Below are 72,089 nucleotides of genomic sequence, written 5' to 3'. Positions count from 1 at the left end.
TCATATCTCCTAGTTGAATTTTTCTGTGATTGTGAGTCCTGTCCCTTTTTCCTCAGCAGTATGTCTATTTTATGAACTCTAGTTGAATGATTTGGGCTGATTTGGGGAGGGGGATGATGAATCATTTTTTAAGTTCTCATAATAGGTATTAAAGACAGAGGCTATGTGTTCACTGCAACTAAGTTATTAATTTAACTTGACCAGAAAGTGAAAACAATAAAATTAATTTAATCCCTTTCCCATTTATAGTTAAGATAATTTTAGTCCTCTTATACTCGTTTCTGACCCATTCTCCTGCCTGACTCAATTAAGAAGTCCTCTTTGGTGACATCTACTTAATGTTATTTTAACTGCTTTGAAATGTAGTCTGGGAACTACATGACTCCAGTATATGAGCTAGTGTCTAATATCTGGCTCTAACATTTGCCCAACTACAAACGATGTGGCAAGTTTATCCAAATATATACAGCAAATATTTTCTCTAGATACTGAAAATACAACAATAAACAGAAAATACTCTGCCCTTCAAATAGTTAACATTCTAGTTGAAGATGAAAACCTTAATGTCAAAGGATTTTCTCCTCCAAACTAAAATCTTTTTCCCTGGACTTGGAGTATATATTGCCTTTAAAAATGAGATGATAATTTCTCCAAAGCATAGATATCAAAGGCTTTTGAATGAAAACAAAAAACCCTTCCTCCTGATGTCTTCCTAAGTAAGGACTTAGGTAAGGTAAGATTTCTACTCCAGTGTAGAAAATATAACCGTGAGTTGTCTGTGATAAAAATCTTCAGTTGGCGGTCATTGCCAAAGTGATAGGACACTTAGGATTGCTCTTGGTACTCTGACCAACCAGCTTGGCTTTCCTGCTTGACTTAAATCTTCAGTTCATGATGAAGATATTGATGATTTTCTGGTCTGAGATATAGAGTAAGCCTTCTTGACTTACTCTTTCCTCTAGGGGCACAACATCTTTTGTCATTAATAATCCAAAGTTGCCTAATACTGAATGTGGTCATTTTAGCTAGTTAAGAGGATAGAAAGATGTTTGAGGAAATAATATCAGCCCCTGCAGCTCAATTCCAGAAAAATAAAACACCCAATAAAAAAATGGGCCAAAGAACTAAACAGACATTTCTCCAAAGAAGACATACAGATGGCTAACAAACACATGAAAAGATGCTCAACATCACTCATTAATGCAAGTCAAAACCACAATGAGGTACCATCTCATGCCAGTCAGAATGGCTGTGATCCAAAAGTCTACAAACAATAAATGCTGGAGAAGGTGTGGAGAAAAGGGAACCCTCTTACACTGTTGGTGGGAATGCAAACTAGTACAGCTACTATGGAGAACAGTGTGGAGATTCCTTAAAAAACTGAAACTAGAACTGCCTTATGATCCAGCAATCCCACTTCTGGGCACACACACTGAAACCAGAATTGAAAGAGACACGTGTACCCCGGTGTTCATCACAGCACTGTTTACAATAGCCAGGACATGGAAGAAACCTAGATGCCCAATGGCAGACGAATGGATAATAAAGCTGTGGTACATATATACAATGGAATATTACTCAGCCATTAAAAAGAACACATTTGAATCAGTTCTAATGAGGTGGATGAAACTGGAGCCTATTATACAGAGTGAAGCAAGCCAGAAAGAAAAACACCCATACAGTATACCAACGCATATATAAAGGAATTTAGAAAGATGGTAATGAGGACCCTATATGCGAGACAGCAAAAGAGACACAGATGTAAAGAATAGTCTTTTGGACTCTGGGAGAAGGTGAGAATGGGATGATTTGAGACGGTAGCGATGAAACGTCTATATTATCATATGTGAAGGGGATTGCCAGTCCAGGTTCGATGCATGAGACAGGGTGCTCAGGGCTGGTGCACTGGGATGACCCTGGGGGATGGGATGGGGAGGGAGGTAGGAGGGAGGTTCTAGATGGGGAACACATGTACGCCTGTGGCTGATTCATGTCAATGTATGGCAGAAAACACTACAATATTGTAAAGTAATTAGCTTCCAATTAAAATAAATTAATTAATTAAAAAAAATAAAAATTAGGAAATGGAAAAAAATAATATCAGCCCTAATGCTTTTTTGTACCACAGGCCTCTGCACAACAGATGTTTACAGATTATCAGTCTCACAATAGATGTTTACAGATTATCAGTCTATGTTTAAAAATATGTGTTAATAAATGTTCCTCCTAATCTAGGACTTCCTTTATTATAGATCTAAGGAAAGTAAAGAAATAGTGTCATGTCTCAGATAATCATTCAAATGGAATGGAAATAATACCAAAACATCAGCCTCCTTCGGGATCAAGAATTACTACTGGCCATTTAAACACACAAACACACACTTGCTCACCCCTGTGTCATAATCCTTTTTTCCCAAGGTTGCTAAATTAAAAGTAAAAAGGAAAATCTCACATTGACTTATTTTTTCTAAGATTCATGTGGAATCTTATGAACATCTTGAATTTTATTGACTAAAACTATGCTGTCTTAGTCAAGAAAACACTGTAAAAAGGTCTGAATGTTCCTTTGGCAAAATCATATAAGCCAATACAGCATTATTTTTTATATGCAGTAAGTTAACACTTTCTCTTTTTTTTTTCCAGTTGAGCTATTTTTATTTATTTATTTATTTTAGTTTTTTATTTTTTAAATTTTAAAATCTTTAATTCTTACATGCATTCCCAAACATGAACCCCCCTCCCACCTCCCTCCCCACAACATCTCTCTGGGTCATCCCCATGCACCAGCCCCAAGCATGCTGCACCCTGCTTCAGACATAGACTGGCGATTCAATTCTTACATGATAGTATACATGTTAGAATTCCCATTCTCCCAAATCATCCCACCCTCTCCCTCTCCCTCTGAGTCCAAAAGTCCATTATACACATCTGTGTCTTTTTTCCTGTCTTGCATACAGGGTCGTCATTGCCATCTTCCTAAATTCCATACATATGTGTTAGTACACTGTATTGGTGTTTTTCTTTCTGGCTTACTTCACTCTGTATAATCGGCTCCAGTTTCATCCACCTCCTCAGAACTGATTCAAATGAATTCTTTTTAACGGCTGAGTAATACTCCATTGTGTATATGTACCACAGCTTTCTTATCCATTCATCTGCTGATGGACATCTAGGTTGTTTCCATGTCCTGGCTATTATAAACAGTGCTGCGATGAACATTGGGGTACATGTGTCTCTTTCAATTCTGGTTTCCTCGGTGTGTAACACTTTCTTACCATATGAACACTATCAATAATCTTCTAGTTTCTATTTTTTTCCAAAATAAAAATCTCCCTAAATTTAGCATATTGAAAAACAGAGACATTACTTTGCCAACAAAGGTCCATCTAGTCAAGGCTATGGCTTTTCCAGTGGTCATGTATGGATGTGAGAGTTGGACTGTGAAGAAAGCTGAGTGCTGAAGAATTGATGCTTTTGAACTGTGGTGTTGGAGAAGACTCTTGAGAGTCCCTTGGACTGCAAGGAGATCCAACCAGTCCATTCTGAAGGAGATCAGCCCTGGCATTTCTTTGGAGGGAATGATGCTGAAGCTGAAACTCCAGTACTTTGGCCACCTCATGCGAAGAGTTGACTCATTGGAAAAGACTCTGATGCTGGGAGGGATTGGGGGCAGGAGGAGAAGGGGACGACAGAGGATGAGATGGCTGGATGACATCACTGACTCGATGGACGTGAGTCTGCGTGAACTCTGGGAGTTGGTGATGGACTGTGATTCATGGGGTCGCAAAGAGTCGGGCACGACTGAGCGACTCTACTGAACTGACCTGAACTGAAATTTAGAGTTAAGTTATTTGGGATTACTAAGAGAATTTAGAAAGTCAGTTAGATTCAAAATCAGTATTCCAAACCAATGCAAGTTCAATTACCAATAGAGAAGAGATTTCCTAACAAACTGATCCTCCTGCAAATAATAGCTACAAATAAAAGGGAAAAAATAAAAAACCAATCTGAAACCTCTAAAGACTGAAAAAAGGGTCAGGCATTTTTGGAGGAGCAAAAAGCAGAGCAAGTGATTAGCATGGAGTGAGTTCTCATTTTCTGGTTTTTCCTTTAGAGTAGCTAAAACTCTAATGGAAAGCTTGCAATCTTTCTAACCAAAGGAACTGGGAAGAGAAGACTAGAAAACCCAGGGCCACTAGAAGAGAGAGGGAGGACACAGAAGAGAGAAATCCATAGAAAAGTAACCTCCAATTTTGTGTTTAAACTCTGCCCAAAACTCTGACTGACCCCTGAACCACTCACTCATGGAGAAAACAGAAAGAATCTTACAGCTAAAGGCTTAAAGAACTGAATTAGATCTGAACTACGACCAACCGTAGACATGACAATTTTTAGTTTCAATCTAGCTAAGTTAATTGCTTGTTGTATTAGTTTGCTAGGCTGCCATAACAAAGTGCTATAGGCTGGGTGCCTTAAATAACAGAAATTTATTTTCTCACAATTCTGGAGGCTAGAAGTCTAAGACTAAGGAAGTGGAATGGTTGGCTTCTCCTGAGGCTGGTCTCCCTGGCTCATAGACAATCATCTTCTCCCTGTGTCTTCACGTGGTCTTCCCTGCTATATGCGTGCATCCAGATTTCCTATTCTTATAGGGATACATAATGAATTAGAGCTCACACTGAAGACCTTATTTTAACTTAATTAAAACTTCGTTGGTTCTCTGTATCCACAGGTTTCACACAGATCCAGCCAACTATGGATCAAAAATATTTGGGAAAGAAATTTCAGCAAGTTCCAAAGAGCAAAGCTTGAATTTGCCATGCACTGGCAACTATTTACATTGTATTTACAACTGTTATATAGCATTTTCATTGTATTAGCTAGTATAAGTAATCTAGAGATGATTGAAACTATACAGGAGGATGTAAGTTATATGTAAATACAATATCACTGTATACAACAGACATGAGCATCCACGAATTTTGGTATCCATAGGGCCTGGAACCAATCCCCCACAGACACCAAGGGACAACTCTACTTTTTAAAAGACTGTATCACCAACGTATACATCACATTCTCAGTTAATGAGAATTATGACTGCAACATATGAATTTGGGGAGAACATAACTCAGACCACTTGCTAAAACACTGGTAGTCTTAGAACAATGTAACAAAGTCCACAATCTCCACAAAATAAAATTCAAATGTCCACTTCACATACCAAAATTATTTGACATATGAAGATCCAGGAAAATAAAACCCAACCTCAGGAGAAAAGTCAGATGCTAGTCCCAAGGTCAACCAGATGCTGAAGTTATCAGGTAGAGACTTTAAAGCAGAACTTATAACTGGGCACAGAGAGACAAAGAAAAATATACCTATAATGAATTGGATATAAGATATCAACTGCATTTATACCTATAGCAAATTGAAAATGAAAAGTATAAAGAGTATATTAGTATAAAATATAACAGACCTAGGAGTAGGCCAACAAGATATGTATAAGAACTTAAAAAGTATCATGAAACTTTTTGAGAAAGATTTTTAAAAGGCCAGTAAATAAAATACCATGTTCCTGAATTAGAAGTTTCAATATTATAAGGTGGTCAAATATTTCAAATTTGTTTATAGATTCACTACACTAGCAATCAGAATCTCAGCAGGTTAGATTGTAGAACTTGATAAGCAGATTCTAAAATTTAGATGGAAGTGAAATAAAAATAACTAAGATACATCTAAAAAGGAATAAAAGAGGTTAATTTCCCATAAGTACTAGATATGATATATATTATAGCATTTTAATAAAGATAATGATATAGAGAAACAATAAATATGTCAGATATTTTTCTTCATTAGTACTAGGTTGATAACAGTTATCATTACAGTAAACTGGGATATGATTTTTTTGTTAAAAACTTGTAGATCTTTTTCTAACACTACCCAACAAAAAAATCAATTTCATGCTCATTAACCACATAAATGAAAAAGTAGCAATTATAATTCTTTTAAGAAATATTATATAAGAGTATTTTATGGCCCCAGCTTAAGAAAGCTTTTCTAGGCAAAACACACACACACATACATACACACCCCCACACACACACAAGTCCACTGTTCTTAAAGAAACAAGCAAACTGGAGCATGACATCAGCAAGATGGAGAAATAGGTGGTTCACAACTTCAGTCTTCCTCATAAAGAGCAGTTAATATCCATAGAAAGACACCTTTGTCAAAACCTCAGAAATCAAGGTTGAGGTTGAAGTACACCTTAGATCATACAAAAAAAGAAAAGACGTACTTTAAGGTGTGATTTCCTTTTGACCTTGTGGCCCCTCTCCAAGGCCACACAGTCCCATCCCAGGGCCTACAGTCCTGCAGTGGGAACGAGGACACAGGTGGACACCTAGCTTCCTAGCATTCTGGGTTGCTTTCTGGGAGGTCCTTTTAGTGCGCCGCAGGGATGGCTGTAGAGAGTGGCTGGAGACAGAGAAGTGTTGAGGCTCATAGCAATTAGCATGCCGATCTTGGCAGACTGTTCCTACTGATCTCAGCATTCATGCAGAGATCCCACACAGTGGCCCCATTCATTCAGAGAGCTGAGGAAGTGGCCCTGTGTGGCACAGCTACACAGTCAGAATTCCTACTGAGTTTGGGTCACAGGTTAGCAGGCCATCCTCGCTGTGGAGCACACTCTAGATCAACACCTAGTCACTAGTCATGCCCAATGGCTGAGCACACCCTTCACCTCCTCTTGACCAGGACGTCTGGCAGCTGTATAACAAATCCTATGACCTAGCCAAGAAAGGCAGTAAGGCAGTAACACTGCACAGCTGCTGAGCAGGAAGCCTGTCCCAAGACACTGGACAGCCACATAGCATATCCTAAGTTCTGCTGGGAAAGGACAATCAGCATCCTGATCCAACAGCTAAAAATGATAAGAAAAGGAAAGGAAACTATTTCTTCCAGTGTTAAGATAAGAATGTGAAAATACAGGATAACAAAAAATCAGATAAATATGACACCAAAATGTCCAGCATTATCCTGATACTAGAGAATAAATTCACTACAAGGAAAGAAAAATACAGACTAATATCCATAATGAATATAGATGTGAAAATTCTCAACAAAATAATAGTAAACCAAATTCCATAGCACATTAAAAGTATTATATGCCATGATTGAATAGGATTTACCCCTAGAATGCAGTGATGCATCAAATAGGCAAATCAACAAATGCTATACACCATATTAACAGGATGAAAAATTTAAATCATATGATCAAAACTCATAGGAAAAAACATAGGCAGTATGCTTTTTGACATCAGTCTTAGAAATATTGTGGAGGGATATCTTTCCTCGGGTAAGAGAAACAAAAGCAAAAATAAACAAGAGGGACTACATTAAATGGAAAAGTTTTTCATAGCAAAGGAAACTATGAGGAAATCAAAAAGACCACCTACTGAATGGGAGAAAATATTTGCAAATGATATTTTTGATAAGGGGTTAATATCCAAACTACACAAAGAACTCCTATAACTCAACACCAAAAAATAAACACTCTAATTAAAAAATGCACAGAAGACCTGAGTAAACATTTTTCCAAAGAAGACATACAGATACCAAGCAGGCACATGAATATACGCTTAATATCACTAAGCATCAGGAAATGCAAACCAAAGCCATAATGAGATCTCGCCTCACACCTGTTAAAATGGCTCTCATCAAAAAGACAACAAATAACAAGTATTGGCAAGAATGTGGAGAAAAGGGAACCATCATGCACATTGGTGAGAATATAAATTGCTACATACACTATAGAAAATAGCAATTCCTCAAAAATTAAACACAGAACTCCTATATAATCCAGCAATTCTATTTCTAGGTGTTTTTCTGAAGAAAACAAAACCACTCATTCTAAAAGATAATATACCCTTATGCTCATCGTGGCATCTTTCTTAATAGTCAAGATATGTAAAAAACATAGTTTCCATCAGTAGGTGAATGAATAAAGAAGATAGAGTGTGTGTGTGTACACACACACATGATGGAATACTGCTGAGTCATAAAAAAGAATAAAAGCTTGCCATTTGTGACAACATGGATGGACTAAGGGGATATTATGCTAAATGAAATAAATCAGAGGAAGACAAATACCATATGATTTCATTTATACATGAATTTAAAACAAACAAAAGGAAACAAACATAACAAAACAGAAACAGTACAAACAGGTGGTTGCTGAGGAAGAGGGGTGGTGGGATGAGGGAAAAGGTGCAGAAAATTAAGAGGTACAAACTTTCCAGTACAAAATAAATAGAGGGATAAAATGTATAGCATAAGGAATATAGTCAATAATAATGTAATATCTTTGAACGGTTATAGATGGTAACTAGATTTATCATGGTGTCCCTCTGTAATGTAAGAAATATTGAACACTATATTGTGCACCAGAAACTAACATAATGTTGTAGGTCAATTATACTTCAAGAAAAAATCAAACTCCTAGAAAAAGAGATGAGATTTATGGTTACCAGAGGCAAAGGTAGGGGAATGGAAAATAAGATGAAGGTGTTTAAAAGGTATAAATTTCCAGTTACAAGATAGACAAGCACTAGAGATGTAATGTACAACATAATATAATTAACACTACTATGTGTTATGTATGAAAGTTTTTAAGAGTAAACCCTAGAGTTTTCATCACAAAATATTTTCTTCTGTTTTGAATTAGAGATGGTCATTAAACTTTAGTGGTATCATTTTATGAGCTATATAAGTCAAGTCATTATGTTCTGTACCTTAAACTTGTACAGTGCTAAATATCAATTATATCTCAATAAAACTGGAAGAAAACAAATAAAAAAATTTTTAATCATATGGTCATCTTAATAGATACAGAAAGAACATCTGACAAAATTCAACATCTTTCAAGAGGAAAACTCTCAACAAATTGGATATAGGAGGAAAATAACTGAACATAATAAAGCCCATGTATGATGACTACATAGCTAACATCATAGTCAACAGTGAAAGGTTGGTAGCTTTTCCTCTAATATCAAAAACCAGACAAGAGTGCCTACTCTCACCAGTCCTATTCAACATAGCACATACAGAATTCTTAGCCATAGCAAGTAGGCCAGAAATAAAAGCCATCCAAATCAGAAAGGAAGAAGCAAACTGTCTCTTTACAGACAACTGCAGATGAAAGGGACAATTTGCATATGACAGGACCTTATAGATAGAAAATCCTGAAGACTACATCAAAAAACTGTTGGGACTAATGAGTAAATTATGTAATGTTTCACTCTTCAGTTCAGTTCAGTCGCTCAGTCGTGTCTGACTCTTTGTGACCCCATGAATCGCAGCACGCCAGGATTCCCTGTCCATCACCAACTCCCGCAGTTCACTCAGACACGTCCATTGAGTCAATGATGCCATCCAGCCATCTCATCCTCTGTCATCCCCTTCTCCTCCTGCCCCCAATCCCTCCCAGCATCAGAGTCTTTTCCAATGAGTCGACTCTTCACATGAGGTGGCCAAAGTATTGGAGTTTCAGCTTTAGCATCATTCCTTCCAAAGAATACCCAGGGCTGATCTCCTTTAGAATGGACTGATAGGATCTCCTTGCAGTCCAAGGTACTCTCAAGAGTCTTCTCCAGCACCACAGTTCAAAAGCATCAATTCTGCGCTCAGCTTTCTTCACAGTCCAACTCTCACATCAATACATGACCACAGGAAAAACCATAGCCTTGACTAGACGGACCTTTGTTGGCAAAGTAATGTCTCTGCTTTTCAATATGCTATATAGATTGGTCACAACTTTTCTTCCAAGGAGTAAGTGTCTTTTAATTTCATGGCTGTGGTCACCATCTGCAGTGATTTTGGAGCCCCCAAAAATAAAGTCTGACACTTTCCACTGTTTCCCCATCTATTTCCCATGAAGTGATGGGACCAGATGCCACTTCATGCCACTTCTGATGCCATGAACTTCGTTTTCTGAATGTTTAGCTTTAAGCCAACTTTTTCACTCTCCTCTTTCACCTTCATCAAGAGGCTTTTTAGTTCCTCTTCACTTTCTGCCATAAGGGTGGTGTCATCTGCATATCTGAGGTCATTGATATTTCTCCTGGCAATCTTGATTCCAGCTTGTGCTTCTTCCAGCCCAGCATTTCTCATGATGTACTCTGCATAGAAGTTAAATAAGCAGGGTGATAATATACAGCCTTGACGTACTCCTTTTCCTATTTGGAACCAGTCTGTTGTTCCATGTCCAGTTCTAACTGTTGCTTCCTGACCTGCATATAGGTTTCTCAAGAGGCAGGTCAGTTGGTCTGGTATTCCCATCTCTTTCAGAATTTTCCACAGTTTCACCCTTAGCAGTCATTAAATTAACAACTACTTCACTAACAACATATTCAGCATTAGGCCCTAAATTCTGAGTGACAGAACATTATAACAAACATACCATGCTGTTGCTACATCTCTATTATTTTGCACATACTCTTTCTTCTACCTCAAAGGCCCTTTCTCCCTCTAGACTACCCAGTAAATACCTATTCGTGTATTACTAATAAGTCCCAGTTTAGATATTCCCTTTTCTGGTAAACATTCTAAGACTCAGTGTAGAATTAATTTGCTCATGTTTCCTTTATACTTTGCACATATGTTTCCTATTATATTTAACCACTCTATTTTAGTCATTTACTTATTGTAAGTCACCTCTCTCTTACGAGTTCCCTGAAATCAGATAACTGTCTTTTGTGCATTATCAACTGTCTCATAATTGTAAAACCCTTAGCACAGAAGTGATGCCTAACAAATATATTAGGTGAAGTGATCTACCTGGTTTTGAACTCACCCTTCCTTGATGAGCAGAGACAAGTATAATAAGTAATGATGGTCACATAGGAACATGGGAAGATTACAAGTTGTGGGTTACTCACTACTGCAGTTGCAGACCAAGGAAAGCATTTGAAGTTTAATATTGGAGGCAGTGTTATGACCAAAGCCAGGAATAGGATCCCCATAGGGTCCACAGTCAAACTGACCTTGATAATCATGGGAACACAACAGAATAATAAAGAGTATAATTCCAGAGAATTAATTCTAGATGAGGTACTGGGTTAAACCTGGCTCTGACCCTTGCAGGTTGCATAACAGTGGGTAAGCTTCTTCATTTCTCTACACCTCAGTCTCCTCACCTATAAAAGTGGGGTTAATAAATAGTAATACGATAGTTTTAAATATTATCTGCAAATTATTTGGCATTATTTCCATTAAAAGTTAAATCTCATCCCCCTCCCTTTGTTTCTATTGAGCAGAATTGTGGTAAAAATTACCCAATATGACTTCAATATGTTTATTGAAGCTAGGTTATAAGTGATGGCACAGTGATACAATTTCTCCTTGACTCTGTCTCTCTTGAGAATTGTGCCTATGAAGTCCTAAGCTGCTATGTAAAAAGTATATAAACATTAAAGCTGCCATAGTGAAGAAAACAGATAAAGAGTCCACATGAGGAGAGAGAGATGTCTGGAGACTCCCAGCTGCTCCAGCCCCTGATGGCTGAATCCTGTCAAATCTAGTGCCATACATGTGAGTGAGTGAGCTTTCAGCTGACTTCAGCCCCAGCTTTCCAGCCACCCAAGCTGACACTGAGTATAGAGAAGTGTGTTACTCTATTAGGTTTTGCCCAAAGTGCAGATATGTGGGCAAATATAAATTTTTTATTTTTATTTTAAATGACTGAGTTTTGGTTTCAAAAATGGAGTGCTGCTAAAATAAAATCTAAAATGAGAGGCTTTGGAACTAGAGGAAGAATCTGGAATAACATAGACTGTTAGCCAAAGCATGGTGAACCAAGAGGCTGTTTATGAAAGTTTAAAAGAAGTTTTAAAAAATGTTATGAAAGTTGGAGAAAAGGTACAGTTGTTTTGTAGTCATAGGAAATTTAGCAACATTGTTGCCTACAGTAAATTGGAAAATAAAAAATGTGTATCTAAGGAAGTAGATGATCAGCTAAGGGATTTGCAGGCACTACCTGACTCTCTCTCTCTGTATGGTTTGTGTGTGTGTGTGTGTGTGTGTGTGTGTGTGTGTGTGTGTGTGTGTGTGTGTATTTGTAGCCTTTAGTAAAGCATGGGAGGATACAGGTAAAGCAGTGAAGTAACTATTAAATATATGTAGGGGAGTTAGGACTTTCTGTATTTGAAAATAAAATTGTTTTTTAGTCTCTCAGATGGCAAATGACACTAAAATTAAGAAATGACTTTCCAGAAATGATCAATTCCTGATGTTATAAAAAGTGATCTAAAGATGCAGCCAAGTATGACTCTAGAATCTTGGGAAATTTAAGATGGGTGCCTCACATACAGAAACATAGAGCACCCCCAGTTATCTTAAGAACATGCTTTGTGCATCCTCTTCATAAAAAATAGGGTTTCTTCATAAAAAATAGGGTTTCTAATAGTCTTAAGCATATTTTCCTATAGCTGCCTTATGGGAAGACCAAGGTGGATAAGGCTTATGTCCATAAGATTTGTGAATGTAACTTTTGTCCAATGGAGTGGCTCCAATAAGATTCCCATAAGTTCTTAGAATAATGGCATAAATAGGCTAAGTGAACTGTTCAGCTGCAAACACCAGCCATTTCCTATGGAGAAGGAAAACTGTGTCTGAGTACAGAACCAAACTGTCAAGAGTCACTCCTAGGAACAAGGACTGAGTCCTGATCAAGGAACTGACAACATGACATGAGCAGGATATTAGGCCAGGAATTCTTGTGTGCTTCCCATTCTCCTTTTTTTGAACAGAAGGGTCTACAGAAGTTCTACCATGACTGTTTCACCAAAATACACTGAGCGCATAGAGAAAAGATAACTTGTCTCAAGGGCTCAGCTTTTCAGATGGAGAGGAACTCAACCCAAAAAGCTGATTTCAAGGACATACAGAATTTAGTCTCATCTGTGCCTGGATCTGATTTGGATGACCTTAATTTTGAGCCTGAAACCACATTAAGTAAGATTTCTCAGAGGTCTTGAGTGGAGATGAGTATACTTTGGTGTCAGAAGAATACAAATAATTTGTGACCAACGAGCAGACTGTGGTGGTTTTAACAGCTATCTGTAAATTCTCTGACATTCCCTTCATAAAATGATGGTTCCTAATCTCCTTTCTCTTGAATATAGACTGTTTTTAGTGACTTGCTTCTGAAAAACATTTAATGAAGCTAAAGTGACATTTTGTGATTTCCAAGGCCAAGTTAGACAAGTTAAAACAGCTTTCATCTGGCTTGCTGTCTCTCTTACTTCTGGCTGTGATATTGTCCACGAACACTTTTTTTTTTTTTTTAAGTACTTGGGAGTTGATGAATCTCATGTGAAAATTGATGGAATCAGGAGAAAAACACTATGTTGATTTTTAAGAGAGTAAAATACAAGACTAAAATCTCAATAAAGTCAATAGATAAATACTACTTTTCTCTGACAGTCATCTAGTAAGAAAGGAAGTGAGAAAGGGGGGAAAAATCTATTACCAATCTAGGAAGTCAAAAAATAGCAAAATCACGTTCACACAAAATGCTCAAAGGAGACAACTAACCTTTGTTCTAAATAAAACACAGGATCCTCACAGGCAGGCACATTAGAAAAGACCACTGATCAATTAAGTAGGACAAAACACTGGAGCAAGTACACGAGTTCCCTAGGTGTATCTGAATTTCAAAAAAATAAAAAGATGTTCTCAAGTTGAACTCTCATTCAAAGTTAGTTTTGAAGTGTTCATACTTTAGATAATAGCCCACTATGATTGGTAAGATGAAACAATGCTTTGAAACACATACCCTTCTCTTCTCTGAAACATACTTTGATAGTACATTGCTAGAAAAGATGCAATTGAAAATCAGGGTGAAGGGATGAGTCACCATTTGATGTCATTTTGTTAGCCTGTGAGGCAGGTCACATTAAGCTCTATAAGAATCAACTTTTTTCCTCCCATATCTGCCTTGCCCTTGAGCCTAATCTTCTAAAGTACAGTAGGTAGTGCATTTTATTTTTATTCACATCATTCATAGTAATGGTTACATTCTACCTTGAGACCCAGAGTGTACACACATTCACATATACATAAAACTGAAATTAAAGTTTTATACTGGTTATGACTCAGTAAATGGATTTTGTAAACTACTCTCAACAGAGAATTGATCAACACCTTAGATACCACTGAACTAAGGAAATTGCCTAGTCCTTCTAAAGTTAACTTTGTTGATTCCCCTATGAATTGCTCAAATTTTCAGTCAATAAATCCATCTGATTTGAGATGTTATCTGTCTGGAGATTTGGATTTCTATTCATCTGTGCAATGGTCGTATTTGCGTCAAATATAACTTTCATATGTCATATATTCTAGGCATATAGGAATGAAGGATATAGTGGAAAACAAACAGTACTACTTTCAAGGAGCTTAAGGTTTAAACAATATGAATTTTTAAATAGCATCATGAATGTAAGGTAAAATATTATAGTTTCTATAAAGAAAGTCTATAAGAGTCACTGATAAAGAAAACTAACAACATAAGAGACTTTCTTAGATACAGTGATGCAAGAAGGATTTGCTCTACAAGATGGTATCTCAACCAGATCCTATGCTAGACTATTATTTGCTCCTTAATAATTGGTCTTCTTCTTTTCCATGTGAACGTTGTCTTAATTAGGGCCATTTTCCCCCAATTAAATATTCTATTTCTCAGCTTCCTTGGCAGCTAAGTATAACCAAGTTACTAAATTGTAGCCACTGTGATGTGAGCTGAAGCAATCTGTGCTATTTCTGAGTATTGTTCTCTTTAAGAACCCAACAAAATTTTAGGTGCACAATACAGTTGAACATATATTCCCTTCATCTTTTTTCCTGTCAGCTGGTTGAAAGATGGTACACTCTGGGACTTAGAAACATAAGTCGTGTGAAAATTGCTGAGTCACTTACCAAACCTGCATCACCAATATGTCTCTGGACTCTCACATGAAAAATAAGTAAACTTTCATATTATTGTGTGTTAGTCACTCAGTTGTATCCAACTCTGCAACCCCATGAACTGTAGCCCTCCATCCACGGGATTTTCCAGGCAAGAATACTGGAGTGGGTTGCCATTTCCTTCTCCAAGGGATTTTCCTGACCAAGGGATTGAATCTGGGTGTCCCACATTTCAGGCAGACTCTTTACTGAGTGAGCCACCAGGGAAGCCCCTAGAAGAAAAAGTGAAATTCGCTCAGTCCTGTCTGGCTCCTTGCAACCCCATGGACTATACAGCCCCTGGAATTCTCCAGGCCAGAATACTGGAGTGGATAGCCTTTCCCTTCCTGGGGGATCTTCCCAACCCAGGGATCAAACCCAGGTCTCCTGCATTGCAAGTGGATTCTTTACCAGCTGAGCCAGAAGGGAAGTCCTGAGCCACAGTATTATAGACACCCTTTGTTCTGTTTCCCAACTAAAAACAGTACAAGAACTTAATGATGACAGGGACTAGCCATTTGAAAAATTAGGTTTATAGGTAATGGCTGAAGGGACAAGGGTACTAAAGGCAGAGGAAACAGTATATACAAAACCACCAGGAAGGGAAGATTTTCTGGTTTCCAGGGAAGAGAGGAAGCTGATATGCTTGGAGTATAGTAGATGAATAGAGAATGGAACAAGGTAATATTGAATGAGATGAATGAAAACAAAGCTGACCACCGCAATGTTTTGAATAGGTATGAGAACAATTCTGTCAAGGTGAGTAGAGAGAACTCCATGATGCCATGGATTAAACATCTTGAACAGTGCTTGGTATATATTCGGTGCTTGATTCCTTTTCTTTCTCTCCCCTTTCTTTGATTTACTCTGAGGCTCCAGACAATCTGCTGTTTCCTCCCTGTTTAACAACCTAGCAGGGAATTTCCACAGCAGTTCAAACTTTGTCTAAGGACCTGTTTATCTCTCAAATTGATTAAATTATTGACTTGCAAAACCACATGGGACAGTACATGTCTTTGTCTTAGATGAAGATTAGTATTTTGGCTGATTCTATGTAAAAGATAGATCCATAGAGATGTTGTGAATTTTATTTGAACTAATTTTTTTAAGAAGTCATATCATTGCTTCATTGACTATTTAGGACAATTAATGTCAATGTTCATTTTTGTCTTATCATTATGAAGTAAAATTAGTTCTATCCCAGTCAGCTCAAACCACAAACAATATAATCCAATTTTCTTTCACTTTCATAGCTTATTTTAGCTGTCTTTCATTCTAAACTTGTCAGTAAATCAACTTTAATACTTCATTTTAATATCTGCAAGCAAATTGTTCTGCTTTTATCTTAATGTCAGTATGTCCAGCTTGAGTTCAGTTCAGTGCAGTCACTCAGTCGTGTCCAACTGTTTGTGACCCCGTGAATTGCAGCATGCCAGGCCTCCCTGTCCATCACCAACTCCCAGAGATCACTCAAACTCACGTCCATCAAGTCGGTGATGCCATCCAGCCATCTCATCCTCTGTCATCCCCTTTTCCTCCTGCCCCCAATCCCTCCCAGCATCAGAGTCTTTTCCAATGAGTCAACTCTTCGCATGAGGTGGCCAAAGTACTGGAGTTTCAGCTTTAGCATCATTCCTTCCAAAGAACACCCAGGACTGATCTCCTTTAGAATGGACTGGTTGGATCTCCTTGCAGTCCAAGGGACTCTCAAGAGTCTTCTCCAACACCACAGTTCAAAAGCATCAATTCTTCTGCGCTCAGCTTTCTTCACAGCCCAACTCTCACATCCATACATGACTACTAGAGCTTACCTAGGTCTTTAAAATTATTTGCATTTGAATCAGTTCTAATGAGGTGGATGAAACTGAGAGTGCCAGCAAGAAAAACACCAATACAATATGCTGCTGCTGCTGCTGCTGCTGCTACGTCCGTCGCTTCAGTTGTGTCCGACTCTGTGCGACCCCATAGACAGAAACCAGCCAGGCTCCCCTGTCCTTGGGATTCTCCAAGCAAAAGGAATTTAGAAAGATGGTAACGATAACCCTGTATGCGAGACAGCAATAGACACAGATGTATAGAACAGTCTTTTGGACTCTGTGGGAGAGGGAGAGGGTGGGATGATTTGGGAGAATGGCATTGAAACATGTATAATATCATGTAAGAAATGAATCACCAGTCTAGGTTTGATGCAGGCTACAGGATGCTTGGGGCTGGTGCACTGGGGTGACCCAGAGAGATAGTATGGGGAGGGAGGTGGGAGGGGGGTTCAGGACTGGGAACACATGTACACCCATGGTGGATTCATAGTGATGTATGGCAAAACCAATACAGCATTGTAAAGTAAAATAAAATTAAAATTAAACAATATTATTTGTAGCACATCCTACTGACATGCAGATTTAAAAATTTAATAATAATAAAATGAAATCTGTTTTCATTGATAGAAATTTCCAGCTGTTTCCTCAAAAAACTATCAAATGTAATGAAAGGGGTATGAAGGAATTAAACACAAAGATTGCCTAATTGGCTAGAAATATTTGAAATTATACCACCAGCTTTGTAGACATGAGAAAAAACAGGCTGCTATTTTCAACTAGGATGAAATTCTAGGAGCATTGTAATTTACCTTACAATTCATTTTAACCAGAGTTATATGAGAACTAACTGCAGGGTTCTAATTTATCAGCATTATAAAAAGAGGTTTTCACATTTTCTTTTAATACACTAATGAAAATATAGAGCAAATCTATTTGGCTACACTAATATAAATTCCTGACACAAAAATTATTTAGGCAATTTGGATGGAACTTGATCCTTAAGTTTAGATAATGAGTGTTATTCCGTTAAAGAAAAAAACAACACAACACTATTTCTCTCTGACAAACCACTCAACTAAGCCATCCACTCTAAAGGTCTAACACAGCTCATAAACTTTATGAATAGGTACAGTAGGAAAAAGCAGGGTATAGCATTTTGGATGACTGGACCATTGGTTAAGCCTCAAATTTAACCTTGTCACCTGAAAACAAAACAGTCCACAAAATTCCTCTCTAATATAGCATCAGAGATATTTTTTATGGAAATAACTTCCAGTAGAAGGATTCTACCACCTGTAATTTTCCAGAAATGAATCATCCTAAATAATTGTGCTTTCCTAATGAGCTTATATATAACACATTTGATTTCAAATTTTATGATCCCTCTTGAATAGAACATATAGACCAGAATTTACTCTTCACTGATGATTCAAGGCCATCGTTTTAAAAAACAATAATCTTGCCCTGTTATGATACAGAGATATTCTCAAAGGCTATTCACCTTGACCCCACTGTAAATAATACTGGTTGACCCTGAGAATTTTTATTTTTGAGTCCTTGAATACTGTGATTTCTTTATATGTCTTTACTTGCCTGTTTTACTTGGTCCTGTTTTGTTTCTCTCAAAAGGAATGTTGCATGTGGTTTTAGAGTCCTATAAAACACATTCTGAATGTATTTCCTGTATCTTTAGTAGCAGTGGGACTTCAAACAACTTCCCCACTTTCCTGTGCTCGTTTTCTTGTATTGAAAATAGCATATAATACCCTTCATATGAAAAAATGAGATGAATACTGAGTATATTTCTTGCTCTATAACTTATTTTCACATTTTTATACATAGCTTCCATTCAGAACCTTTTAGTAACTTGAGATAACCCATGTTATCTCCCTGAATATTGTTATAACTGCAGCCAAAGGCAAAGAAATATGTTTTAACTGGTCAAATTAGTGTAACTGCATATAAAATTAAATTTTAATTTAATCTGTGAAATACAAGACTATGAGGGCCAGAGAAATTTAAAACTTCCTGAAAGTCATACTGCTAATGGCAGAATCTACAGGTACTATGTCCTTCAAACTAAAGCACATTCTTTAAAACTGAGTTGACAGATCTGAGTTCTAGTCCTGGTTCTGCTGTTTACTCTCTGGGTGATCTAGGGCTGAGTGATGAAATTTTCTAGACTTTAATTTGCTCATCAGTCATAAATGGCAGCTGAATTAGATAAAAGGGTCCTTTTCATATTATTAAGCAATTAAAGAAATGAAGTGCTGACACATGTGAAAATCTTATGTGAAATTAAAGAGATCAGTCACATCAAAGGACATACAGTGTATGATTCCATTTATACTGAAACATCTAGAAAAGGCAAATCTACTGAGATAGGAAGATTAGTGTTGGGCAGGGGCTGCAGGGAGGGAGGCAATGGGGAGTGACTGCTAAGAGTCTGGGATCTCTTTGAGGGAGAACAGAATGTTCTAAAATTAGATTGTGGTGATGGTGGTACACTGTCTATGCAAACATACTAAATATCACTAAATTGTACACTTAAATGAGTGAATTGTATAGTATGTGAATTTTATATCAATAAAGTTATTTTTTAAAAAGGAAAAAAGTATAGGGTGGTGCTTTCCAGTTCTGGTATCCTTTAATTTTCCTGTCAGGATGCACATGCTAGGGTTCCTAAATTCCATCCCAATTTCCTTAATGCCCAGCTCTAACAATGTCACTTGGTGAATTCCAATAATTAAATATGAATATTGCATGGAACCCTTCTTTGTTTATTGCTTTCAGATGACATTTGGAAAGAGAATACAGAGGAGAGCATATTATTGACCTAGATATTTATGCTAAGAAAGTTATGGGTAGGATCATATTGTCTACTTTTGGACCTATCAAGAAGCTTAGTATCTAAAACAAGCAAGATCTAATACAACTGCATTGTAAAGCAATAATTAAATCCTCATTTATCTATTGATATAACTGGAATATTCATACAACGTAATTAATGAGAAAAGTGAATAGTATGCTTCATTTGATGATCACCAAGTACGTTTGCCAGTATCAGTGTTCATGCATTTCATTTTTTTAAATAGGAGTATTTGAGCAGAAATATGTATTATGTATTTGAAAATGAAGACACATACACATAGCTATAACTTACTGGATCTGTGTATATCAGGAACATTATCAACAACTGTTTTATATAAGTTTTCCTCAAAAGATATGTAAGTCACAAAATAAATGACAATATAGTTAGTTTTACTCAACTAGGAAAGTAACAAAGACTATATAGAAACAGTCAATGTGGTTTTGTTTTTTTTTTTAACAAAAGAAATTGTTTTAGGGAATATGGACAAGATGGAAGACTAGGAAGACCACGAGCTTTCCTCCTCCCATTTGCATACCAAAGTTACAGCTATTTACAAAACAATTCCCTATGAGAATGACCTGGAAATCAGAAGAAAAGATATTATACAACTGAAGACATAAAGGAGCCACAATGAGGTGAGTAGGAAGAGTGGACATGTGTATAGTCAAGACACATACTCCCAGGTAGGAGACCCACAAACAGGGGTGAATCACAACTGCAGAGGTTCTTTCCAAAAAGGGAGGGACCCAAGCTCTACATCAAGCTTCCTAGCCTATGGGTACTGCACTGGGAAGATAAGCCCTCCATAATATCTGGTTTGGAAGGTCAGCTGGGCTTGTGTACAAGGGAGCTCTTAAAAGGCACTCACAAAACCTCACTTGCTTGGAGTTCGAAACAGAGGCACAGTGGCCAGATCTGCCTGCTGATCTTGGAGAGCCTCACAGACAGGCAGGAGACAACTGGAACTCCACCTTGGGATGCAGATTCTGTCAAGAACCATTTTAGAGTCCTCCCTCTAGCCTGTAGTCCCAGGGGCTTATCTGCCCACCAGATCCAAGAACTCTGCCCAATACAGGACCTAGCCTCCCCCACCAGCAGGTTGGAATCAGCCCCAACCCCTGAAGACTCCACAGCAAGCCATGCCAGAATGCAGCCCTGCCTATAAACAGACTGGAGCCACTGCATAAGGCAGGATCTGGAAGTCAACCAGGCCATGGGCGAGCCTGCCTAGGAATGTATCCTTGGTGGCCCACCCACCACAACAGAAAGGCCCTCGCAGCCTACACAGAGGGTAACCCTAGAGCATATAGTGCTGTTCACCAGAGGGGGCTGTACTACTGGGCCTCACAGGACGCCTCCAACAAAAGGCCACTTCTCCAAGATCAAGAAACATAACAAACTCACCTAATACATGGAAATAAAAATTAGGCAAACTGAGGAGATAGAGGAATATGTTCCAAATGAAACAGTAAGACAAAACCCCAAAGAAGAACTGAGTGTAGTAGAGACAATCTACCCAGTAGAGTTCAATGTAATGATTATGAAGATGCTCAACAAACTTTGGAAAAGAATAGATGAACACAGGGAGAATTTCAATAGAGTTAGTAAATATTAAAAAGAACCAAACAGAGCTGAAAAATATAACTGAAATAAAAAGTACACTATAATGAGTCAAGCGTAGATAGATGATACAGAGGAATAGATCAGTGGACTGAAAGATAGAATGCTGGAAATTACCCAAGCTAAACAGAAAAAAAGAAATTGTAAAAAATGAGAGCAGTGTAAGAGATCTCTGGGACAACATCAGGCATACTAACATTCACATTATAGAGGTCTCAGAAGGAGAAGAGAGAGAAAAAGAGGCAGAGACCTTTTTTTGAAAAAATGATAGCTGAAAAATGCTCCAACCTGGGAAAGGAAACAGACATACAGATCCAGAAAGCAAAGAAAATCCCAAACAAGATGAATCCAAACAAGTCTACACCAAGACATTAAATGGCAAAAATTAAAGATAAAGAAAAATCTTAAAACCAGCAAGGGAAAAAGCAAACTAGTTATGTACAAGGGAACTCCTGTAAGTCTATAAGTTGACTCCTTAGCAGAAACTTTGCAGGCCAGAAGGGAGTAGCATAATATATTCAGAATGATAATAGGAAAAAACCTATAACCAAAATACTCTACCAAACAAAACTATCATTCAGATTTGAAGGAGAAAAAAGAGTTTTGTGAATTAGCAAAACCTAAAAGAGTTCAATACTCCTAAAGCAAGTTTATAAGAAATGTTAAAAGCACTTCTCTAAGCGGAAAAGAAAACATAACTGATTACCAGTCAGGAAGTTGAATCAATAATTTTCTTTAAAAAACTCAACAAACAAAAGTCCAGGACCAAATGACTTAACAGTTGAGTTTTACAAAACACTTAAAGAATACTTCCCTGAGATGCAAAAATGGTTCAACATATGTAAATTAATAAATGTTAAACCCTACATTAATAGAATGAAAGATAAAAATCATGATCAAAAATCATAGAAGACGACATAGGCAGTATGAACTTTGGTATCAGTCTTAACAATAATGTTTTGGATATGTCGCCGCCGCCGCCGCTGTGTCACTTCAGTCGTGTCCAACTCTGTGCGACCCCATAGACCAGGCTCCCCCGTCCCTGGGATTCAGGTAAGGTAAACAAGAGCAAAAACAAACCAAAGCAACTACATCAAACTTAAAAAATTTGCAGAGCAAAAGAAACTATGAATAAATGAAAAGACAACCTACTGAATGGAAGAAGGCAGTTGCAAATGATATACCCAATAAGGAGTTAATATCTAAAATACACAAAGAATCCATACAACTCAACATCAAAAATAAAACTAACGACTTAAAACTGGGCACAGGCCCAGAATAGACATTTTCCCCAAAGAAGACATTACAGATGCCCAAAAGACACATGAAAAGATGCTCAACATCACTAATCATCTGGGAAATGCAAACCAAAACTACAACAAGATTCACTTCACACCTGTCAGAATAGCCATCATCAAATAGTCAACAAATAATAAGTGTTGGTGAGGATGTGGAGAAAAGGGAACCCTATTAAACTGTCGGTGAATGTACATTGGTATAGCCACTATGAAATAGTAAAGATGTTCCTTAAAAAATTAAAAACTGAATTACCATACAATCCAGTAATTCTACTTCTGTATATGTAACCAAAAATGAAAACACTAATTCAAAAAGACATATGGATCCCAGTGTTCACTATTTATTATAGCCAAGATAGGGAAGCAACCTAGGTATCCATCAACAGATCAATGGATAAGAAAGTATGCTATATATTGATATATACAATGGAATATTAATAATACATAGAAAAGAATAAAAGTTGCCATTTATAACAACATGGATGAACTTTGAGGATATTCTGCTTACTGAAGTAAGTCAAAGATAAACAGTGTATGTTTTCCTTTATATATGTAATCTAAAAAATAAACAAACATGATGAAAGAGAAATAGACTCACAGATAACAGAAAACAAATGGAATGTAAACTGGGAGATGAGTGAAATAGATTAGGGAGATTAAGAGATTAAAACTTCTAGTTATAAAATAAATAAGCCATGGGGATGTAATGTACAGCATAAGAAATATGGTCAATAATATTTTAATTTTTTTATGGTAACAGGTGGTAACTAGGCTTATTGTGATGATTGTTTTACAATATATAAAAATATCAAGTCACTATGTCCTAAATCTGAAATTAACAATATTTTAAATCAATAAAAATTTAAAAATAAAGAAATTCTATTAAGCATAACATTATAAGTTTAACTACATTGTCACCTGTTTAAAAACATTCCCATAGGTTGTAGAACATCAGTCGCTATATTTCTTCCCTCTTTTTGAAGTTATGCTTTTACAACTTTGCCAGGGAAAGACAAGAAAGACAGTGGTCCACTTGCCTTTCTTAGACATTAATTTGATTCTACTTATGTAGTTTTGTGTTTAGCCATTTAGATGATGTTAGAAGATACCTGATTTATAGAAGAAAGTTTTTGGAGTTGTTTTGGATTATAAGTGATGAATGCAAGGAAAATTCTGTTTTATTGAATTAAAGAATCTAATAATTGGGGTCCATTTTTCAAAATATTACTTCAACATCAGAAACATAAGAGAGGTGAGTCAGAATGCCTTTAACTGCGTTTTCATCCCAGTCATACCACTTATGTACTAATCGGCATGAGTAAGGTTACTTATAGTTCATGTGCCCTGTTTTTCCATCTATAAAATGAGGAGAATAATGCCTACCTGATAGAACTATTGAGGGATTAAATTAAAAACTGTGCATAGCAAGATTTTAAAAGTGCCTTGCATGGTATAGTTAGTATATAAGTGTAAATTGTAGTTATTGTTATTGAGGTCTTTTGTTTGCATAACCTGGCTCTCTAGTTAATACAAGCAATACAGCATAATGGTCAAGAGTATATTCCCTCTGTCTGTTTCTTAGGTTCAAATCTTTACGTGGCCACCTACTCACTGTGGAGAGTTGGTAAAATTCTTACCCACTCTCTACTTCAATTCCCTCATCATCCAAATGTGGATAATAATAATAGCCTTTAGTGTCTAGTGCTATTGTAAGGATCAAGTGGGTTTGCATTTCACATACAGTAAACTTTCAGTAGGATTAGCTATTATAATTAATAATATTCTTTGCGATAGTATAAGCAAAGTATATAAACATCTTTCTGAAATTTGTGGATTTTACTAGCATCTTGATATTAAAAAAATTATGTCCCATTACCCTCTTAAATGGCATGCCAGCTGCCACGATTTCCTGCTCAAAACATATGGGTACTGCATTTCTAGTTATAGTCCCCAGGGAAATAGAGACTATTTTACTACAGTCACAATGTAATTGCCTAGACAATTACACTGGAACTCTCCAAGGAGGGGCGGGGCGGGGAGGGGCGGGGGTGTGGGGAACCGTTGACAAGCCTGCTGGTCGGACCTTCCTTGCCAGAGGAAAAGCAAGTTTGTCACTGAAATGCCAAGAGAATGTAATTTTTTCACCATAGGTTTGTAATGTCCCCAACTTCACTTCTCAAGGCTATGGAACACCAACTTTTTAAAATACACTTTGAACAGAAAACTTACCAGAGCTCTGGTGAAAAACTGATTGAAAGGTTAGCTCTGTATCTCTGAGCTGTGCTTAGTCGCTCATAGTGTCTGACTCTTTGCGACCCGGTGGACTCTAGCCCTCCAGGGGAGGAAGCCATCTTTTCATTAGGCTAATGAGAAACTGTAACACAACTTCAGCAATTAATCCTCTGACACAGGGAACGTTTGACCCCTTAGAGGCCACAGAGTAACAAGACCCCAGATCCAGAGAGAGAGAAATTAACAAACAGAATTTGAGGCTCTTATTTCTTGGCAAACTCATTTCTTGAGAGTTGCTGATGAATCTCAAGGTCTCATGTAGGTTTGGGGAGTGAATTTGTTGTGAAGATAAAAATGTATCTGCTGCTGCCTCTGAAGAAGATGGCAATAAATAATTAATTTTTTTTAACCTCTAATTCTGATTGAAGGCAAATTTAGCTATAGCATAATTAGATTTGGGGGATTCCAGGAATTTTCTCAGAGGATTGTTTGAGATCTCTTCCAGCTAAGAACAAATGTTGACTGTGTCCTCTTGATCTCACCTGCTGCTGTGGCAGGTTAGTTGAGGTTAGTTGTAACTGAAGGCATTTGACATTTCTCTTAACCACACAGAGCTCTTAACCTGCTCTGCTAATCCACATTGAGAGAGCAGGGCCTGATATGCTCACTTTTTTTTTTTTTACTTATATTTTAATTGGTAGAAAATTGTTTTTACAATTTTGTGTAGGTTTCTGCCATACAACAATGCAAATTAGTCATAATTTTACATATATCCCTTCCCTTCTGAGCCTCCTCCCCTCCCTGCACCCTACCATCTAGGCCATCACAGAGCGCTAGGCTGGGCTCCCTGTGTTATTCAGCAACTTCCCACTATCTACCTATCTTACTCATGCTGCTGCTGCTGCTAAGTCGCTTCAGTAGTGTCCGACTCTGTACGACCCCATAGACGGAAGCCCACCAGGCTCCCCCGTCCCTGGGATTCTCCAGGCAAGAACACTGGAGTGGGTTGCCATTTCCTTCTCCAATGTGTGAAAGTGAAAAGTTAAAGGGACGTCGCTCAGTCTTGTCCGACTCTTCGCGACCCCATGGACTGCAGCCTACCAGGCTCCTCCATCCATGGGATTTTCCAGGCAAGAGTACTGGAGTGGGGTGCCATCACCTTCTTAATGGTGTATATATGTCAATTTCCTGAGACCAATACTTGGCAGCAGGTTTCCGACACCATCATCCCAGGGTCCAGAGCAAAATTAGTGAGCCTGACTTTATCTAATCCACTCATACCTTTTGCATCTGTCTGCATCTTTCTGAGCACATAATCAGAATGTAGTCTTAAAACAAAATTTAAAAATTAAATTAATTCTGCTAACATTTATTGAGCTCCTTCTGTGGACAAAGCACTTGTTATAATAGAAACCAAAGTATAGTGCTTGCCATAGAGTAGATCAAGAGTAAGAGGAAATGTTTTAGAGAGAAGTTTTGCAGTCCTCACATTGGTTGTTAAGAAACGATCTCTTGATGACTTCCCTGGCAGTTTAGTGGTTAAAACTTGTGCTTCCACTGCAGGGAGCACAGGTTCAGTCCCTGGTCTGGAAACTAAGATTCCACATGTCAAGCTGCAACAGCCAGAAAGAGAAAATAAATATTTGTCTAAGGACCAGAGAGGCTCAGAGAACATGTTCAAGCTGCTTTAACATCAAATCCTTGTTCCACCAATTATTACACATCATGTGACCATGAAGAAGTTACTTAACCTTTCTGATCCCCAACTTCATTGCCTTAAGTATGAGGAAAACATTATATTCTAACTCACAGGGTTACTATGAGAATTTATTGCATTAATTTAAAAAAAGCACTGAGCACACATTATTATTATTATTATTATTATTATTATCATCAGTGTTAGCATTACCTGGCCCAAAGCAAGGCAGACATGATTGCTCTAACTTAGTGATCAGCATGGATCAATCACAGACTTCTCCTATGCTTTAGTTTTCTCATCTGTCTGATGGGCTAAGGTTATTTACCAATTCTTTATCTCTCAAGTCCTGTTTCTCACACTTGTAATAACATTGGGGTTTTGAAAAACCTGACCCGTATTTAATATGAGAAGTGCTCTTTGCATAGTTTCCTCAAGATGGAAACTGAGCAAATTAACTAAATCCATATCACTGAGTACCCTCAGCCACCTGCTTGTCAAACCATCCATGGTGACTTGAGAGAGAGAGAGATCATTACTTCGGGGAACTTGGAATGTGCTTTTCATTAACCGGCTCATTACATTTGATTAGCAAATAGGCATTGCATTTCCCCCTTATTAATGGTTGGCTAAGGAAATGTGGTTCCCCTGAAAGCTGCCTTTTACTATATACTCTTAACATCACTCAGAGTGTGATGAGAGGAGAGCAAGCAATAGCAGGCAGTAACAGTCTACCCACGCTGTGAACCTAAACACACATGAGGAGTCATTTAGCTCCCATCAAATTTGAATGAAATTGAGCCCCTTCTATGTACAGAAACCACACATCCTGGACTGTCCCCAACATTCTTGATTTCAACTATTCTGTCCCATTTTTCCCATGAAGTCATTCGTATTTGTCAGAGAACAGAATTGATTTTCAATTCAGAAAATATGGGAACTCTATTTCTAGACAACCTAATACACACAGAGCAACAGTCAGTCCTATTTCATCTGCAGCCTTGAATGCCAGTAATTTTCATTCACTGCTGTACAGTTGATGTAAAAAAAAAAAATCCACAAAGATTGAAATTTTAAAACCTAGCCAAGCATGGACATAGCTATGGAGCAGAAACCTTTGTTGCCATGACCTTTGGAATAGATTAAATGCATTTTCCAAAAGCTTTCTAAAGCATCTAGTGAGAGAGAAAATCAAAAAGATGCAAGCACTATGCAAGGGCTTCTGTGAACTGGCCATTTGGGCTTCTTTTCTTGTGAACTGACTGGAGGAGAGAAAGTGACCCTTTGACTTCCTGTCAGTAGTCAGAATTTCAAGCCCATGTCTTCTCGTGGATAGTGATGACACCAAGAACGTGATCAAATGTAGCACTCTGAGTTGTTAACCTCTGGATAACTCATCAGAGAGCTGTTTCTTGAAGCTACCTAGAGGGATAGCTGGTCACTTTCTGAGGCAGTGGGGAATCCTGCCAAAACCTTAGCCATGACTGCACTCTTTGCATACTGACTCCAAAGACCTTGGTTCATCAAACATGAAATCAATGACAACCATGATTTAGAGCTGAGAAAATATATTTGTTCTTAAAGACAGAGAGCTGCCTGCCATTTAAACAGATGTGGTATGCCAAGTTACTATTTGGATTTGGAAGAAATGTCACCATATCCTAAAGTAAGTGATTTTTGCAACTTTTTGCAGAAGCCTGCAAGTCAGGCTTCTCTGACCCACAAGTTCTTGATTTCAGATGATCACTAATGCTCATATTTATCCCAAACAGCACTACTTATTCATTTACAGAAAAATGAAGCTGTTCAATTTCATCAACTTCTTTTTTCCATTTTTGGGAGACAGTAGAAAAAAATACCCAGTTTAGAATGACAAGACATATGTTTCTGACTGCCTTAGAGTATATTTTAATATCTTTAAAATTGGGACATCACTGCTTAAGAAATCTCCTAAAAATGGAATGAGAAGTTTAGTGTTCAGGCAACTTCGGGCTGCTGAGAAAATGAGGACTTGATGGTATTTGTGCTATACATTCTTTAAATTATGTACTAAAAAGTTTGATTTTAAGTGACTTAAATGCTAAGGAACATTGAAAGGAAATGAGAGAAGATTTTTAAACTTTAATCAAGCTATTTCTAGCTTTGTTTTCTATAAACCATGATGGGACTAATTGAAGAGCTCTCTATCTGTTTTCCTGTTTGGGTTGAAAGAAAGAGGAAACTTAACTCGGAGGAAATTATTTGTGGACTACATAAAGAATGTCAATGATTTACAATTATAGTTTTTGTGCAGACAACTAGCTGTACTATAACCAAGGTAAGTTATTCTGTCCTTTAAAAATTCTAAGTCTGCTTTATTTTGCTGAATCTATAGCTTCCAGATCATTCTGTTTAGGGATTAATAATATTTCTCATCTATAGCAACGGAGGGATTTTCGATAGACAAGTAACTAAGCTTCCATTCCATTTACTACTGGTCCAATTTTGACCTTGAAGTTGAGTTGCTGCATTTGGACTCCTGTTTCCTTTCTTCTGTGCCTAAGTAGAAGGGTCAGTGGTAGCGTGCTGCAGGGTTGGGGACAAAGACTGTAGAAGTGTATGCATGGGACCATTTGAAGGAGCTCACCATTATCTTCATTCAGTTCAGTTCAGTTCAGTCACTCAGTGGTGTGCAAGCATATGCAACCCATGGACTGCAGCACGCTAGATCTCCATGTCCATCACCAACTCCCAGAGTTTACTCAAACGCATGTTCATTGAGTCAGTGATGCCATACAGCCATCTCATCATCTGCCGTCCCCTTCTCCTCCCGCCTTCAATCTTTCCCAGCATCAGGGTCTTCTCCAATGAGCCAGTTCTTCACATCAGGTGGCCAGACTATTGGACCTTTAGCTTCAGCATCAGTACTTCCAATGAATATTCAGGACTGATTTCCTTTAGAATTGACAGGTTGTATCTCCTTGCAGTCCACTGTGAAGAGTCTTCTCCAACACGGCAATTCAAAAGCATCAATTCTTTGGCATTCAGCTTTCTTTATAGTCCAACTCTCACATCCATACGTGACTATTCAAAAACCACCGCCTTGATTAGATAGACCTTTATTGGCAAAGTAATGTCTCTGCTTTTTAATATGCTGTCTAGGATGGTCATAACTTTTCTTCCAAGGAGCAAGAGTCTTTTAATTTCATGGCTGCAGTCACCATCTGCAGTGATTTTGGAGAAATAAAGTCTGTCACTGTTTCCACTGTTTCCCATCTATTTCCCATGAAGTGATGGGACCAGATGCTATGGTCTTAGTTTTCTGAATGTTGAGCTTTAAGCCACCTTTTCACTCTCCTCTTTCACTTTCATCAAGATGCTCATTAGTTTTTCTTCACTTTCTGCCATAAGAGTGGTGTCATTAAAATATCTGAGGTTATTGATTTTTCTCCTGGCAATCATGATTCTAGCCTGTGCTTGATCCAGCCCAGCATTTCTCATGATGTTCTCTGTATATAAGTTAAATAAGTAGGGTAACAATATACAGCCTTGACATATTTCTTTCCCTATTTAGAACCAGTCTGTTGTTCCATGTCCAGTTCTAACTGTTACTTCCTGATCTGCACACAGATTTCACAAGAGGCAAGTAAGAGGCAGGTAAGGTGGTCTGATATTCCCATCTCTTGAAGAATTTTCCAGAGTTTGTTGTGGTCCACACAGTCAAAGGCTTTGGCATAGTCAATAAAGCAGAAATACATGTTTTTCTGGAACTCTCTTGCTTTTTCCATGATCCAGCGGATGTTGGCAATTTGATTTCTGGTTCCTCTGCCTTTTCTAAATCTAGCTTGAACATCTGGAAGTTCACAGTTCACGTACTGTTGAAGCCTGGCTTGGAGAATTTTGAGCATTACTTTGCTAGTGTGTGAAATGAGTGCAATTGTGTGCTAGGTTGAGCATTCTTTGGCATTGCCTTCCTTTCGGATTGGAATGAAAACTGACCTATACCAGTCCTGTGGCCACTGCTGAGTTTTTCAAATTTGCTGGCATACTGAGTGCAGCACTTTCACAGCATCATTTTTTACGATTTGCAATAGTTCAACTGGAATTCCATCACTTCCACTAGCTTTGTTCCTAGTGATTCTTCCTAAGACCCACTTGACTTCACATTCCAGGATGTCTGGCTCTAGGTGAGTGGTCACACCATCATGATTATCTTGGTTGTGAAGATCTTTTTGTGCAGTTCTTCTGTGTATTCTTGCCACCTCTTCTTAATATCTTCTGCTTCTGTTAGGTCCAGACCATTTCTGTCCTTTATTGAGCCCATCTTTGCATGAAATGTTCTCTTGGTATCTCCAATTTTCTTAAAGACATCTCTATCTGTCCCATTCTGTTGTTTTCCTCTATTTCTTTGCATTGATCACTGAAGAAGGCTTTCTTATCTCTCCTTGATATTCTTTGGAACTCTGCATTCAAATGGGTGTATTTTTTCCTTTCTCCTTTGCTCTTCCCTTCTCTTCCTTTCACAGCTATTTGTAAGGCCTCCTCAGACAGCCATTTTGCATTTTTGCATTTCTTTTTCTTGGAGATGGTCTTGATCCCTGTCTCCTGTACAATGTCTCGAGCCTCCATCCATAGTTCTTCACACACTCTATCAGATCTAATCCCTTGAATCTATTTCTCACTTCCACTGTATAATGATAATGGATTTGATTTAGGTCATACCTGAATGGTCTAGAGATTTTCCCTACTTTCTTCAATTTAAGTCTGGATTTGGCAATAAGGAGTTCATGATCTGAGCCTTGTCTTATTTTTGCTGCCTTTTTAGAGCTTCTCCATCTTGGGCTGCAAAGAATATAATCAACCTGATTTCAGTATTGACCATTTGCTGATGTCCAATATAGAGTCTTCTCTTGTGTTGTTGGAAGAGGGTGTTTGCTATGACCAGTGCTATGACCTTTTGAAGAAGGTCGCCATTATCTTCATTACCATAATTTGGCTCCAGGTAAATAACAGGGAGGAAACACAGCCCCACTGTTCAACAGAAATTGGATTAAAGATTTACTGAGCATGGCCCTTCCCATCAGAACAAGACCCAGCTTCCCCCTCAGTCAGTCTCTGCCATCAGGAAGCTTCTATAAGCCTCTTATCTTTCTCCATCAGAGGGCAGACAGACTGAAAAGCACAATCACAGGAAATTAACCAAACTGATCACATGGACCACAGACTTGTCTAACTCAATAAAACTATGAGCCATGTCATGTAAGGCCACCCAAGATGGATGGGTCATAGTGGAGAGTTCTGACAAAACGTGGTTCACTGGAGAAAGGAATGGCAAACCACTTCAGTATTCTTGCCTTGAGAACCCCATGAACAGTATGAAAAGGCAAAAAGTTAGGATGCTGAAAGATGAACTCCCCAGGTCAGTAGGTGCCCAATATGCTACTGGAGATCAGTGGAGAAATAACTCCAGAAAGAATGAAGAGACAGAGCCAAAGCAAAAATAACACCCAGTTGTGGATGTGACTGGTGATGGAAGTAAAGTTGAATGCTGTAAAGAACAGTATTGCATAAGAACCTGGAATGCTAGGTCCATGAATCAACGCAAATTGGAAGTGGTCAAACAGGAGATGGCAAGAGTGAACACTGACATTATAGGAATCATAAAACTAAAATGGACTGGAATGGGTTAGTTTAGGATGACCATTAATCTACTACTGTGGGCAAGAATCCCTTAGAAGAAATGGAGTAGCATCATAGTCAATGAAAGAGTCTGAAATGCAGTACTTGGATGCATTCTCAAACACGACAGAATGATCTCTGTTTGTTTCCAAGGCAAACCACTCAATATCACAGTAGTCCAAGTCTGTGCCCCAAGGAGTAATGCTAAAAAGCTGAAGTTGAATGGTTCTATGAAGATCTACAAGACCTTCTAGAACTAACACCCAAAAAAGGTGCCCTTTTCATTTAGGGGACTGGAATGCAAAAGTAGGAAGTCAAGAAATACCTGGAGTAACAGGCACATTTGCCCTTGGAGTACAGAATGAAGCAGAGCAAAGGCTAATAGAGTTTTGCCAAGAGAATGCACTGGTCATAGCAAACACCCTCTGACAACAACACAAGAGAAGACTCTACACATGGACATCACTAGATGGTCAATATTTAAATCAGACTGATTATATTCTTTGCAGCCAAAGATGGAGAAGCTCTATATAGTCAGCAACAATAAGATCAGAAGCTGTCTGTGGCTCAGACCATGAATTCCTTATTGCCAAATCCAGACTTAAATAGAAGAAAGGAGGGGAAAAACCACTAGACCATTCAGGTATGATCTAAATCAAATCCCTTATGATTATACAGTGGAATTGAGAAATAGATTTAAGGGACTAGATCTGACAGACAGAGTGTGTGAAGAACTATAGATGTAGGTTCGTGACATTGTACAGGAGGCAGGGATCAAGACCATCCCCAAGCAAAAGAAATGCAAAAAGTCCAAATGGTTGTTTAAGGAGGCCTTAAAAACAGCTGTGAATAGAAGAGAATGAAAAGCAAAGGAGAAAAGGAAAGATATATCCATCTGAATGCAGAGTTCCAAAGAATAGTAAGGAGAGATAAGAAGGCCTTCCTCAAAGAAATATAGGAAAACAATAGAATGGGACAGATTAGAGATCTCTTCAAGAAAATGAGAGATATCAAAGGAACATTTCATGCAAAGATAAAGGACAGGGCTCAATAAAGGACAGAAATGTATGGACCCAGAAAGAAAAACACCAATACAGTATACTAACACATATATATGGAATTTAGGAAGATGGCAGCAGCATGCTTGGGGCTGCTGCATGGGGATGAAGAGAGATGTTATGTGGCAAAAGAAATTACACTAAAAATAAAAAAAAGAAATGTATGGACCTAACAGAAGCAGAATACACAGAATAGTGTGTTCATCACTCAGTCATGTCCAACTCTTTGCACTACATGGACTGTAGCCAACCAGGCTCCTCTGTCCAAGGGATCCTCCAGGCAACAATACTGGAGTGGGTTGCCATGCCCTCCTCCAAAATACACAGAAGTACCATACAAAAAAGATCTTCATTACCCAGATAATCATGACGGTGTATTCACTCACCAAGAGCCAGACATCCTGGAGTGCAAAGTCAAGTGGTCTTTAGGAAGCATCACTACAAAAAAAGCTAGTGGAGGAGATGGCATTCCAGTTGAGCTATTGCAAATCCTAAGAGATGATGCTGTGAAAGTGCTGCACTCAATATGCCAGCAAATGAGGAAAATGCAACAGGGGCCATGGGACTGGAAAAGGTCAGTTTTCATTCCAATCCCAAAGAAAGGCAATGCCAAAGAATGCTCAAACTACTGCACAATTGCAGTCATCTCACACGCTAGGAAAGTAATGGTCAAAATTCTCCAAGCCAGGCTTCAGTAACATGTGAACCGTGAACTTCTAGATGTTCAAGCTGGATTTAGAAAGCAGACGAACCAGAGATCAAATTGCCAGCATCTGTTGGATCGTGGAAAAAACAAGAGAGTTCCAGAAAAACATGAATTTCTACTTTATTCACTATTCCCAAGCCTTTGACTCTGTGGACCACAACAAACTCTGGAAAATTCCAAAAGATATGGGAATACCAGACCACCTTACCTGCCTCCTGAGAAATCTGTATGCAGGTCAGGAAGCAACAGTTAGAACTGGACATGGAACAACAGACTGGTTCCAAATAGGGAAACGAGTGTGTTAAGGCTGTATATTGTCACCCTGCTTATTTAACATATGTAGAGTACATCATAACAAATGCTAGGCTGGATGAAACACAGGCTGGAATCAAGACTCCCCAGAGAAATATCAATAACCTCAGATACACAGATGATACCACACTTATGGCAGAAAGCGAAGAAGAACTAAAGAATCTCTTGATGAAAGTGAAAGAGAAGAGTGAAAAAGTTGGCTTAAAACTCAACATTCTGAAAACTAAGATTATTACATCTGGTCCCATCACTTCATGGCAAATAGATGAGGAAATAGAGGAAACAGTGACAGACTTTATTTCTCCAAAATCACTACAAATGGTGACTGCAGCCATGAAATTAAAAGACACTTGCTCTTTGGAAGATAAGTTATGACCAACCTAGACAGCATATTCAAAAGTAGAGATAGTACTTTGCCAACAAAGGTCCATCTAGTCAAGGCTATGGTTTTTCCAGTAGTCATGTATGTTTATGAGAGTTGAACTATAAAGAAAGCTCAGCATTGAAGAATTGATGCTTTTGAACTTTGGTATTGGAGAAGACTCTTGAGAGTCCCTTGGACTTCAAGGAGATCCAACAAGTCAATCCTAAGGAAATCCTGAAGGAAATCAGTCCTGAATATTCATTGGAAGGACTGATCTGAAGCTGAAAGTCCAATACTTTGGCCACCTGATATGAAGAACTAACCCATTGGAAAAGACCCTGGTGCTGGGAAAGATTGAAGGCGGGAGGGGAAGGGAACGGCAGAGAATGAGATGGTTGTATGGCATCACTGACTCAATGAACATGAATTTTAATAAACTCTGGGTCTTGGTAATGGACAGGGAGGCCTGGCATGCTGCAGTCCATGGGGTTACAATGTGTTGGGTACGACAGACGTCTGAACTGAACTGAAGTTATGACTTCATCCCTTATCTGGACCCTTGTTTTTCTAAGCTAGGATTCAGTCCTGCTTTTAACAATATCATTGGTTTACTAATGGATCAGAAATATTCGCCTAAGTCCCAACCACTTCAGTACCTATGGATATGAATCCATTCGGGATTAGTGTCTTTGTAAAGATAATTAAAGATCTCAAAATGAGACAATTCTGGATTTAGGGTAGGTCCTAAATCCAATGAGTGGTGTCCTTGTAAGAAAAAGGAGTGGGAGATTTGAAACACCCAGAGACACAGGAGAACCACAAAGAGAAAGGCTATGTGAAGACAGAGGCAGAGATTGGAATGATGTGCCTATAATTCAAGGCATGCATGTCAAGGACCACCAGTGCCAACCAGAAGCTAGGAGAGTGTCATGGAGCAGACTCCTCCTCAGAGCCTCCAAAAGGAAGCAATCCTACTGACACCTTCATTTCAGACTTCTAGCCTCCAGAACAATGAAGTTTCTACTGTTGTAAGCCACCATGCAGTAGTCATCTGTTATGGCAGCCCTAGGAAATTAATATAACCAATCACAAGGGGAACACAAGTCTTCCAATGAACTCTTCACTTTGTAATTGGGACATGGCACCTTATGCCCAGAGCTGCTTAATATTAACCACATTGACATGTGTCTCTCCATATTTCCTGCTCACAACTTGGCCTGCTTATCTCCACTACACCTAACTGCTAGCCCATTCCAGGCCTCATTGACAACAATATATCCTCTGGGCATCATGTTCTGACAGACAGCCAAGATACCAACTGAGTCTACTGCCCAGTGGCTCAGTCCCACTGGGGGGATAGCTTGGCCTCAAGAAGGAAAAACAGAACTATTATATCGGAAATACAGAATATGGTTGGCTTACTTTATGACACTTTTCCTTCCCCAGTTTGGCCACTGGAGACCAGGAAAATGAGATCAAAATGACTGCTCGTTAATGGGATCTATGGGAGCAAAAACTTCAGAAGGAAGTGTGGAGAATGAAAAGAAATTATTAACATAGAAAATAATTGACATCTCTACTACCTTCTCCCTGGTTAATGTGTTGGTATTTGACTGATTCTTTTCACTAACAATGTTCTCATTAGGAAAAGAATTTCTGCACTAGTCCTGAAATATGTCATTTGTTTCATGGGAAAAGATGACTGTCCTTTGCTAATTTCCCTTTTGTCATGGAGTTTACAATGTAGTGGAAATGGCATTCATCTCTCTCTCTCACACACATACACACATATATGTAATCACAATTTAATTTCAAAATGGAAAGTTCAGAGTCTGAGGGAGGCATATACAGGACAAAGCTAGCTTAGAGAGATTCAGAATGTGCCAAACTCAGATAAAAGAAAGAGTAGAACATGCTTGAAGAAAAGAAAGAAGACCAATATTTCTGGTCTACCTTAGTAGTGGGGCTAAATCACCCCTAGAATAAAGGTGATGCTAGATCTTTCCTTATGGAACTCAAAATAAGCCTGAAAAGGACCACAAGTAACATAACTGCCTAACAGAACAAACCAAAATCTAGATATTCAACAACATAAAAGTCACAATGGACAGCACCCAATCAACAAATGCAAAGATGTTGGAAAATAATAGAAACAGACTAAAAAATAATAAAGATAATAAAATTGGCAGACAAGGATGTGAAACACCTATTAGAAAAATGTTCAAGTATGTAAAGAAAAAACGTGAACATAGTGAGGAAGAAATGGAAGATACTTCTAGAACCAAATGGAATATCTAGAGAAGTGAAAACCCTGGTGATGAAAGGAGACTCGCATAGCAGGACCACTGATCACATGAGGAAGAGTTGTGCTGCATGAGGCTGGAGAGTTAGTTATACACGTAATTTCTGGAAGGACCTGAAAGCCACAGTATAGTTTGGAAATTAGCACAGGTTTTGCAGAAGCCATGGATATTAAGGGGGAAATAGAGGTAAAGGACTGCTATCGTGGTGAGTTGAAAACGCAGTTCTTTCTCAGCTGGCTTTTCAGGAGTCCTAGACAGAAAAGAAAATGGAGCTATTTCTGCTTCTTATTTATAAACCAACAAACTGGCCCCATGTAGAAGGCTGAACTCAGAAAGACTTCATTGACAACTGGCATTTTGACAGTACTCTGGAGTGGAAGCTAACAGGCGCCCTCGTAGTGGATATTCATTCACCATCTATTCAGTGTCTCACACAAGCCAGACATTGTTCTTGAACTGGAATAGAACTTTGAACAAAAGCATCTAAGGACTCTATCCTCATGGAGGTTATACACATAACAGAAAAGAAGATGTTCACAGCTATTTTCTTGGTAAGAACTATCTTAACAGAAGATAGCATTTCCAGCCCAGGGTACAACAGCTTGTAGAGGCTATGAAGAGATGGAGCATCATTTACTTTCTTTTTTTTTTTTTTTTAGTTTTTTATTTTTTGAATTTTAAAATCTTTAATTCTTACATGCGTTCCCAAACATGAACCCCCCTCCCACCTCCCTCCCCATAACATCTCTCTGGGTCATCCCCATGCACCAGCCCCAAGCATGCTGTATCCTGCGTCAGACATAGACTGGCGATTCAATTCTTACATGATAGTATACATGTTAGAATGCCATTCTCCCAAATCAGCCCACCCTCTCCCTCTCCCTCTGAGTCCAAAAGTCCGTTATACACATCTGTGTCCTTTTTCCTGTCGTGCATACAGGGTCGTCATTGTCATCTTCCTAAATTCCATATATATGTGTTAGTATACTATATTGGTGTTTTTCATTCTGGCTTACTTCACTCTGTATAATTGGCTCCAGTTTCATCCATCTCATCAGAACTGATTCAAATGAATTCTTTTTAATGGCTGAGTAATACTCCATTGTGTATATGTACCACAGCTTTCTTATCCATTCATCTGCTGATGGACATCTAGGTTGTTTCCATGTCCTGGCTATTATAAACAGTGCTGCGATGAACATTGGGGTACATGTGTCTCTTTCAATTCTGGTTTCCTCGGTGTGTATGCCCAGAAGTGGGATTGCTGGGTCATAAGGTAGTTCTATTTGCAATTTTTTAAGGAATCTCCACACTGTTCTCCATAGTGGCTGTACTAGTTTGCATTCCCACCAACAGTGTAGGAAGGTTCCCTTTTCTCCACACCCTCTCCAGCATTTATTGCTTGTAGATTTTTGGATCGCAGCCATTCTGACTGGTGTGAAGTGGTACCTCATTGTGGTTTTGATTTGCATTTCTCTAATAATGAGTGATGTTGAGCATCTTTTCATGTGTTTGTTAGCCATCCGTATGTCTTCTTTGGAGAAATGTCTATTTAGTTCTTTGGCCCATTTTTTGATTGGGTCGTTTATTTTTCTGGAATTGAGCTGCATAAGTTGCTTGTATATTTTTGAGATTAGTTGTTTGTCAGTTGCTTCATTTGCTATTATATTCTCCCATTCACAAGGCTGTCTTTTCACCTTGCTTATATTTTCCTTTGTTGTGCAGAAGCTTTTAATTTTAATTGCTTGCAGATTTTTGGATCGCAGACATTCTGACTGGTGTGAAGTGGTACCTCATTGTGGTTTTGATTTGCATTTCTCTGATAATGAGTGATGTTGAGCATCTTTTCATGTGTTTGTTGGCCATTCGTATGTCTTCTTTGGAGAAAATATTTAGAAAACTGGTTGGTTGCATTTAAATGGAATTTTAAAGCTTTGAAATTGGTGTTATCTTCTGAACTCGATAAACCATAACGCCATGTCTAAGTCACCATTTAAGAGGTTCAGTTTTTTTAATGAACAAAAGATTAGATGATTTCAATTTTATTCAAGCCAAGTAAGTTTCACCTCTCCCCTACAAATGAAGTATGATTTTCAATGGATCTTTGCTTTGCTTAGGCTTTTAGCTTATAGTCCCCTTTGTTCTTTGTTTCAAGATATTGATTTTAATACTATTAAGTGACTGCAAGTATATTGTCAATATGGTTTATGGTGAAGGAGGGGTATAGATGTTTAAAATCTGTATGTTTCATTTGTAGATTTCTTGAATCAGACAAATCAAGATTAGAAACGAATTTAGCTGTAAGATTTTTCTAAAAGAAGCCATTTTGAAAACTTGCTTGTCTGTGAATCTTTTGTTTTAAAAGTATCCTTGTTTAGAGTCTTTCTGATCAATCTCAATAAGGAGTTTGCAAAGTTATCCAAATTACTTAAATTCTTTCTAAACCCTTCAAATTCGTGACAGTATCTTGGAAAGGGAAGATTTATCCAACTCTTAATTATATAAGCTAATGGTGGCCTGCAGTGTTTGGAAAGTGATGAGGCACTCAGGCCAACTTCAGTAACATCAGGCTGTATGTCAAGAGCCAAAAGTCATGGCTAAGAATATCACTGATCAAAGACAGGAGCTGAAAAAAAAAAAGGAGCTGAGGCACCAGTGACCATCATAAGTGACCCAATTTCTTATTCCCTGGGCCAGCACTGATTATTCTCTATTGGTTAACAAAATAAAAGCATGATCTTTGAAATAAAAGCTTCTGTTTTATTTTAAGCTCCTTTCTTCAGTTCAGTTCAGTCACTCAGTTGTGTCTGACCCTTTGCAATCCCATGACTGCAGCATGCCAGGCTTCCCTGGTCATCACCAACTCCTGGAGCCTACTCAAACTCATGTCCACCGAGTCAGTGATGCTATCCAATGATCTCATCCTGTCATCCCCTTCTCTTCCTGCCTTCAATCTTTCCCAACATCATTGTCTTTTCCAATGAGTCAGTCCTTCACATCAGTTGGCCAAAATATTGGAGTTTCAGCCTCAGCATCAGTCCTTCCAATGACTATTCAGGACTGATTTCCTTTAGAATTGACTGGTTAGACCTCCTTGAAGTCCAAGTGACTCTCAAGGGTCTTCTCCAACACCAGAGTTCAAAAGCATCATTCTCTGGTGCTCAGCTTTCTTTAGAGTTCAACTCTCACATCCACATGGGAAAACCATAGCTTTGACTAGATGGACATTTGTTGGCAAAGTAATGCCTCTGATTTTTAATATGCTGTCTAGGTTGATCATAGCTTTTCTTCCAAGGAGGAAGCATCTTTTAATTTCTTGGCTGCAGTCACCATCTGCAGTGATTTTGAAACTGAAAGAAATAAAGTCTGTTACTGTTTCCATTGTTTCCCCCATCTATTTGCCAAGAAGTAATAGGACCAGATTGGATCACAAGAAACTGTGGAAAATTCTGAAAGAGATGGGAATACCAGACCACCTGACCTGCCTCTTAAGAAACCTATATGCAGGTCAGGAAGCAACAGTTAGAATTGGACATGGAACAGACTGGTTCCAAATAGGAAAAGGAGTACAACAAGGCTGTATATTGTCACCCTACTTATTTAACTTTTATGCAGAGTACATCATGAGAAACAGTGGGCTGGAAGAAGCACAAGCTGGAATCAAGATTGCCAGGAGAAATATCAATAACCTCAGATATGCAGATGACACCACCCTTACGGCAGAAAGTGAAGAGGAACTAAAAAGTCTCTTGATGAAAATGAAAGAGGAGAGTGAAAAAGCTGGCTTAAAGCTGAACATTCAGAAAACGAAGATCATGGCATCTGGTCCCATCACTTCATGGGAAATAGATGGGAAACAGTGGAAATAGTGTCAGACTTTATTTTGGGGGGGGGGCTCCAAAATCACTGCAGATGGTGACTGCAGCCATGAAATTAAAAGACGCTTACTCCCTGGAAGGAAATTTATGACTAACCTATATAGCACATTCAAAAGCAGAGACATTACTTTGCCAACAAAGGTCCATCTATTCAAGGCTATGGTTTTCCAGTGGTCATGTATGGATGTGAGAGTTGGACTGTGAAGAAGGCTGAGTGCCGAAGAATTGGTGCTTTTGAACTGTGGTGTTGGAGAAGACTTTTGAGAATCCCATGGACTGCAAGGAGATCCAACCAGTCCATTCTAAAGTAGATCAGTTCTGGGTGTTCTTTGGAAGGAATGACGCCGAAGCTGAAACTCCACTACTTGGCCACCTCCTGAGAAGAGTTGACTCATTGGAAAAGACTCTGATGGGAGGGATTGGGGGCAGGAGGAGAAGGGGATGACAGAGGATGAGATGGCTGGATGGCATCACTGACTCGATGGACGTGGGTTTGGGGGAACTTTGGGAGTTGGTGATGGACAGGGAGGCCTGGTGTGCTGTGATTCATGGGGTCACAAAGAGTCAGACATGACTGAGTGACTGAACTGAACTGAGCTGAACTGAATAGGACAAGATGCCATGATCTTAGTTTTCTGAATGTTGAGTTTTAAGCCAATTTTTTCACTCTCCTCTTTCACTTTCATCAAGAGACTCTTTAGTTCTTCGCTTTCTACCATAAGGGTAGCATCATATGCATATATGAAGTTATTGATATTTCTCCCAGCAATCTTGATTTCAGCTTGTACTTCATCCAGCTCAGCATTTCACATGATGTACTCTGCATATAAGTTAAATAAGCAGGGTGACAATATACAGCCTTCATATATTCCTTTCCCAAATGGTACCAGTTCATTGTTCCATGTCTGGTTCTAACTGTGTTTCCTGACCCGTATAAAGATTTCTCAGGAGGAGCTAAGGTGGTCTGATATTCCCATCTCTTGAAGAATTTTCCATAGTTTGTTGTGATCCACACAGTCAAAGGCTTTGACAGAGTCAATAAACAGCAGATGGTTTTCTGGTGAACATCCTGGAATGCGAAGTCAAGTGGGCCTTAGGAAGTATCACTATGAACAAAGCCCGTGGAGGTGATGGAATCCCAGTTGAGCTATTTCAAATCCTAAATGATGACGCTATGAAAGTGCTGCATTCAATATGCTAGCTAATTTGGAAAACTCAGTAGTGGCCACAGGACTGGAAAAGGTCAGTTTTCATTCCAATTCCAAAGAAAAGCAATGCCAAAGAACATTCCAACTCCCGTACAATTGCACTCATTTCACACATTAGCAAAGCAATGATCAAAATTCTCCAAGCCATACTTCAACAGTACATGAACCGTGAACTCCCAAATGTTCAAGCTGGATTTAGTAAAGGCAGAGGAACCAGAGATCAAAAGCCCCTTTCTTAGAAAACACCAAAGTTTCTATGATATTTTTGCTCTGTGCTTTGTCTACCAGGGAACCTCAAATTAAATGAGAATTTAAATTTAAGGGAGTTTGTGTTGTGACCTGTGTGCCAGCAAGGGATAAACTAATACATTAATAATTGGAATACACTCCATTGTATTGTTCTATTCATTTTAGTACTAATATACCCTAATGCTGTTTAATCTAACCAATTCATGTTGGGAAAAATATCTTAAAAGGCATCAAGCTTCAGAGCTTGGTAAATAAATTGAGACACAAAAGTTACTGCTAGAAACATGGTAAAGAACCCACATTTTATCTTTGGAATGTTCCACATATTCCACCAAGGAAATCCTAAGTGAGAGCAGGAAGTGTGGCGATATTATCACAAAATCATCTAGTCTTAATATTCAACATTTGTCCGCAGACAAATAGCATCTGTCATCACCTGGAAGCTTATTAGAAATGCAGAGAAACTCAGGCCATGACCCAGACCTACTCAATCAGAATCTGCACTTTAACAAGATCCCTAGGTGATTATTTGCACACTAGAACTGATACAGCACTGATCTACAGCAGATCTCTCAACCCTGGATGCACATTAGAAACACCTGAGGAGAGTTAAAAAAAAAAAAATGCCAAGACAAGGTTCCTACTCTAGGGATTCCAGCCTAATGGATCAAATACTCACTAGACTTTTTTAACTTGTATAACTGAGTGGATGAAATTTCCAGTCACCAAGTAGAAAAGAAACAAGAAAAATATGCTATGTGAAGGGTTTGGTTTTCACGTTAGTTTATGATGCTTATGGTACATACAAAAAGCTATGGTAAATGATTAAATGAATAGATATGTAAATATAGATGGATGAATGGAATATTGATAAGAAAATTTTTGGTAATGAACTCTTAAGTTTCAATAAACATCTATAGAGGTCTATAATGTAAGAGAGAGGTCAAGGAAAGACATACATATATGTAGAAATTTTGGAACTACTGAATGTAGAGGCGATACTGAAGGCATGGGAATAGATAAGATAACTATCGTCTAGAGCACTACTAGAAGGAGAAAAGTAAAGATCAAGAATAGAATCTCAGGAACTTCCCTGATGATCCAGTGGTTAAGACTCTGAGCTTCCACTACAGGAGACTCAGGTTTGATTCCTGGTCAGGCAACTAAGATCCCACATGCTGTAGCACAGCAAAAAAAAAAGAAAAAAGAATAGGATCTCCTGAATCATCAACCTTTTTTTTTTTTGCATCAACTTTTACAGCATAGGCCAAGTAAGTGTAGCTCAATGAGATTAAAATACAGCATCTAGAAAAGAAGAGTAATTAAGAGGAAAGAGAATACACACCAAGGTTAAGAAACAGTTTCAAAAGAACATATGATATCAAATACTGCAGGACATCAGAAATTCAATAGGGTCCATTGCCTTTACCATCTAAGAATTAACATATAAACTCAGAAAGACAGTGACTGTGTTGAAAGCCAGATTGTAGTTCACTGAGGAAGGAATGGAAAATGAGGCAGTGGAAAGACATAGTTTCCATTTTTCTTTCAAGAAGGTTGGCAGTAAAGGGGAAATATTATACACAGTAGTAGCTAGAAGAAAGTGTAGGATTTATACCACTAAGCTGTTTTTAGGGAACTCAAAACTTTTCAGAGACTTGACTGTTGGATCTACTAATTTCAGTGTTTTGAGAGTAAACACATATGCCTCATAAGCATATATATTTTCATTATAAATGTTTATGTTTCTGGTATATTACTGGAGAACAGAATTGCCTATTCAAACACGTTAGACACTGCTTTTATGTAGATACAGCTATTATAACATCACACACCAGAGATTAGTACAATTCTGTGGTCCCTCATTTCTCAGTTCCTCTTAAATTAGTTTGGCCAATTAAATATTTAGATGAAAAGAAACATGATGCTCAGATGATACCTCTATATAAACACTGTGGTTTAGTCATAACTTTTTACTACTTACAGCTGTGGGACTTAGAAAACTCAATTATTTTGGTACAGCCTCCTCAATTGTAGTAGAAAAAAATTTAGAAAATGAAAGGCAATAGGAAATTGTTTTAAAATCAATATTTATAAATAATTATCTCTAATTAGTGAGCTGGATTTGTATATTAATTAGTTTTACTGGTTAATAATTAGTTTATGAATCAGTCCCCTGATTTCAAATGGTTTAAGAATCCAAGTAACATAAACACAAGAAGTATTATCGCCCAATTTTGTGAGTTTGGAAACTGAAGAAAAGGATGACAAGGCTTAGAACACAGGTAACAACTTGAAGAATACTGAAGGGTCACTTCTTTCCTACTTTTAAAGTAGGATCAAACATACAGTTCCTTTCAAACTCTCAGAATCAATTCAATGTTCAATAAAATAATGTACACTGGGGAGTGTGGACTTAGTGTTTAATAGGGACAGAGTTTCAGTTTAGGCAATGGTAAGATTTGGGACATGGAATAGCTCCTCTAGGCCCTCCTGCGCCCATGCAGCCACCGCTCCATGGCCGTGGGGTTGCTCCTCCAGCCTCCGCCCCTGGCCTCAGGCATGGGGTACCTCCTCTCCACTGCACCCACAATGTCGCAGCCTGGCACTCTCGGCCACTGCCCCTGACCTTGGGCGCTGGGTAGCTCTACCTGGCTGTCGCCCCTGACCTCGGTCATGTAGGGTAGCTCCTCTTGGTCACCGCCCCTCGAGAAAGGGGTCCTCCCAGCTTCTGCCCCTGACCTCGGACATAGGGTAGCTGCGCTTGGCCGCACTTGTGCACCCTCGCAGCAGAGGAACCAGAGATAGAATGGCCAACATCCGCTGGATCATGGAAAAAGCAAGAGAGTTCCAGAAAAACATCTATTTCTGCTTTATTGACTGCCAAAGCTTTTGACTGTGTGAGTCATAATAAACTGTGGAAAATTCTGAAAGAGATGAGAATACCAGACCACCAGACCTGCCTCTTGGGAAACCTACATGCAGGCCAGGAAGCAACAGTTAGAACTGGACATGGAACAATAGACTGGTTCCAAATAGGAAAAGGAGTAATCAAGGTTGTATATTGTCACCCTACCTCAGTTCAGTTCAGTTCAGTCGCTCAGTCATGTCCGACTCTTTGCGACCCCATGAATCGCAGCATGCCAGGCCTCCCTGTCCATCACCAACTCCCGGAGTTCACTCAGACTCACATCCAATGAGTCAGTGATGCCATCCAGCCATCTCATCCTCTGTCATCCCTTTCTCCTCCTGCCCCCAATCCCTCCCAGCATCAGAGTCTTTTCCAATGAGTCAACTCTTCGCATGAGGTGGCCAAAGTACTGGAGTTTCAGCTTTAGCATCATTCCTTCTAAAGAAATCCCAGGGCTGATCTCCTTCAGAATGGACTGGTTGGATCTCCTTGAGTCCATGGGACCCTCAAGAGACTTCTCCAACACCGCAGCTCAAAAGCATCAATTCTTCGGCGCTCAGCTTTCTTCACAGTCCAACTCTCATATCCATACATGACCACAGGAAAAACTATAGCCTTGACTAGATGGACCTTTGTTGGCAAAATAATGTCTCTGCTTTTCAATATGCTGTCTAGGTTGGTCATAGGGTACTAGGTTACTCCAAGGAGTAAGCGTCTTTTAATTTCATGGCTGCAATCATCATCTGCAGTGATTTTGGAGCCCCCCCAAAATAAAGTCTGACACTGTTTCCACTGTTTCCCATCTATTTCCCATGAAGTGACGGGACCAGATGCCATGATCTTCGTTTTCTGAATGTTGAGATTTAAGTCAACTTTTTCACTCTCCACTTTCACTTTCATCAAGAGGCTCTTTAGTTCTTCTTCACTTTGTGCCATAAGGGTGGTGTCATCTGCATATCTGAGGTTATTGGTATTTCTCCAGGCAATCTTGATTCCAGCTTCTGTTTCTTCCAGCCCATCGTTTCTCATGATGTACTCTGCATATAAGTTAAATAAGCAGGGTGACAATATACAGCCTTGACGTACTCCTTTTCCTATTTGCAACCAGTCTGTTGTTCCATGTCCAGTTCTAACTGTTGCTTCCTGACCTGCATACAGGTTTCGCAAGAGGCAGGTCAGGTGGTCTGGTATTCTCATCTCTTTCAGAATTTTCCACAGTTTATTGTGATCCACACAGTCAAAGGCTTTGGCATAGTCAATAAAGCAGAAATAGATGTTTTTCTGGAACTCTCTTGCTTTTTCCATGACCCAGCGGCTTTTGGCAATTTGATCTCTGGTTCCTCTGCCTTTTCCAAAACCAGCTTGAACATTTGGGAGTTCACGGTTCACGTATTGCTGAAGCCTGGCTTGGAGAATTTTGAACATTACTTTACTAGCATGTGAGATGAGTGCAATTGTGCAGTAGTTTGGGCATTCTTTGGCATTGCCTTTCTTTGGGATTGGAATGAAAACTGACCTTTTCCAGTCCTGTGGCCACTGCTGAGTTTTCCAAATGTGCTGGCATATTGAGTGCAGCACTTTCACAGCATCATCTTTCAGGATTTGAAATACCTCTACTGGAATTCCATCACCTCCACTAGCTTTGTTCGTAGTGATGCTTTCTAAGGCCCATTTGACTTCACATTCCAGGATGTCTGGCTCTAGGTGAGTGATCACACTATTGTGATTACCTTGGTTGTTAAGATCTTTTTTGTATAGTTCTTCTGTGTATTCTTGCCACCTCTTCTTAATATCTTCTGCTTCTGTTAGGTCCATACCATTACTGTCCTTTGTTGAGCCCATCTTTGTTTGAAATGTTCCCTTGGTGTCTCTAATTTTCTTGAAGAGATCTCTAGTCTTTCCCATTCTGTTGTTTTCCTCTATGTCTTTGCATTGATCGCTGAGGAAGGCTTTCTTATCTCTTCTTGCAATTCTTTGGAACTCTGCATTCAGATGCTTATTTAACTTCTCTGCAGAGTACATCATGAGAAACGATGGGCTGGAAGAAGCATAAGCTGGAATCAAGATTGCTGGGAGAAGTATCAATAACCTCAGATATGCAGATGACACAACCGTTATGGCAGAAAATGAAGAGGAACTAAAAGGCCTCTTGATGAAAGTGAAAGAGGAGAGTGAAAAAGTTGGCTTAAAGCTCAACATTCAGAAAACGAAGATCATGGCATCTGGTCCCATCACTTCATGGGAAATAGATGGGGAAACAGTGGAAACAGTGTCAGACTTTATTTTGGGGGGCTCCAAAATCACTGCAGATGATGGTTGCAGCCATGAAATAGAAAGACGCTTACTTCTTGGAAGAAAAGTTATGACCAACCTAGATAGCATATTGAAAAGCAGAGACATTACTTTGCCAACAAAGGTCCATCTAATCAAGGCTACGATTTTTCCAGTGGTCATGTATGGATGTGAGAGTTGGACTGTGAAGAAAGCTGAGTGCCAAAGATTTGATGCTTTTGAAACGTGGTGTTGGAAAAGACTCTTGAGAGTCCCTTGGACTACAAGGAGATCCAACCAGTCCATCCTAAAGGAGATTAGCCCTGGGTGTTCTTTGGAAGGACTGATGCTAAAGCTGAAACTCCAGTACTTTGGCCACCTCATGCCAAGAGTTGACTCACTGGAAAAGACTCTGATGCTGGGAGGGATTGAGGACAGGAGGAGAATCAGACGACAGAGGACGAGATGGCTGGATGGCATCACCAACTCTGTGGACGTGAGGTTGAATGAACTCTGGGAGTTGGTGATGGACAGGGAAGCCTGGCGTGCTGTGATTCATGGGGTCGCAAAGAGTCGGACACGACTGAGCAACTGAACTGAACTGACTGAACTAAAGATTTGGGACATAAATTATGGTGTGACTTGCACAACAATGTGAATGTATTTAGTGCCACTGAAATGTACAGTTAAACATGGTTAAAATAGTGTTTTATATTATATGACTTTTACCGCACTAATAGTTTTTAAAAATAAGATAAAATAATGTGCATTAATGCATTATAAACTGTAAAATATTATATGAATTTAAATCCAAGCAACATGAGTCATATTTTTAGCACCTAAATCAGTGCCTGATACACACCTAAAACAAGTTCTCTGGAAATTAAATAGAGCCTTATAATATTTTGTAATGGTGGTCTTTACAAAGGGTCAGAGATATGTCCTAATCATCCCCTAGATTCCCCCCAACAGTCTATTATCCCTTCTTTTTTGTTTTTGATATGAATAAATTTAGGGCAACTCCCAGTTTTCAGTTGCCTAGGCAAAGCCTCTTCCTAGATTAGGTTGTTTAGACAACCTTGCCTAGAAAAGATCTTTCAATTTCTAGATAGACTGAGACAATTTTCTGTATAGTTGTTTTGGGGACAAGGAACCTCAGGGAATCATGTTCAGTTCTGAGTTTAGATCTTACTCTCCAATATCCTAGATTCTCTTCCAATGAAGGAGAAACTGTCCATTGGAAAGAACATATGGAGATGCTCCTATGCCACTCCTTTTTTCTGAGACTGAGACCACTTATCCTCTATCAGCGTCATGAGTCCCAAACCACCAAACTGACTTGGCTCCATAGGCATAAGAACTATGAACCACCACTGAAGGTTATTATCCCAGAGTCTCCCTTGTCTCAGGCCACAGTCTCTTTGACTACTCTAAAAATGATACCTTATTTTCATTTAGAATCTTAAAATTAAGTAATGCTCCTAGGTCTCACCTGTCATCAGAAATCACTACCATCTGTTAATATATTTTGCTTCCTTTCCTCTTCTACTAAGCTACTTCTTCCCAGACTTATCAATATGTATTATATGGAACTACAATAAGAGCTTTAACTTTAAAATCAGATAGGACTGGATTTGAATCCAGCCTCTAATCCTAACTGTGACCTTGGGAAGGTTATTTAAACTCTCCGAGTCTCAGTTTACCCATCTGAAAACAAAAGTAATGACATTGATTTCTTGCTATTTGGTGATGATTAAATGATACAGTACATATAGATTACTAAGCACTGTGCCCAGAACATACAGCCTCAGAGTCCTTTAACCATGCCATGTGGCCATGTATCAGCCTCACCACAAACCCTCCCTCCTTATACCTCAGCTATTCTGGAGGCTATCATTTTTTGAAATGCCACCCAGGACTCCTAAAATGAATTTCATGTCTGATCTATAGGTTGTCTTTAAAATTGGACCATATTTAACATCTTTGTATTTTCACAAGAAGAAGTAATAGCCTTAAACTTATTTGTATTCATTTGGATTCTCATAAACTATCTTTGGCTACTGCAGGGACCCCCTACAGACCAATTCAGCATCACTGTAGTACTAAATTCTTTATCTCTGTATCATGGCAAAAAATGGTTAAAAGCACAAACACTAAAGCCAGACTGTCTGGGCTGAAATATCATTTCTGCCTTTACCTGTCTGTGCAAATGGAAGCAAGTACTTGACCTTTCCACGCTTCAGTTTCTTCAATGGGATGATAGTAATAGTGCCTACTTTGCAGCATTTTTGTGAATCTAATACAGGTTAATACATGTAAAGTACTCAGAATAGTATCTGGCACATAGTTAACATTTTATGGCTGAGTGCTCACTTTTACTAACTACTTACAAAGTAGGATGAAATTAATTCTACAAACATTTGCTAATTGGTTACATGCCAAAACTATACCTAAGGCTAAAAGGTGATGGAGCTCCTGACCACAAGGACCTTCGATAAAAAAGGATATTATATATACGTATATATAAAACACATGCATGCATGCATGCTAAGTCACTTCAGTTCTGTCTGACTGTCTGCAATCCTATGGACTGTAGCCCACCAGGTTTCTCTGTCCATGAGATTCTCCAGGCAAGAATACTAGAGTGGGTTGCTGTACCCTCCTTCAGGGGATCTTCCTAACCTGGGGCCTGAACCTGTGTCTCTTATAACTCTTGCATTGGCAGGTGGGACCTTTGCCACCAGCACCACCTGGGAAGCCTCATATATACACATACATATATACAATGTATAATCTGGTACACATACATACACATAGTGCGCAGCACACACACACATGTCACAAACTTTAGGCGATACCAGTACCTGACACTGTATAATCTGAGATTACCAATCTGTTCCCTTCGGCTTTTTTTTTTTTTTTAATCTCAAACCAAGAGTTTTTGTTGTCTTTTTAGAATATCACAACTGAGTCCATAGAACCATCTGCTATCTTGTTTCTGCAGCAGGATCACTGAGATCTTATTCATCAGCCTGCTGAGCTGTTCCTTTTTCAGAAGCATAGATACCACCCCCAAATTTTCTGATATCCTTGTTTTTAACTGTGGTGGCTTGCTGAATCAAAGCAGCTGAATTTGACACAAGTTCAATGTCATTTCCTTCAAGAATCAACTCACATTTCTGGGCTTGAGATACTGAACAGGCAACCCCTGGCCTCATTCAAATCCTGCGTATGTATTTTTCACCCAAAAAAGTTCAGATTTCCACAAGAGAACCATTCTCCTGAATAACAACATTGATGGGGAAGTGGGCATACACCGACCTCATCCTGTAATGGAAGCCCAGTGTAACACCCTTGATCATGTTCTGTAAGTGGCTACAGACTGTGCGAACAGTGGCCAGTTCCTTTCTGTTTCTGCTCCATTTGTCGACACGGAGCCTCTATTTCTTTTCAAGGAGACTGAGTTCTACTTTGATGTAATTGAAGTCCCTCCAAAGGGTGCCTCTGAGGCCCTTCACAATAACTGTCCATCCCTTCAAGGTAATGTCAACATTTTCTGGGATGTCAACAGTCTGACTGGCTTCTAACATTTTTTGCCTTTAATCAGTGATGAAAGCGGATTTATATCTGGGCTAACCACTTGGACCAGCCTTCTATATGATGGCTGCAAAGAACGGTATTGACTTTACACACCCCCGATTAATTGTTACCAAGGACCCTGAATCAAATCACGTTTTTGCTAATCAGATCATTGTCTGAAAGCCAATGATTATGAAAGCTGAAAAACTTAAATCAATTCCTAAATCTGTAAATGAAGACCTGGACAAGTATCCTCAATTTGAGTAAATAAAGAATAAAACTATGACTGATTTGGAACTATTTCTAATTTATAGAACACAATGAAAACAATATTATAAATATAAATCTACTTCCTGAGAACCAGATAACAACAAGTTTATGGATAAAGCTGGTGTCCATGTGTGAGATGGAAGAAAATTCTCCTTACACGGCATCTGCCTTCTCTCTAAGCAATGTTAGTCTTTAGTCACTCAGTCGTGTCTGACTCTTTGTGACCCCACGAACTGTAGCCTGCCAGGTTCCTCTGTCCATGGGATTCTCCAGGCAAGAACGCTAGAGTAGATTGCCATTCCCTTCTCCAGAGCATCTTCCCGACCCAGGGATCGAACCCAGGTCTCCTGCATTGTAGGCAGATTCTTTACCATCTGAGCTACAGGGAAGATCTGTAAGCCTTCTCTCTAAGCAGGTGGCTAAATCCCCACTCCTCACAATGAACAGTGTCTTCCACTTTCTCTCCACTATTAATCCTTCTCAGTGGTCTGGCCTTGAGGTTTAAGTTGTTCTTCAGCACTGCAAGGGTGAGGTCTTTTGCAGACCACGAGCAACAGCTGTCTGGTAAAGCTTTGCCTGTGAAGTAGCTGGCACCCACTGACAGTAGTTGGCTCCTGTTGCTCAGTGACAGCCCTGCTGCTTCCAGAATCGAAGACAGCATCTGTAAATCCCATTAGCCTGTCTCTCCCACAATTTTCTATTCTTTCTTGTCAGCAAGTGTTAACCACAACAAACACTGAACTTTCCCTGAGGCCACTAACTCCATCCTTGGGTTCTCCACTCCATAGCTGAGTTGAAGGAATCACATAAGTAAATGACACATAGAAGTAAGTGACTGCTCAGACAGACTCAATGTGAAACACTTTCCAGAGGCATTTCAATCAGAGCTAGTCCTTTCTAGGACTAGCCATAGGTTGTGAGATGGTAACTATTTGGATACTATTACTAGTCTTTATTCAGCACCTACTATATTTCATGAGAAACGCTGGGCTGGAAGAAGCACAAGCTGGAATCAAGATTGCCAGGAGAAATACCAATAACCTCAGATATGCAGATGACACCACCCTGATGGCAGAAAGTGAAGAGGAACTAAAAAGCCTCTTGATGAAAATGAAAGAGGAGAGTGAAAAAGTTGGCTTAAAGCTCAACATTCAGAAAACGAAGATCATGGCATCTGGTCCCATCACTTCATGGGAAATAGATGGGGAAACAGTGGAAACAGTGTCAGACTTTATTTTGGGGGGCTCCAAAATCACTGCAGATGGTGACTGCAGTCATGAAATTAAAAGACGCTTACTCCTTGGAAGAAAACTTATGACCAACCTAGATAGCATATTGAAAAGCAGAGACATTACTTTGCCAACAAAGGTCCATCTAGTCAAGGCTATGGTTTTTCCAGTGGTCATGTATGGATGTGAGAGTTGGACTGTGAAGAAAGCTGAGTGCCGAAGAATTGATGCTTTTGAACTGTGGTGTTGGAGAAGACTCTTGAGAGTCCCTTGGACTGCAAGGAGATCCAACCAGTCCATTCTAAAGGAGATCAGTCCTGGGTGTTCTTTGGAAGGACTGATGCTAAAGCTGAAACTCCAATACTTTGGCCACTTCATGCAAAGAGTTGACTCATTGGAAAAGACTCTGATTCTGGGAGGGTTTGGGGGCAGGAGAAGAAGGAGATGACAGCGGATGAGATGGCTGCATGGCATCACCGACTCAATGGACATGAGTTTGAGTGAACTCTGGGAGTTGGTGATGGACAGGGAGGCCTGGTGTGCTGCAATTCATGGGGTCGCAAAGAGTCAGACATGACTGAGCAACTGAACTGAAACTATATTTCAAACACATGTCTTATTTATTATATTTTATCCATGAACAATCCTAAAATTTAGGGATCTTTACCCCCATTTTAAAGATGAGGAAACTGAGATTCACAGTATCTTTCTAACTGAAAAATATCACACAGTGTACCTTCCTCCTCCATGGATGATAGAGCTTTCTTTTTGCTCCTCAATCGTACCAGTATCAATGGCTTCCAACTTACCCATTAGGTAAGACTGATCCTACAAACAACTGTAATGAACCAAGCAAAGATATCTTCACTCCTAAGTCAGAATTTTTGATGTAGAAAGCCAGCATGCAAAGGAGTCAATAGCCTGAGTTGTCCCATGTTTCATATCATTTATAAAGGGAAAGAAGGAATGCCAATTACAGTGTTAAATATAAAATGACCCACAAGGCTACACCATCAAAGTTGCTCTTACTCTGCTCTCTATGGTGACGTTTAAATCAGCAAACTGGTCATCCCTTAACAATGGAATCTTTTCAAATTAATTGATTTGACAAAACAACTACAAATTAACCACCACTCAGTTGTGCTGCTTTCTTCAAAAAAAAAAAAATTCTAACAAATGACCAAACTTTATGTGCTCTTTTGCCATCTTAGTTTAACTTATTAAGCAGACAGCAGGAATCCTAATCAGTCAAGACAATGACTAACACAAGTGGCATCAAGTTTACACGACTAATTTGAGTACTAATGGAATCTGGTTTCCTTTACTTGTGTCTTGATATATTCTGGCAAAGTGTCTCCTTTTGTTTTGGAATCATGAATATAGAGTTCTCTGCTAAGAAAGGATTCTCCTTCTCTGTGGACACATTCCAAGTCGCTTCTCTGAAGAAAGCTATTCCCAGATAACTGTTTAAGGACCTACATCATTAGTTGAGGGCTTCCCTGATGGCTCAAGCAGTAAACAATCTGCGTGCGATGCAGGTGATGTGGGTTCAGTCTCTGTATTGAGAAGATCCCTTGGAGGAGGGAATGGCAACCCACTCCAGTACTCTTGCCTGGAAAGTCCCATGGACAGAGGAGCTTGGTGGGCCACAGTCCATTGAAGGGGTCAGAAAAAGCTGGATATGACTGAGCATGCGCACATGTGATCATTAGTTGAACACTGATGAAAACATAAATGCACTGGGTTCTGTGGGTTTATATGAAACTTGTTATAAAGGTCTGTCTTGTATGATCACAGAGGCTAAGAATTCCCACCATCAACTGTCTGAAAACTGTAGGCCCAGGAAAGTTGATGATATAAATTTCAATCCAAATCTGAAGGTCTGAGAACCAGGAGCACTTTATGGCATTAAGTCTCAGTCCTGGAGATGATCAGTGTCCTGCTCAAACAAGCAGAGACAGTGAATTCAATCCTCCTCTACCTATTTGTCCAATTCACGCCCTCAGCAGATTGGATAATGCCTGTTTACACTGAGGAGGGCAAGCTGTTTCACTCAGCCCACCAATTCAAATGCGATTCCATTCTGGAATGTCTTCCAGAAACATCCTTACAGATATTTCCAGAAATAATGTTTAACCAGATATCTGGGCAGTCAAGTTGACACATGAAATTAATCAGAGATATAATTATACATGCTATAAAATGTTTAGTGCAAAACAGTAGTGGACACATTCTATTCAGTAACACTTGAGAGTCTAGAGACCCACATGTCTGTGCTCATATCCGTGCTACAGAGTTCAGAGAGTGTCTGAAGAGAATATTGGTTCTTCTTGAGGTGGTCCTTTGGTTTCTGTGATGCAAAGTCTGGGCATGACTGGGGCAGAGGCCTTCTTTTCACCTGTTCTGTCCTAAGCTTTGATGTCTTTTAAGGTATATAGGTCTGATGATAGCCACATTCCTGTTTCTTACCAGGAAGTGTGATCTCAAGTCCATGGCCACTTAGTATTTATCGAAATTTTGTGTAGAGAAAAAACACTTAGCACAATTTTTTCCCTTTCACTAGATAGTCTAAGATAGGTTACTAAATCAGGGTAGGGTAATATTCTGCACCCTTATGGCAGAAAGTGAAGAAGAACAAAAGAGCCTCTTGATGAAAGTGAAAGAGGAGAGTGAAAAAATTGGCTTAAAACTCAACATTCAGAAAACTAAAATCATGGCATCCAGTCCCATGACTTCATGGCAAATAGATAGGGAAACAATGGAAATTCTGAGAGACTTTATTTTGGGGGCAGGGCGGGGGCAGGTTCCAAACTCACTGCAGACAGTGACTGCAGCCATGAAATTAAAAGATGCTTGCTCCTTGGAAGAAAAGTTATGACCAACCTAAACAGCATACTAAAAAGTAGAGACATTATTTTACCCACAAAGGTCTGTCTAGTCAAAGCTATGGTTTTCCCCTAGTCATGTATGGATGTGAGTGAGAGTTGGACTTTAAAGAAAGCTGAGTACCGAAGAATTGATGCTTTTGAACTATGGTGTTGAAGAAGACTCTTGAGAGTCCCTTGAACTGCAAGGAAATCCAACCAGTCAATCCTAAAGGAAATCCTAAAGGAAATCAGTCCTGAATATTCACTGGAAGAACTGAAGCTGAAGCTGCAATACTCTGGCCACCTGATGCAAAGAACTGACTCATTGGAAAAGACCCTGATGCTGGGAAAGGTTGAAGGCGGGAGGAGAAGGGGACGAGAGAGGATGAGATGGTTGGATGGCATCACTGACTCGATGGACATGAGTTTGAGTAGGCTCTGGGAGTTGGTGATGGACAATTGGTGTACTACAGTCCATAGGGTCATAAAAGTCATACACAACTGAGCAACTGAACTGAACTGAACTGAATACTTCAAAGACCATAAGTATTGAGAAGATTATGGTACCTTCTCTTGCCATATGCAATTTGAAATATATCATTTTCAAAGTTATATAAAACATGAATAAATGTGTAAAATAACTTATCTCTTGATTTTCTGATTAAATAAATTCTTCAGAAATTGCGTTTTCTTTTTTAACATACATATAATTTGTTGGTATCTTAAATACTAGCTTAGTCTGCTACATGGGGTAACCTAGTACTCTTTAAGAATTAAGCCAAAAAGATCAAAGGTCAGTTATTTTAAAAAAGAAAGAAAGAAATACATCTTTAGAACCAAAAAAAAGAATTAAGCCAAAGTAGCAGAGAGAAAGGTACCTAGACTGAATTATATTGGCCCCCACCATCCGCCATTACTGCCAGTAAAACTAATTCTCATGAATTATTTCTTGTCAGAGACCACTGAATTCTACCAAGGAATCATTTTGAAGAAAAGCTTATCATACATATATCACTAAAATGTTGTCCAGACACTTTCATGGAGGTTTCTGTATTTTGTATATTATTGATTTTATGGATCAAGCAACCACCCAAATTTCTCTTTTCACCTCAATAGCTAGAACGCTGAGATCCAAATACATGGCTACCCAAGGCTAGCACTTAGGTCATCATGGCAGATGTTCTCTGCCTCCTCCACCTGATAATTCCACCTTATTTTTCTCCTGAACACTCATTCTACTTACTATCTTGTGTTTTTACGTAACCTTCTAACAACCTAAATCCTCTATAAGGTAATAGAGTCCCTTGGACTGCAAGGAGATCCAACCAGTCCATTCGGAAGGAGATCAGCCCTGGCATTTCTTTGGAGGGAATGATGCTGAAGCTGAAACTCCAGTACTTTGGCCACCTCATGCGAAGAGTTGACTCATTGGAAAAAGACTCTGATGCTGGGAGGGATTGGGGGCAGGAGGAGAAGGGGATGACAGAGGATGAGATGGCTGGATGGCATCACCAACTCGATGGACATGAGTCTGAGTGAACTCCGGGAGTTGGTGATGGACAGGGAGGCCTGGTGTGCTGCAATTCATGGGGTGGCAAAGAGTAGAACATGACTGAGCGACTGAACTGACTGACTGACATATATAAATAGGTTTACGTAGTTTCTTCACATAGTATATTTGTATTCATATACATGGTTTCTTCTCCTATACAAGTGGGAAGCGTGTGATCTTAAAATGTGAATTAATTTTTAAATATATTTTATAACTTTCATTTACTATAAGTGGTGATACTATGGGTAATTTATTACTTCTTTATAAGTTTCCAAATTTTCAAAAATTTCTCTAGTAAGTATGTTTCAACTTTATAATCTGTAAAAAAAAATTTTAGAAAAATCATTCACAATAGGTCTGTACTATATAATTATATAATAAAATTATCAAAATCACTCATTTGGATTTTGGAGAGATTAAAATAAATCAAGTGTGACATTTAAATTTCAATATGTGTTTATCCAGTATATTCAATATATCATACTCTCCAATGATTCAATATAAATAACAAACAATTTTAAAAATGTTCCTGAGGTTTTACATCTTGATATTAATAGATTAAAACTTATCTAACATTATCCTACAAACTTTCAGTTTTTATAAGCATGTTTTATGTCCTAGATATTGTTTTATGAATACTATTGATACAGCTAGCTGAGTGGTAAAGAATCCGCCTGCCAGTGTAGGAGACTTGGGAGACATGCGTTCGATCCCTTGGTCAGCAAGATCCCCTGGAGGAGGAAATGGCAACCCATTCTAGTATTCTTGCCTGGAGAGTCCTATGGACAGAGGAGCCTGGTGGGCTGCAGTCCAGGGGGTCACAAAGTCAGGCATGGCTGAGTGTGCCCACATTTACATTCACTTACACTACTTATTGATACACTTTTCTATGGGAAAAAATCCAATAGTCCAAGTGGGCTGTGAGTATGACCCAGAGGAGCACCTTTGATTATTAGAGATTAGATGGAAAGATCTCTGACCCCAATTGAGTTCCAGAATCAGTCTGGAAGATGTCAAGACACTCAGTAAACAGAAAAATGTAAAATAAATATCTTCAGAATTTCCAAAGGTTGTGATCTAAATGTTTTCAAGACATAAAAATAACACCTCAAGACAGAAAAATAAACTTTAGTTTTCTGTCTTCTATAGTAAAATTTTTAAACTGATACCATGTATAACATAGATACAATGGTGTCATCAGTGACCCAGAGCCAGATAATCTGGAATGCAAAGTCAAGTGAGCCTTAGGAATTACTGCTGTTAATAAAGCTAGTGGATGCTATGGAATTCCAGTAGAGCCATTTAAAATCCTAAAGGCTGATGCCATCAAACTGTTGCATTCAATATGTCAGCGAATTTGGAAGACCCAGCAGTGGTCTCAGGACTGAAAAAGGTCAATCCTCATCCCAATTCCCAAGAATGGTAGTACCAAAGAATGTACTAACCATCAGAAAATTGCATTAATCTCCTATTCTAGTAAGGTCATGCTTAAAATCTTGCATGCTGGGCTTCAACATTATATGAATGAAGAACTTTCAGATGTCCAAGCTGGGTTTAGTAAAAGAAGAGGAACCAGAGATCAAATTGCCAACACTCTTTGGATCATAGAGAAAGCAAGGAAATTCCAGAAAAACATCTACCTCTGTTTCATCAACTACACTACAAACTTTGACTATGTGGATCATAACAAACTGTGGAAAGCTCTTAAAGAGATGTGAATACCAGACCATCTTACCTGTCTCCTGAGAAACCTGTATACTGGTCAAGAAGCAACAGTTAGAATCCTGTATGGAACAACTGATTGGCTCAAGATTGAGAAAGGATAAAGACAGGGCTGAATGCTGTTACCCTGTTTGTTTAACCTATATACTGAGCATATCATGAGAAATGCTGGGCTGGATGAGTTACAAGCTGGAATCAAGATAGGGAGGAGAAACCTCAACAACCTCAGATATGCAGATGATACCACTCTAATGGCAGAAAGTAAAGAAGAACTCAAGAGCTTCTTGATGAAGGTGAAGGAAGAGAGTGAAAAAGCTGGCCTAAGACTAAGTATTAAAAAACTAAGATCTTGGCATCTGGTCCCATTACTTCATGGCAAATAGAAGGGGAAAAGGTGGAAGTCGTGACAGATTTCCTCTTCTTGGGCTCAAAAATCACTGCAGATGGTGACTGTAGCCATGAAATCAGAAGACAACTGCTTCTTGACAGGAAAGCTATGACAAACCTAGACAGGGTGTTGAAAAGCAGAGACATTACTTTGCCAACAAAGGTCCGTATAGTCAAGGCTATGGTCTTCCCAGTGGTTATGTACAATTGTGAGAGCAGAACCATAAAAAGGCAGGACGCCAAAGAATTGATTCCTTCAAACTGCAGCGCAGGAGAAGATTCCTGAAAGTCCCTTGGACAGCAAGGAGATCAAACCAGTCAGTCTTAAAGGAAATCAACCCTGAATACTCTTTTCAAGGACTGATGCTGAAGCTCCAGCATTTTGGTTATCTGATACAAACAGAAAACTATGAAGCAAAAAGAAGAAGAAGAAGAGATTCCAACCCACTCAATGAATGCTTCAGTTGGAGTGCACTCATATGAATTAGCAGTCAGATAACTGACCTGGAAAGGATCCAGGTTGAATGTCAGTCTTAATGTTATAAATGCCAAATCAACATCAGTAACCAATTAGGTTCTGAATTTCAACTATGAATCTGTCCTAAAAGAAGAGGCAACTGACCATCTTGAGAAACAACCTGAAGAAGAGAATACTGGAAAGGAGTCAGAAGACCATGCTTTATGCCTTGCCCAAGTGTTTTTACCATAGGAGACTTGGCTTCCTTTTTTCTATACTAAGAAGAGATTGGATTATATGATCTCTAAGGATTTTTCCATGGCTGCAGTTCAATGAATTTTTTATTGAAACACCTTCCTACCTCTCCCAGGCTTTTTCCAGTAGCCAGGTCATTAACTCTGCTTACCAGTCATTGTGCCCGTACATGGAAAACTGACTTCACTGTTGTCCCTTGGATTTAAAGTTGCTCATGATAAACTCTCTAGAAGTAATTATTCCTGCTACCCTGGTGTGTAGCTCCAATTTATGGCAATTACATACGATTAGCCACAGCTTCCTTATCCTTTTACTTTTTAGATCTTAACATTCAAGAAAGGGCAGTCATTTCAGACTGTCAGTATGTATCAGAATAAATATATCCAGGCTTTCAACAGAGAATATCTTTCCATTTTCCCTTATAATAGAGGGGAAAGGATGGGCCTTTGTTTTCTACATCATTTGTAAAATTGCCCACCACTCAGGCCGGCAGATTTTTGCCAAAAAGAGAAATAAATTGAAAGAAAATTCTAAGGGGCCTTGAGGTTAACTTTATGTATTTTATTTTTAAATTATCACTGATAAATATTTCTGGGTTTTGTGGTTTCAGCTGTTATCCTAGGCTTGTCTTTCTGTTTTCATTTCAGAAGATAATTGCCTGCCTCAGGATATTGTTCTTTTTATGGAGGAAAAAATATTTTTTTCTCATATCAGATTTTAAGTACTTCTTTAAATTAACTCTTGGGTTCCCACTCTGGCACGGTTAGGAATCATTCTCCAGTGAAAGCCTGTGTCGGGGATATTACAGGTCTCTCCTCTTTTGCCCTTTCACCAAATATGAAGATTCATAGTTAGTTCTTGATGATCCTGCTGAGTTTATTGGAAAAATAAAGCTCCATGCCAAAATTGACACAAGCCATTTAGGTGGACATTTTAAATATCATTTTTCTTCCGTGTGTACTAGCAGGTCACAACACAGTTGTGAAAGAATGGGCGCTACCTGAAAACTTATTGATGAATACATGAATGAATAAATACAGGAAAGCATTTTCATTAACATCTTTTAAGTGATGGTACAAAACACTCACCACACGTGGGGGCTATTTGGTGGGTCAATAAAACAAACACATTTGGCTTTAACTCTGAATATCCCTGCTCAGAGTATTAGAGTGTTGGATTAGAAATAAATTTATTAAGCTATCTAGAGCTTATCAGGTTAGGTATCTAAACCTTTAGAAGGTTTTGATAGAGGAAAGTATTAAAGAGCATTTCAACTAGCAGAAATAAAAAAGTGATTCTGTTGCTGAAAGAGATGGTAGAGATAATTTTAATCCAGGAGTCTCTAATTCACTGTCCACTGGCCAAGATAGTCCAGATATACCTTTGTGTTTTCAGAATGTGGTTTTTCATTAAACTTTTTATTTTATCAGTACAAAATGGTTGATTAACAATGCTGTGATAACTTCCGGTGGATAGCAAAGGGACTCAGCCACACATCAACATGTATACATTCTGCCTCAAAATGTGATCTGAAAGCCTCTAGTCCGAGCTGATAATTTCAATTCCCCATGAGCCTCAGTACCCATTGTCTTTCTCAAGCTGATTCCATATTCCACGTTGCTGCCTTGCCTGTCATCATTTGCACTCATGGCTTCTGATATAGGATAGCACCTTTAAGGCTGTAACCACTGAGGCCTGAAGGGCACCAAGGTAGAGGTGGGATTAGAGCAGAGCCCCAGGGTTGGACTCTAGTCCAAACATTGCTTATTTCAAATAAGCAATAATAGTTTGCTTTTCAAGTAATCACTAAAGAAGAGCTAAAAACCTTTGAATTGCCCTCTCACTTAGTCCACATTAGGCATATATAGAGTCAGAAAGTGAAAGAAAGTGAAGGAGCTCAGTCGTATCCGACTCTTTGCAACCCCATGGACTGTAGCCTACCAGACTCCTCAGTCCATGGAATTTTCCAGGCAGGATTACTGGAGTGGATTGCCATTTCTCTCTCCAAGGGATCTTCCCAATCCAGGGATTGAACCTGGGTCTCCAGCATTGCAGGCAAATGCTTTACCATCTGAGCCACCAGGGAAGAGTCAGAAAATGGAATTAATTTGTGACTTCCCTGGTGGTCCAGAATCCACCTACCAATGCAGGGGACATGTGTTCAGTCCCTGGTCTAGGAAGATCCCACATGCTGCAGAACAACTAAGAGCAAGTGCCACAATGACCGAGGCCTGCATGCCCTAGAGCCCGTGCCCCCACCAAGAGAAGCTGCTGCAGGGGGCGACCTGAGCACCACAATGAAGAGCAAACCCCAACCTAGAGAAAGCCTGCGCACGGAGCAACAAAGACCCAGTACAGCCATAAATAAATGAATACATTTTTTAAAGGAATAGTGGTTATTTGGCTGCAAAGGAAATTAAGCCCAGAGTGGCTATGATTTGTTTAGAATCACACAGCCACCAAGGGCTGAACTGTCATCACATGGGCTAACCCATCAAGCGTAACTGGCATTGCCCTAGGGCTGTGGTTCTCAACTGAAAATGATTTTGCCCTTCCAGGGGACATTTTACAATTTCTGGAAGTATTTTTGGTCATCACAACTGCAGGGGTTACTAATGTCTAGTGGGTGATGGCCAGGGATGTTCCTGATCGTACAATGATACACAAGACAGCGCCCCACCCCTATCAAGAAAGCATCAGGCTCAAAATGTCAACAGCGCAAGGCTGAGAAACCCCATTCTAGAAAATCAGGCTAGAAGGAACGTCAAAAATTATTTTTGGAAGGATGGAAAGGGCTGTGGGGTGTAATAAATGAGCCTATAAACGTCTTAATCCATTCCAGTCACTTGATCTCTAACACATGACTTTCTATTATTCTATACTCAGCAAGTTTGTAAAGCAAAATTAATGCAAGAGAATTCACATTTGGAGGACAATCAGGCAAGAGCATAGTAGAAAAGACAGGGATTCTGGAGCCAGATTCCTTAGGTGTAAATTCTCTCTGTCTCTGTGCTAACTTGAGCAAATCACTTACCCTTACTCATCTCAGAGCTTCCCCTCACTTTTTTCATTTATCTGTAAAATAAGGGTAATAATATTGCCTTCCTCACAGGAGGATTAAATGACCTAGCCCATCCCAAGCACATGGCATGTACAGAGCACTTAGCTACAGTGACTCTCCAACTTCATCTCCCCTATCTTTCTAGAAGAGAAGAACTAGTATCCTAGTCTGATAGATGAGGTAAAGGAAGTTCAAAGAAGGTTTTGCAGTGCTGGCAGCAGCAACAACTTCAGAGTAGACTGCGAGTGCTGTAGGGAGTGGGCATACCACAGCCACCCCTCCCCAGCGCACCAGATGGTACTCTCCCTCCCACTCTGCCTCTCCTTCCCCCTCCCTCCCTCTTCCTCCTTCCCTTTCATATACCCACACACCTTACAAGCAGAAGCCTCTGATTACAACAAGAAAACTCTCTCCAAGACAAGCTGCTCATTGTTTGCATTTTAAGTTTTTGTTTGTTTTAATAACAACAAAGATCTTTAACACTTCCACTGTTTCTGAACAAGTAAAACTTTTCTTTCATAATTTATGTCACTTATGGCATGTATTACAATCTTTCACATCTTATCAAATTTTAGATAATTATACTTTCCTACAACTACATGATTAATCACAAATGGACACATATTTAATTTTACCATGAAGAAACCTGCTGTACATCCCCTTAACCAAGTGAGACAAGTTAACATATCAACTTTAGGACAAACACCATTTGCCTCCTAACATACACTGAGGACATATTTTCCCTTAAATTACACTCCTATCAAGCAAAGCATACTTAACAGGCAAACTGAAACTGGCTTATGCTCTTCAAAAATATCAAGGTCATAAAGATGAAGAATGCAAGAGGAACTATTCCACTAAAAAAAAAAAAAAAACTAATGAGACATGGCAACAAAATATAATGTGTAAGCCTGAATTGGATCCTGGATTGGGATAGACAATAGCTATAAAGGACTTTATTTGAAACATTGATGAAAGTTAATATAGACTTGGATTATATAATGATATTATATCAGAAAATAATAAATTTTCTTACGTTGGTCTTTTTACTGTAGTTGGGTAAGATAATGTCCTTATTCCTAGAGGCAAGAAATATTAGAGGTAAAGGCTGCTATAATGCAGGTAAATGAGATTTCTGGGGAAAAAATAAAATAAAATCTGTGATTTGTAGTGTTTGCTTATTTCTGTGGTATAAATGCCCCCACCATGGCCAATTTCAGGCTACCAAAGGGAATTCACTGAATGCAGAATTTGGAAGACATATACTATATATGTGTATGTATACACACACACACACGTATATAGGCTTTCCTGGTGGTTCAGATGGTAAAGAATCTGCTTGCAACGCAAGAGACCCTGGTTCAGACCCAAGCTTCAGTCCTGGAGTTGGGAAGATCCCCTGGAGAAGGGAATGGCTACCCCCTCCAGCATTCTTGCCTGGAAAATCCCATGGACAGAGGAGCCTAGAGCGCTACAGTCCACGGGGGTCACAAAGAGTCAGACACAACTGATTGACTTATCATACACATATATATATATGTAATCTATATATGTATCAAATAAGAGAAAGAGAAAGCAAATATGGAAAAATATTAATGAGAACCTACATAAAGGGATAAATGAGAAATCTTTGTATTGTATTTGAAAATTTTCTGTAAATTTAAAGTTACACCACAATATTAAAGTTTAAAACCATCTAGATGGTTACAAAAAGTATATATATACTTCTCCATCCAGTCCAAGGAATGTTTTGCAGTGTTAGAGGAGGATTATTGAACTGAACTGAACTGATAACCTGATTATGACCTGTAGGAAGAGCATTTTCATGCTAAGCTTCAGAGACGTTGAGTTAACCACTTAAAATCACTGACATTTCATCTTATTCAGGGGATTAAATGTTAGTCTCAAAACTAACATGTTGAGTCTTAAATAGATTCAAAAACACCCTTAGGGGTTCTAAATTCATCCATTAAGACAATATAGTACTGGCCTTCAGTGAGTCCAACCAGCCAGTTTTCCCTCCAGCCCTAAAGCTCTTGAGAAGGAAATGGCAACCCACTCCAGTATTCTTGCCTGGAGAATCCCATGGACGGAGGAGCCTGGTAGGCTACAGTCCACGGGTCGCAAAGAGTTGGACACAACTGAGTGACTTCTCTAAAGCTCTTTGGACTTGTCTGCATGCTCAGTCCTATCTGACTCCTTGTGACACCACAGACTATAACCTGCCAGGCTCCTCTGTCCATGGAATTTTCCAGGCAAGAATATTGAAGTGGGTTGCCATTTCCTCCTCCAGGAGATCTTCCTAACCCATGGATCGAACCCACGTCTCTTGTATCTCCTGCATTGGCAGGCAGGTTCTTTACCAGGTGAGCCACTAGGGAAGCCCAAGAGCTGTTTACTGTTCCTTTAATAGAACTTCAGAGGGAGAAGTTTAGGGACTACATTTTAAAGGAAAAAAAAAAAAAGGAAATTCTTCCTGACCATTTAAACACTGAGACCATAAGAGCACTGAGCAATGGATGCTCACAGTGTGAGAGATGACTGGGCACAGATTCAGCTAAAAGGATAACAGACTGATTGCTACAAGGACAAATGGTGACCGGAAGAGGGACACTATTTAAATCCCTCTCCCTTCTCTCTTGCTCTCTCACTTTCCCCCTTCTCTGCAATTACAAATTTCAGAGTCAGTATTATTATTTTTTATATTCATTCACTTCAGTTTTTTCAACCTGAGCATTTTTATTTATTTTGAATTAATTTTTATTGGAGTACAGTTGCTTAACAATGCTGTGTTAGTTTCTGCTGTACAGCAAACTGAATCAGCCATACATATACATACATCCCCTCCTTTCTGGACTTACTTCCCATTCAGGTCACACAGTTTATACAGAGCCAAGTAAATCAGAAAGAGAAAACCAAACATCATTATTAATGCATCTATGTGGAATCTAGGAAAATGGAACTGATGATCTTATTTGCAAAGTAGAAACAGAGACACAGACGTAGAGAACAAATGTATGGGTACTAAGGATGAAATAAGGGGGTGGGAGGAATTGGGAGACTGGGATTGAAACATATACACTATTGATACTATGTATAAAATAGAGTCAGAATTATCTGAACTCTAATTGGAGGCCTTTTCTCTTCTATTACCTCACATCTGTCTCCAGTAGATGCCAGAGTTGAGGACCACCTTAGGGAGACTCTACATCCAAGGGCTGGACAAGGAGACAGAACAATGATGGGAAAAGAGTGCAGGAGACAGAGATTTGTCCAACTGGTGGGAGCTAGAAAGACAGAAAACTTGAGGAAATGGTAATGAATAGTACCAAATAGGAAAATATAGACTGAAAAAGAGCATAGGGTTGAACAAGTAGGTACTCATTTGGTCTATCAAGAAAGACATTAAAATAAAACAATAGGAACAAAAGCAAGACTTAAGTGATGAATTGATGCTGAGGAAAAAGACAGAGTATCACCCTTTATTTAAGGACAATGGCACCCCACTCCAGTACTCTTGCTTGGAAAATCACATGGATGGAGGAGCCTGGTGGGCTGCAGTCCATGGGGTCGCAAAGTCAGACATGACTGAGCGACTTCACTTTCACTTTTCACTTTCATGCATTGGAGAAGGAAACGGCAACCCACTCCAGTGTTCTTGCCTGGAGAATCCCAGGGACGGGGGAGCCTGGTGGGCTGCTGTCTATGGGGTTGCACAGAGTCGGACACGACTGAAGTGACTTAGCTTAGCACAGAATAAAAAAATAGAGAATGGCTGAAGACTGGAGGAATAGCAGAGTGATCGCTTTCGGGTGGTTTTTGTGGGGGTTTTTTTTTGTTTTGTTTTGTTTTTGTTCTCTAAGTTCAACATTCACATCACCAAAAAGAAAAATTGTAGTATTTATATTCACCTGGGCAGTAATGCTGCTAAAATATTCTTTAAGTCATTTGGGTTCAACTGTGTGAAGCTGTGCTTCCATGACTTGTGACTTTGGGGAGGAATATAACTTAGAAGAAATCCAGTAGTCTGTGCAAATACTTGTATATTTACAGAATTAAAGACTTACATGTATTCCTTGTGCATTGCCTATTGTAGTCTCTAATTAGATAAGGATACAGCTGTCAGGACCAAGTTGGCCCATGAGATCATATCAAAGTAAAACACGTGCCCCTCCACTCAGTAGAGTTTCCTCTCATTCCATATGGCACTTCAGTTTATGTCCATGGGGCTGGCTTTTCTACATTCAGCACTTAGAGTTGTTCAGAAAGTCTGAGGTTATTGTCTGCACATGGTAGATAACCTTCAACCTTCTGTAGGCACTTCAAAAAATTCCCTGATTAACAACTTGAGAAAAACCACCCCTACCCTCAACACCATATTTATATAATCACAATAATTTCATTACTAAACTACTTGTTAGTACACTTAAGATTCAGAAGTACAGTCAACAAAAGGCATTTATTGCTCTGTCTTTTAAAGCTTTCAAACAAGCAAACAATAAAAAAAATAGCAATACGTTTAGCAGGTAAAAATTACAATAATATTACAGAATATATACATTTCCATTTTGGTAACTAAAACACAAAGCTAATGGTTTTAAGCATTAAATGGTTGCTTTTAGAAAAATCCTGTGAAGTGAAATGAAGTTGCTCAGTCGTGTCCGACTCTTTGCGACCCCATGGACTGTAGCCTACCAGGCTTCTCCATCCATGGGACTTTTCAGGCAAGAGTACTGGAGTGGGTTGCCATTTCCTTCTCCAGGGAATCTTCCCCACCCAGGGATCGAACCCAATTCTCCTGCATTGTAGGCAGACGCTTTACCCTCTGAGCCACCAGGGAAGTCCCTCTAAAACTACATGGATGGCCCATATCCCCTCCCTCTGACAATCACCATGCTTGTGATTTTTCTCCTCCACTCTGTGTCTCACCACTTTGCTTCCTCCTCCAACAGAAAATTTCCTTCCTATTGTGGAAAGTATGGCCAGATTTTTGGTTCAGAAAAATAACATCAAAATATTTGCATGCAAGCAAGCTGGTTGTCAAACATCAGAACATTGTAAACTGTCAATCAATTTCACTCATGTTTTTGCAAGCCTACATCTTACTGAAGTTTTCAATATTCTTCTTAAAACATTACCCAATATAACACTTATTTAAATGCTGAGGCTATTTTTGCAAAGTAGCTTTCCCATTCTCTTTCTCTTTCTCTCTCTTCTAAGCATCATTCTAGAAATGCTATTAAGTATAACATTTGAAAAACTGATTATGTAGATTTGGCAATACATGGATTCTTGGTAGTCATGCTAATTTTTCTTCCCCTTTTCTTTCTGGTAGTGTATTTGGGTTTTGTTTCAGTCTCCTAAAACTGCCATAATAAACTACCACCAATGGGACAGCTTTAAACAAGAGAAACATTTTCTCACAGTTCTGAAGCTAGAAGTCTACAATGAAGATGTACACTGGGCCACTCCCTCACACAGGCTCTGCTGCTGCTGCTGCTGCTAAGTCGCTTCAGTCGTGCCCGACTCTGCGCGACCCCAGAGACGGCAGCCCACCAGGCTCCCCCGTCCCTGGCTCTAGTGGGGAATCTATTCTGTGCCTTTCTGATGTCACTTGTAATTTTTGGTGTTCTTGGCTTACATCTCCAGAACTCCAATCTCTGCCTCTGTCATCATATAGACTTCTTCCTCTGTGTCTTTCTCTGGGTCAATCTCTCTCTTCTTATAAGGACACCAGTCACATCACTCTAATGACCTCATTTTAACTTGACTACATCTGCCAAGTCCTGATATCCAAATCAGGTAACATTCACATGTAAATTAGAACTTCTATATATCTTTTTCAGAGACACAATTCAATCTGTAACAGATTCATTCATCATAATCCAGTTTATTATCCTCACTAGTATGCTCACATCAATATTTCCCAGTGGAAAGTTCAAACTACTAGAGAAATCAGGCTTATCTTTTTTTTAATTATTGGAGAATAATTGCTCTACAATGTTATGTTAGTTTCTGCTGTACAAGAGTGAATCAGCTACATGCATACGTATATCCCATCCTTCTAGAATCTCCCTCCTACTCTCCAAGTCCTCTTTTTACACTACATGATGTCTTTGGATGGTGGATATCATGTTGTATTTAGCCACTATCTGGCTATCTCAGCTATATGGAGTTAAGCCTCCAGACATGTGGAAATACCTAGAGTCATACGCATTTTCCATTTTTGGTCATTATGCAGATCTAACCTGTTTTACTTCATAATACTTGTAAGACTCAAAGTCACGTGAGTTCATAGAAGACTAATAATGTGTGAAACAAAGCTATGACTGGGTCCTTTTATGTAGCTTCTGCTGCTCACCTGTTCATTTTACTTATTACTTCAAAAGTAATACATATTCATTGCAATAGATCAATCAATATAGAAGCATATAAAAAGTTATTACTACTCTCATTCTCCCATCTTTAATCCCAAATCCATGAGGTAGGCAACATAATCCTTCCACATCTTTTCAGTGCTCATAAATAAACATAGATAAGAATGTACAGCTATACCAGGATTTTTCTCATTTTTACCAATAAAAAGACTGTGCTATACACATTAAATTTGCTTTTTTCACTTAACATTAATAAATAAATATTAAATTATTAATAATTTATTGGATTCTTTTTAACATCAAGATAATAATTCTAATTCCTAGTAAGCTGGACATTCTTCTCAGATATTTCCTATAGCAAACATTCTTGTCCTTACCTACTATTACTGTTGTAAAATAAATTTTTAAAAATTGAATTCCTGGGTCAAAAGCTATATGCATTTTAAATACTTAAAAGATTATAACAATTCTCATTCTTACCAATATGGCTTTCTCCCCACATCCTCACCAGTACTGGAGTGACCAATATCCTTTCCTGAACAAATGTTCTTGTATTTTATTTTTTACTAAGAGCCTTTGATGCTTGGTTCCAAAAGAGACAATGTATGCCACACAGTGAAAATACAAACTTTCCCCATCAGAGGTCTCTGTGGTCTCTAGGGAGAGACAAGTATTCTCTCTTATCTTACCCCTACACATCTCCTAAACATTCTATTGCCCTAAACAGTCAATACTGGCTCCAAGCTAATGTTGCTCACTTGGCTAAAGAAATCCTCAGTTCAAACAACCATCCCTCAGAATGCAGTCCCAGAAAATGACCAGGAACCCTGGTTTCAGGCCTTTTGGGGGATCTCATTTTATACCCTTAGTAAATACTCAAAATACTTATGCCCATAACCAAAGCAATTTATTTTCTCCATTTTATTATACATATACTGATTATTACCCTGCCTTGATTCAAAAGGTTTAATAAAATTTTTAAAAACACTGTTGATAAGAATCCTGATAAAATGTTTAAAAATGTTTCTGTTGGTCTTCATAAAAAATAAAATTACCCTTAAAAATTGATACTTTTTATGGCTATTTTTCTTATTCAGCAATATAAATATGCTCTGGATATTCCTTGAAAATGATCTTAATGATACAGTTTAAATTTTTTAACTAAAATTTCTAAATTTCCTAAATGATTTTTGATCTGAAAAATGTTACTTAAACATTTGCTTTTGGTGTTTAAGTCAAATACAAAATAGATGTATAAGTAGACATATTTGATAGAAATAATGCCAGTTGAAAATGTTTTAAATTTTCAAAAAGCATACTAAAAAGTGTGGATTTATGAGGTTGCTTAGAAATTAAATGGGGCTTCCCTTTTGGCTCAGCTGGTAAAGAATCCGCCTGCAGTGCGGGAGATCTAGGTTCGATCCCTGGGTTGGGAAGATCCCCTGGAGAAAATAAAGGCTACCCACTCCAGTATTCTGGCCTGGAGAATTCTATGTACTCTGTAGTCCGTGGGGTCACAAAGAGGGACACGACTGAGTGACTTTCACTTTTGAAATGAGATATTTAAAAATATAAGTGAGCTTATTAGAATCTTTTATGTATATGACTATAATTTCAAAGTAACTTTGCAAAGCAACAAAGAAATATATAATCGTTTTCCAAATAACAAATTCTAAAAAATCTAATGGAAACATAATTGAAATGTAAAGTTTGCACCTAAATCTTTTCATATTTCAAAACTTATAAATATGTTGTAGAAAAGAAAAGTGCTGTTTATTTCAATTTGTAACTGCCTATAAATTTATAAAATCTATGAAAGAACTGAATAGAGATGTTTCAAAATTGGTTTGACTGTTAACAAGCTACTAATTTCCAGGTCATTTCTAGCATAAAGGATATACTAGAATTAATAAAGGAACTGGGCTTTCCTGGTGGCTCAGACAGTAGAGAATCTGCCTGCAATGCAGGAGACTCAATCCCTGAATTCAACCCAGATTCAATCCCTGGGATGGGAAGATCCCCTAGAGAAGGAAATAGCAGTATTCTTGCCTAGAGAATTCCAGTATTCTTGCTTAGAGAATTCCAGGGACAGGAGTTGGATGGGCTACAGTCCATGGGGTCACAAAGAGTTGGACACAACTGAGCAACTTTGACTTTCAGACTTTATAAAGATATAAGGTGTAATTAGACAGGAGTGAAAGATTTTATTATTTAGTGCTTCTATAAGAATATAGAGCCCAAGAATTATAAATAACCAAAGACACCATTCCTTTTATTGTGAAGTCCATCTGGTCCATATGTAGCTTGATTTTACAATGATGATCTTTCCAAATAGTTTGATTTTTCATGCAATATATATAGATGATACTTAAGGGGAAATCTATTTTCTCCTTTCAACCATTGATTTGTGTTTTAAGGCAAAGACTTGAGTATTCAGCTTCCTCACAAGTCATATGAAAAGGGTAAATTTGATGCTCTAGTGAATAATTTGTGAGGATTAATTAGAGAATATAGCCATGCCTTTTTTTTTTTTTAGTTTTTTATTTTTTAAATTTTAAAATCTTTAATTCTTACATGCGTTCCCAAACATGACCCCCTCTCCCACTTCCCTCCCCACAACATCTCTCTGGGTCATCCCCATGCACCAGCCCCAAGTATGCTACACCCTGCGTCATACATAGACTGGCGATTCAATTCTTACATGATAGTATACATGTTAGAATTCCCATTCTCCCAAATCATCCCACCCTCTCCCTCTCCCTCTGAGTCCAAAAGTCGGTTATACACATCTGTGTCTTTTTCCTGTCTTGCATACAGGGTCGTCATTGCCATCTTCCTAAATTCCATATATATGTGTTAGTATACTGTATTGGTGTT

General features: G+C 38.8%; 1 pseudogene; it reads right to left on the bottom strand.

Moving 5' to 3' along the window:
- Positions 1 to 50,244: 50,244 nt before the first annotated feature.
- On the bottom strand, positions 50,245 to 51,046 carry LOC101123090 (large ribosomal subunit protein uL6-like; annotated as a pseudogene).
- Between the last annotated feature and the right edge of the window lie 21,043 nt (positions 51,047 to 72,089).

The sequence above is a fragment of the Ovis aries genome, chromosome 25 (genome assembly GCF_016772045.2).
Source record: "Ovis aries strain OAR_USU_Benz2616 breed Rambouillet chromosome 25, ARS-UI_Ramb_v3.0, whole genome shotgun sequence".
Classification (NCBI taxonomy): domain Eukaryota; kingdom Metazoa; phylum Chordata; class Mammalia; order Artiodactyla; family Bovidae; genus Ovis; species Ovis aries.
The sequence above is the reverse complement of the archived record's forward strand: the minus strand, read 5'-3'. Positions and strand labels throughout refer to the sequence as shown.